The sequence below is a fragment of the Ranitomeya variabilis genome, chromosome 6 (assembly GCF_051348905.1).
Source record: "Ranitomeya variabilis isolate aRanVar5 chromosome 6, aRanVar5.hap1, whole genome shotgun sequence".
In the NCBI taxonomy this organism is placed as follows: Eukaryota; Metazoa; Chordata; class Amphibia; order Anura; family Dendrobatidae; genus Ranitomeya; species Ranitomeya variabilis.
Window position 1 is genome coordinate 228,240,015 of NC_135237.1, and position 72,089 is coordinate 228,312,103.

Genomic DNA, 72,089 nt, shown 5'->3' on the forward strand with positions numbered 1-72,089 from the left:
CCCTACACGCTACACTCTGCACGCTACACGCTACACCCTACACCCTACACGCTACACTCTACACGCTACACTCTACACCATACACGCTACACCCTACACTCTACACCCTACACCCTACACGCTATACCCGACACCCTACACCCTGCATGCTTCACACTACACGCTACACTCTACACTATACACCCTACACCCTACACGCTACATGCTACACCCTACACGCTACACTCTACACCCTACACCCTACACGCTACACACTACACGCTACACGCTACACGCTACACGCTACACCCTACACGCTACACGTTACACTCTACACCCTGCACCCTACACGATACACGCTACACCCTACACGCTACACGCTACACCCTACACACTACACGTTACACTCTACACCCTACACTCTACACCCTACACTCTACACGCTACACTCTACACCCTACACTCTGCACTCTACACCCTACACCCTACACACTACACGCTACACTCTACACCCTACACGCTACACGCTACACCCTACACCCTACACCCTACACGCTACAATCTACACGCTACACGCCACACCCTATACGCTAGACGCTACACTCTACACGATACACGCTACACCCTACACGCTACACCCTACACTCTACACCCTACACCCTACACGCTACACGCTACACGCTACACCCTACACGCTACACCCTACACTCTACACCCTACACCCTACACGCTACACCCTACACGCTACACGTTACACTCTACACCCTACACCCTACACTCTACACCCTACACCCTACTCTCTACACGCTATATTCTACACTCTACACGCTACACTCTACACCCTACACGCTACACTCTACACCCTAGACGCTACACTCTATACCCTACAGTCTACACGCTACACCCTACACCCTACACTCTACATGCTACACCCTACACCCTACACCCTACACTCTACATGCTACACGCTACACGCTACATGCTACACGCTACACCCTACACGCTACACGCTACACACTACACGCTACACCCTACAACCTACACCCTACACGCTACACGCTACACTCTACACCCTACACGCTACACCCTACACCCTACACGCTACACGCTACACTCTACACCCTACACGCTACACCCTACACTCTACACCCTACACGCTACACCCTACACTCTACACCCTACACGCTATACGCTACACTCTACACCCTGCACGCTACACGCTACACCCTACACGCTACACTCTACACCCTACACGCTACACCCAACACTCTACACCCTACACCCTACACGCTACACGCTACACTCTAGACCCTACACGCTACACCCTACACTCCACACCCTACATCCTACATGCTACACGCTACACCCTACACGCTACACATTACACTCTAAACCCTACACTCTACATCCTACACCCTACACTCTACACCCTACACGCTACACTCTACACTCTACACCCTACACCCTACATGCTACACGCTACACGCTACACTCTACACCCTACACGCTACACGCTACACCCTACAAGCTAAACGCTACAAACTACACGCTACATATTACACTCTACACCCTAGCGTGTAGCGTGTAGGGTGTAGAGTGTAGCGTGTAGCATTTAGCGTGTAGGGTGTAGGGTGTAGAGTGTAGCATGTAGCGTGTAGGGTGTAGAGTGTAGCGTGTAGGGTGTAGAGTGTAGCATGTAGCGTGTAGGGTGTAGGGTGTAGAGTGTAGAGTGTAGCATGTAGCGTGTAGATTGTAGGGTGTACCGTGTAGGGTGTAGAGTGTAGTATGTAGGGTGTAGGGTGTAGAGTGAAGGGTGTAGCGTGTAGAGTGTAGCGTGTAGCGTGTACGGTGTAGGGTGTAGAGTGTAGGGTGTAGCGTGTAGCGTGTAGCTTGTAGGGTGTAGAGTGTAGCGTGTAGCGTGTAGGCTGTAGCGTGTAGGGTGTAGCATGTATCGTGTAGGGTGTAGAGTGTAGCATGTAGCGTGTAGAGTGTAGGGTGTAGCGTGTAGGGTGTAGAGTGTAGCGTGTAGGGTGTAGAGTGTAGCGTGTAGCGTGTAGCGGGTGTAGGGTGTAGAGTGTAGCGTGTAGCGTGTAGGGTGTAGAGTTTAGGGTGTAGGGTGTAGAGTGTAGCGTGTAGGGTGTAGCGTGTAGGGTTTAGGGTGTAGGGTGTAGAGTGTAGGGTGTTGCGCGTAGGGTGTAGAGTGTAGCGTGTAGCGTGTAGCGTGTAGCGTGTAGGGTGTAGCGTGTAGCGTGTAGGGTGTAGCGTGTATCATGTACCGTGTAGCGTGTAGCATGTAGAGTAGGGTGTAGGGTGTAGAGTGTAGCGTGTAGGGTGTAGGGTGTAGAGTGTAGGGTGTAGCATGTAGGGTGTAGGGTGTAGGGTGTAGCGTGTAGGGTGTAGAGTGTAGCGTGTAGGGTGTACGGTGTAGAGTGTAGGGTATAAGCTGTAGCGTTTAGCGTGTAGAGTGTAGCGTGTAGCGTGTAGGGTGTAGAGTGTAGGGTGTAGAGTGTAGCGTGTAGCGTGTAGCGTTTAGGGTGTAGGGTGGAAGCGTGTAGGGTGTAGCATGTAGCGTGTAGCGTGTAGCATGTAGAGTAGGGTGTAGGGTGTAGGGTGTAGAGTGTAGTGTGTAGAGTGTGGAGTGTAGCGTGTAGAGTGTAAAGTGTAGCGTGTAGGGTTGTAGCGTGTAGTGTGTAGCGTGTAGCGCATAGCGTGTAGAGTGTAGGGTATAGAGTGTAGCGTGTAGAGAGTAGGGAGCAGTGTAGAGTGTAGCGTGTAGGGTGTAGGGTGTACAGTGTAGGGTGTAGGGTGTAGCGTGTAGCGTGTAGAGTGTAGGGAGAAGGGTGTAGGGTGTAGCGTGTAGGGTGTGGAGTGTAGCGTGTAGCGTGTAGGGTGTAGCTTGTAGTGAGTAGGGTGTAGCGTGTATCATGTACCGTGTAGCGTGTAGCATGTAGAGTAGGGTGTAGGGTGTAGAGTGTAGCGTGTAGCGTGTAGTGTGTAGCGTGTAGAGTGTAAAGTGTAGCGTGTAGTGTGTAGTGTGTAGCGTGTAGCGCGTAGCGTGTAGAGTGTAGGGTATAGAGTGTAGCGTGTAGAGAGTAGGGAGTAGAGTGTAGAGTGTAGCGTGTAGGGTGTAGAGTGTAGCGAGTAGCGTGTAGTGTGTAGCGTGTAGGGAGTAGAGTGTAGGGTGTAGCGTGTAGGGTGTAGAGTGTAGCGTGTAGGGTGTAGCGTGTAGCGTGCAGGTGTAGAGTGTAGCGTATAGCATGTAGGGTGTAGGGTGTAGAGTGTAGGGGTGTAGCGTGTAGGGTGTAGCGTGTAGCGTGTAGGGTGTAGAGTGTAGGGTGTAGCGTGTAGGGTGTAGCGTGTATCGTGTAGCGTGTAGAGTGTAGCGTCTAGCGTATAGGGTGTAGCGTGTAGCGTGTAGATTGTAGCGTGTAGGGTGTAGGGTGTAGGGTGTAGCGTGTAGCGTGTAGGGTGTAGAGTGTAGCGTGTAGTGTGTAGGGTGTAGGGTGTAGAGTGCAGAGTGTAGGGTGTAGAGTGTAGCGTGTAGAGTGTAGGGTGTAGAGTGTAGGGTGTAGCATGTAGCGTGTAGCGTGTAGCATGTAGAGTAGGGTGTAGGGTGTAGGGTGTAGAGTGTAGTGTGTAGAGTGTAGAGTGTAGCGTGTAGAGTGTAAAGTGTAGCGTGTAGGGTGTAGCGTGTAGTGTGTAGCGTGTAGCGCGTAGCGTGTAGAGTGTAGGGTATAGAGTGTAGCGTGTAGAGAGTAGGGAGCAGAGTGTAGAGTGTAGCGTGCAGAGTGTAGGGTGTACAGTGTAGGGTGTAGGGTGTAGCGTGTAGCGTGTAGAGTGTAGGGAGTAGGGTGTAGGGTGTAGCGTGTAGGGTGTAGAGTGTAGCGTGTAGCGTGTAGCGTGTAGGGTGTAGCGTGTAGCGTGTAGGGTGTAGCGTGTATCATGTACCGTGTAGCGTGTAGCATGTAGAGTAGGGTGTAGGGTGTAGAGTGTAGCGTGTAGGGTGTAGGGTGTAGAGTGTAGGGTGTAGCATGTAGGGTGTAGGTTGTAGGGTGTAGCGTGTAGGGTGTAGAGTGTAGCGTGTAGGGTGTACGGTGTAGAGTGTAGGGTATAAGCTGTAGCGTTTAGCGTGTAGAGTGTAGCGTGTAGCGTGTAGCGTGTAGGGTGTAGAGTGTAGGGTGTAGAGTGTAGCGTGTAGCGTGTAGGGTGTAGGGTGAAGCTTGTAGGGTGTAGCATGTAGCGTGTAGCGTGTAGCATGTAGAGTAGGGTGTAGGGTGTAGGGTGTAGAGTGTAGTGTGTAGAGTGTGGAGTGTAGCGTGTAGAGTGTAAAGTGTAGCGTGTAGGGTGTAGCGTGTAGTGTGTAGCGTGTAGCGCATAGCGTGTAGAGTGTAGGGTATAGAGTGTAGCGTGTAGAGAGTAGGGAGCAGTGTAGAGTGTAGCGTGTAGGGTGTAGGGTGTACAGTGTAGGGTGTAGGGTGTAGCGTGTAGCGTGTAGAGTGTAGGGAGAAGGGTGTAGGGTGTAGCGTGTAGGGTGTGGAGTGTAGCGTGTAGCGTGTAGGGTGTAGCTTGTAGTGAGTAGGGTGTAGCGTGTATCATGTACCGTGTAGCGTGTAGCATGTAGAGTAGGGTGTAGGGTGTAGAGTGTAGCGTGTAGCGTGTAGTGTGTAGCGTGTAGAGTGTAAAGTGTAGCGTGTAGTGTGTAGTGTGTAGCGTGTAGCGCGTAGCGTGTAGAGTGTAGGGTATAGAGTGTAGCGTGTAGAGAGTAGGGAGTAGAGTGTAGAGTGTAGCGTGTAGGGTGTAGAGTGTAGCGAGTAGCGTGTAGTGTGTAGGGTGTAGGGAGTAGAGTGTAGGGTGTAGCGTGTAGGGTGTAGAGTGTAGCGTGTAGGGTGTAGCGTGTAGCGTGCAGGTGTAGAGTGTAGCGTATAGCATGTAGGGTGTAGGGTGTAGAGTGTAGGGTGTAGCGTGTAGGGTGTAGCGTGTAGCGTGTAGGGTGTAGAGTGTAGGGTGTAGCGTGTAGGGTGTAGCGTGTATCGTGTAGCGTGTAGAGTGTAGCGTCTAGCGTATAGGGTGTAGCGTGTAGCGTGTAGATTGTAGCGTGTAGGGTGTAGGGTGTAGGGTGTAGCGTGTAGCGTGTAGGGTGTAGAGTGTAGCGTGTAGTGTGTAGGGTGTAGGGTGTAGAGTGCAGAGTGTAGGGTGTAGAGTGTAGCGTGTAGAGTGTAGGGTGTAGAGTGTAGGGTGTAGCATGTAGCGTGTAGCGTGTAGCATGTAGAGTAGGGTGTAGGGTGTAGGGTGTAGAGTGTAGTGTGTAGAGTGTAGAGTGTAGCGTGTAGAGTGTAAAGTGTAGCGTGTAGGGTGTAGCGTGTAGTGTGTAGCGTGTAGCGCGTAGCGTGTAGAGTGTAGGGTATAGAGTGTAGCGTGTAGAGAGTAGGGAGCAGAGTGTAGAGTGTAGCGTGCAGAGTGTAGGGTGTACAGTGTAGGGTGTAGGGTGTAGCGTGTAGCGTGTAGAGTGTAGGGAGTAGGGTGTAGGGTGTAGCGTGTAGGGTGTAGAGTGTAGCGTGTAGCGTGTAGCGTGTAGGGTGTAGCGTGTAGCGTGTAGGGTGTAGCGTGTATCATGTACCGTGTAGCGTGTAGCATGTAGAGTAGGGTGTAGGGTGTAGAGTGTAGCGTGTAGGGTGTAGGGTGTAGAGTGTAGGGTGTAGCATGTAGGGTGTAGGTTGTAGGGTGTAGCGTGTAGGGTGTAGAGTGTAGCGTGTAGGGTGTACGGTGTAGAGTGTAGGGTATAAGCTGTAGCGTTTAGCGTGTAGAGTGTAGCGTGTAGCGTGTAGCGTGTAGGGTGTAGAGTGTAGGGTGTAGAGTGTAGCGTGTAGCGTGTAGGGTGTAGGGTGAAGCTTGTAGGGTGTAGCATGTAGCGTGTAGCGTGTAGCATGTAGAGTAGGGTGTAGGGTGTAGGGTGTAGAGTGTAGTGTGTAGAGTGTGGAGTGTAGCGTGTAGAGTGTAAAGTGTAGCGTGTAGGGTGTAGCGTGTAGTGTGTAGCGTGTAGCGCATAGCGTGTAGAGTGTAGGGTATAGAGTGTAGCGTGTAGAGAGTAGGGAGCAGTGTAGAGTGTAGCGTGTAGGGTGTAGGGTGTACAGTGTAGGGTGTAGGGTGTAGCGTGTAGCGTGTAGAGTGTAGGGAGAAGGGTGTAGGGTGTAGCGTGCAGGGTGTGGAGTGTAGCGTGTAGCGTGTAGGGTGTAGCGTGTAGTGAGTAGGGTGTAGCGTGTATCATGTACCGTGTAGCGTGTAGCGCGTAGCGTGTAGAGTGTAGGGTATAGAGTGTAGCGTGTAGAGAGTAGGGAGTAGAGTGTAGAGTGTAGCGTGTAGGGTGTAGAGTGTAGCGAGTAGCGTGTAGTGTGTAGGGTGTAGGGTGTAGAGTGTAGGGTGTAGCGTGTAGGGTGTAGAGTGTAGCGTGTAGGGTGTAGCGTGTAGCGTGCAGGTGTAGAGTGTAGCGTATAGCGTGTAGGGTGTAGGGTGTAGAGTGTAGGGTGTAGCGTGTAGAGTGTAGCGTGTAGCGTGTAGGGTGTAGGGTGTACAGTGTAGGGTGTAGCGTGTAGAGTGTAGTGTGTGGCGTGCAGGGCGTAGGGTGTAGCGTGTAGGGTGTAGGGTGTAGAGTGTAGGGTGTAGCATGTAGGGTGTAGGGTGTAGCGTGTAGCGTGTAGGGTGTAGAGTGTAGCATGTAGGGTGTACGGTGTAGAGTGTAGGGTATAAGCTGTAGCGTTTAGCGTGTAGAGTGTAGCGTGTAGCGTGTAGGGTGTAGGGTGTAGAGTGTAGCGTGTAGGGTGTAGAGTGTAGAGTGTAGAGAGTAGGGTGTAGGGTGTAGAGTGTAGGGTGTAGAGTGTAGGGTGTAGCGTGTAGGGTGTAGCGTGTAGCGTGTAGCGTGTAGGGTGTAGGGTGTAGGGTGTAGAGTGTAGGGTGTAGCGTGTAGGGTGTAGCGTGTAGCGTGTAGCGTGTAGCGTGTAGGTTGTAGGGTGTAGAGTGTAGGGTGTAGCGTGTAGGGTGTAGCGTGTAGCGTGTAGCGTGTAGAGTGTAGCGTCTAGCGTGTAGCGTATAGTGTGTAGCGTGTAGCGTGTAGATTGTAGCGTGTAGGGTGTAGCAAGTAGCGTGTATTGTGTAGGGTGTAGAGTGTAGCATGTAGCTTGTAGAGTGTAGGGTGTAGCGTGTAGGGTGTAGAGTGTAGCGTGTAGAGTGTAGAGTGTAGCGTGTAGCGTGTAGGGTGTCACTTTTTCCTCTGATGAAGACGCTTGAGTAGCGTCGATACGCGTGGGGTAAAGGGCTTCCTTTGTTTTTTTCCCGAGGGACAGGACTTGGGTAACTTATCTTTACAACTGCTATGGAATTACACCTATTTACTTCATGCATGGCCTGGCATTTTTCCAAGCCTTAGGACACTGGATCCTGATTCTTTGTATTTCCACAAGGCGTCTGTATGCATACATTTATCCAAATAACTAGGATTTTGTAGTACTGCAGCATATCTATTTCCCTGATTACCTTTCTATAGGGGTCTGCTTTCATTTGCTTACCAACTGTGCGCACGCATGCTGTGTTGAACAAAATAGGATCCATGATGTATTTCTTCCAGATACTAGGCTGGAGTATATGTTTCCTGTCATAGTACTCAGGGGGTCACAGTTGGCAGTAAACAATAGGCTTCTTATATGTAGATTTGACTAAGATTGGTGTACCCGCATACCTAGCAATTTTTTCTCTCTGGTTATTTCTCCTGTCTCACATATGCTGTAAAGTATTAGCTTCCTTCATTCCCTCGGGTAAAATTACTAATGGCCTATTCAGCCATACTAGTGTTTTAAATGTTTTTAAATGTATGTTTTGCCTGGTTCTGTTTGTGGATTACTATTTTTGTACAATAAAATTGACTATTTAACGTGGATCCCATTGGTTTGCATATCCTTTTCTTTTTGTGTTTAGTGTGTAGCGTGTAGCTTAACCCTACACGCTACACGCTACACCCTACACTCTACACCGTACACTCTACACGCTACACTCTACACCCTACACCCTACACGCTACACGCTACACTCTACACCCTACACGCTACACGCTACACTCTACACGCTACACGCTACACTCTAAACCCTACACTCTACACGCTACACGCTACACGCTACACCCTACACTCTACACGCTACACGCTACACTCTACACGCTACACGCTACATGCTACACTCTACACCCTACACGCTACACGCTACACTCTACACTCTACACGCTACACGCTACACTCTACACGCTACACGCTACACTCTACACTCTACACGCTACACGCTACACTCTACACCCAACACGCAACACGCTACACTCTACACCCTACACGCTACACTCTGCACGCTACACGCTACACCCTACACGCTACACTCTGCACGCTACACGCTACACTCTACACCATACACGCTACACCCTACACTCTACACCCTACACTCTACACCCTACACCCTACACGCTATACCCGACACCCTACACCCTACATGCTTCACCCTACACGCTACACTCTACACTCTACACCCTACACCCTACACGCTACATGCTACACCCTACACGCTACACTCTACACCCTACACTCTACACGCTACACTCTACACGCTACACTCTACACCCTACACCCTACATGCTACACGCTACACTCTACACCCTACACGCTACACGCTACACTCTACACGCTACACGCTACACTCTAAACCCTACACTCTACACGCTACACGCTACACGCTACACCCTACACTCTACACGCTACACGCTACACTCTACACGCTACACGCTACATGCTACACTCTACACTCTACACCCTACACGCTACACGCTACACTCTACACTCTACACGCTACACGCTACACTCTACACGCTACACGCTACACTCTACACTCTACACGCTACACGCTACACTCTACACCCTACACGCAACACGCTACACTCTACACCCTACACGCTACACTCTGCACGCTACACGCTACACCCTACACGCTACACTCTGCACGCTACACGCTACACTCTACACCATACACGCTACACCCTACACTCTACACCCTACACTCTACACCCTACACCCTACACGCTATACCCGACACCCTACACCCTACATGCTTCACCCTACACGCTACACTCTACACTCTACACCCTACACCCTACACGCTACATGCTACACCCTACACGCTACACTCTACACCCTACACTCTACACGCTACACACTACACGCTACACGCTACACCCTACACGCTACACGCTACACCCTACACGCTACACGTTACACTCTACACGCTACACGCTACACCCTACACCCTGCACGCTACACTCTGCACGCTACACGCTACACTCTACACCATACACGCTACACCCTACACTCTACACCCTACACGCTATACCCGACACCCTACACCCTACATGCTTCACCCTACACGCTACACTCTACACTCTACACCCTACACTCTACACGCTACACACTACACGCTACACGCTACACCCTACACGCTACACGCTACACCCTACACGCTTCACGTTACACTCTACACCCTACACGCTACACTCTTACACCCTGCACCCTACACGCTACACGCTACACCCTACATGCTACACGCTACACAATACACGCTACACGTTACACTCTACACCCTACACTCTACACCCTACACTCTACACGCTACACTCTACACCCTACACTCTACACTCTACACCCTACACCCTACACGCTACACGCTACACTCTACACCCTACACCCTACACGCTACACGCTACACCCTACACCCTACACGCTACAATCCACACCCTACACCCTACACGCTACACGCTACACCCTACACTCTACACCCTACACCCTACACGCTACACACTATACTCTACACCCTACACGCTACACTCTACACTCTACACGCTACACTCTACACCCTACACGCAACACGCTACACTCTACACCCTACACGCTACACTCTGCACGCTACACGCTACACCCTACACCCTACACGCTACACTCTACACGCTACACTCTACACCATACACGCTACACCCTACACTCTACACCCTACACCCTACACGCTATACCCGACACCCTACACCCTGCATGCTTCACACTACACGCTACACGCTACACAATACACCCTACACCCTACACGCTACATGCTACACCCTACACGCTACACTCTACACCCTACACCCTACACGCTACACACTACACGCTACACGCTACACGCTACACGCTACACCCTACACGCTACACGTTACACTCTACACCCTGCACCCTACACGATACACGCTACACCCTACACGCTACACGCTACACCCTACACACTACACGTTACACTCTACACCCTACACTCTACACCCTACACTCTACACGCTACACTCTACACCCTACACTCTGCACTCTACACCCTACACCCTACACACTACACGCTACACTCTACACCCTACACGCTACACGCTACACCCTACACCCTACACCCTACACGCTACAATCTACACGCTACACGCCACACCCTATACGCTAGACGCTACACTCTACACGATACACGCTACACCCTACACGCTACACCCTACACTCTACACCCTACACCCTACACGCTACACGCTACACGCTACACCCTACACGCTACACCCTACACTCTACACCCTACACCCTACACGCTACACCCTACACGCTACACGTTACACTCTACACCCTACACCCTACACTCTACACCCTACACCCTACTCTCTACACGCTATATTCTACACTCTACACGCTACACTCTACACCCTACACGCTACACTCTACACCCTAGACGCTACACTCTATACCCTACAGTCTACACGCTACACCCTACACCCTACACTCTACATGCTACACCCTACACCCTACACCCTACACTCTACATGCTACACGCTACACGCTACATGCTACACGCTACACCCTACACGCTACACGCTACACACTACACGCTACACCCTACACCCTACACCCTACACGCTACACGCTACACTCTACACCCTACACGCTACACCCTACACCCTACACGCTACACGCTACACGCTACACTCTACACCCTACACGCTACACCCTACACTCTACACCCTACACGCTACACCCTACACTCTACACCCTACACGCTATACGCTACACTCTACACCCTGCACGCTACACGCTACACCCTACACGCTACACTCTACACCCTACACGCTACACCCAACACTCTACACCCTACACCCTACACGCTACACGCTACACTCTAGACCCTACACGCTACACCCTACACTCCACACCCTACATCCTACATGCTACACGCTACACCCTACACGCTACACATTACACTCTAAACCCTACACTCTACATCCTACACCCTACACTCTACACCCTACACGCTACACTCTACACTCTACACCCTACACCCTACATGCTACACGCTACACGCTACACTCTACACCCTACACGCTACACGCTACACCCTACAAGCTAAACGCTACAAACTACACGCTACATATTACACTCTACACCCTAGCGTGTAGCGTGTAGGGTGTAGAGTGTAGCGTGTAGCATTTAGCGTGTAGGGTGTAGGGTGTAGAGTGTAGCATGTAGCGTGTAGGGTGTAGAGTGTAGCGTGTAGGGTGTAGAGTGTAGCATGTAGCGTGTAGGGTGTAGGGTGTAGAGTGTAGAGTGTAGCATGTAGCGTGTAGATTGTAGGGTGTACCGTGTAGGGTGTAGAGTGTAGTATGTAGGGTGTAGGGTGTAGAGTGAAGGGTGTAGCGTGTAGAGTGTAGCGTGTAGCGTGTACGGTGTAGGGTGTAGAGTGTAGGGTGTAGCGTGTAGCGTGTAGCTTGTAGGGTGTAGAGTGTAGCGTGTAGCGTGTAGGCTGTAGCGTGTAGGGTGTAGCATGTATCGTGTAGGGTGTAGAGTGTAGCATGTAGCGTGTAGAGTGTAGGGTGTAGCGTGTAGGGTGTAGAGTGTAGCGTGTAGGGTGTAGAGTGTAGCGTGTAGCGTGTAGCGGGTGTAGGGTGTAGAGTGTAGCATGTAGCGTGTAGGGTGTAGAGTTTAGGGTGTAGGGTGTAGAGTGTAGCGTGTAGGGTGTAGCGTGTAGGGTTTAGGGTGTAGGGTGTAGAGTGTAGGGTGTTGCGCGTAGGGTGTAGAGTGTAGCGTGTAGCGTGTAGCGTGTAGCGTGTAGGGTGTAGCGTGTAGGGTGTAGCGTGTATCATGTACCGTGTAGCGTGTAGCATGTAGAGTAGGGTGTAGGGTGTAGAGTGTAGCGTGTAGGGTGTAGGGTGTAGAGTGTAGGGTGTAGCATGTAGGGTGTAGGGTGTAGGGTGTAGCGTGTAGGGTGTAGAGTGTAGCGTGTAGGGTGTACGGTGTAGAGTGTAGGGTATAAGCTGTAGCGTTTAGCGTGTAGAGTGTAGCGTGTAGCGTGTAGGGTGTAGAGTGTAGGGTGTAGAGTGTAGCGTGTAGCGTGTAGCGTTTAGGGTGTAGGGTGAAGCGTGTAGGGTGTAGCATGTAGCGTGTAGCGTGTAGCATGTAGAGTAGGGTGTAGGGTGTAGGGTGTAGAGTGTAGTGTGTAGAGTGTGGAGTGTAGCGTGTAGAGTGTAAAGTGTAGCGTGTAGGGTGTAGCGTGTAGTGTGTAGCGTGTAGCGCATAGCGTGTAGAGTGTAGGGTATAGAGTGTAGCGTGTAGAGAGTAGGGAGCAGTGTAGAGTGTAGCGTGTAGGGTGTAGGGTGTACAGTGTAGGGTGTAGGGTGTAGCGTGTAGCGTGTAGAGTGTAGGGAGAAGGGTGTAGGGTGTAGCGTGTAGGGTGTGGAGTGTAGCGTGTAGCGTGTAGGGTGTAGCTTGTAGTGAGTAGGGTGTAGCGTGTATCATGTACCGTGTAGCGTGTAGCATGTAGAGTAGGGTGTAGGGTGTAGAGTGTAGCGTGTAGCGTGTAGTGTGTAGCGTGTAGAGTGTAAAGTGTAGCGTGTAGTGTGTAGTGTGTAGCGTGTAGCGCGTAGCGTGTAGAGTGTAGGGTATAGAGTGTAGCGTGTAGAGAGTAGGGAGTAGAGTGTAGAGTGTAGCGTGTAGGGTGTAGAGTGTAGCGAGTAGCGTGTAGTGTGTAGGGTGTAGGGAGTAGAGTGTAGGGTGTAGCGTGTAGGGTGTAGAGTGTAGCGTGTAGGGTGTAGCGTGTAGCGTGCAGGTGTAGAGTGTAGCGTATAGCATGTAGGGTGTAGGGTGTAGAGTGTAGGGTGTAGCGTGTAGGGTGTAGCGTGTAGCGTGTAGGGTGTAGAGTGTAGGGTGTAGCGTGTAGGGTGTAGCGTGTATCGTGTAGCGTGTAGAGTGTAGCGTCTAGCGTATAGGGTGTAGCGTGTAGCGTGTAGATTGTAGCGTGTAGGGTGTAGGGTGTAGGGTGTAGCGTGTAGCGTGTAGGGTGTAGAGTGTAGCGTGTAGTGTGTAGGGTGTAGGGTGTAGAGTGCAGAGTGTAGGGTGTAGAGTGTAGCGTGTAGAGTGTAGGGTGTAGAGTGTAGGGTGTAGCATGTAGCGTGTAGCGTGTAGCATGTAGAGTAGGGTGTAGGGTGTAGGGTGTAGAGTGTAGTGTGTAGAGTGTAGAGTGTAGCGTGTAGAGTGTAAAGTGTAGCGTGTAGGGTGTAGCGTGTAGTGTGTAGCGTGTAGCGCGTAGCGTGTAGAGTGTAGGGTATAGAGTGTAGCGTGTAGAGAGTAGGGAGCAGAGTGTAGAGTGTAGCGTGCAGAGTGTAGGGTGTACAGTGTAGGGTGTAGGGTGTAGCGTGTAGCGTGTAGAGTGTAGGGAGTAGGGTGTAGGGTGTAGCGTGTAGGGTGTAGAGTGTAGCATGTAGCGTGTAGCGTGTAGGGTGTAGCGTGTAGCGTGTAGGGTGTAGCGTGTATCATGTACCGTGTAGCGTGTAGCATGTAGAGTAGGGTGTAGGGTGTAGAGTGTAGCGTGTAGGGTGTAGGGTGTAGAGTGTAGGGTGTAGCATGTAGGGTGTAGGTTGTAGGGTGTAGCGTGTAGGGTGTAGAGTGTAGCGTGTAGGGTGTACGGTGTAGAGTGTAGGGTATAAGCTGTAGCGTTTAGCGTGTAGAGTGTAGCGTGTAGCGTGTAGCGTGTAGGGTGTAGAGTGTAGGGTGTAGAGTGTAGCGTGTAGCGTGTAGGGTGTAGGGTGAAGCTTGTAGGGTGTAGCATGTAGCGTGTAGCGTGTAGCATGTAGAGTAGGGTGTAGGGTGTAGGGTGTAGAGTGTAGTGTGTAGAGTGTGGAGTGTAGCGTGTAGAGTGTAAAGTGTAGCGTGTAGGGTGTAGCGTGTAGTGTGTAGCGTGTAGCGCATAGCGTGTAGAGTGTAGGGTATAGAGTGTAGCGTGTAGAGAGTAGGGAGCAGTGTAGAGTGTAGCGTGTAGGGTGTAGGGTGTACAGTGTAGGGTGTAGGGTGTAGCGTGTAGCGTGTAGAGTGTAGGGAGAAGGGTGTAGGGTGTAGCGTGTAGGGTGTGGAGTGTAGCGTGTAGCGTGTAGGGTGTAGCGTGTAGTGAGTAGGGTGTAGCGTGTATCATGTACCGTGTAGCGTGTAGCGCGTAGCGTGTAGAGTGTAGGGTATAGAGTGTAGCGTGTAGAGAGTAGGGAGTAGAGTGTAGAGTGTAGCGTGTAGGGTGTAGAGTGTAGCGAGTAGCGTGTAGTGTGTAGGGTGTAGGGTGTAGAGTGTAGGGTGTAGCGTGTAGGGTGTAGAGTGTAGCGTGTAGGGTGTAGCGTGTAGCGTGCAGGTGTAGAGTGTAGCGTATAGCGTGTAGGGTGTAGGGTGTAGAGTGTAGGGTGTAGCGTGTAGAGTGTAGCGTGTAGCGTGTAGGGTGTAGGGTGTACAGTGTAGGGTGTAGCGTGTAGAGTGTAGTGTGTGGCGTGCAGGGCGTAGGGTGTAGCGTGTAGGGTGTAGGGTGTAGAGTGTAGGGTGTAGCATGTAGGGTGTAGGGTGTAGGGTGTAGCGTGTAGGGTGTAGAGTGTAGCATGTAGGGTGTACGGTGTAGAGTGTAGGGTATAAGCTGTAGCGTTTAGCGTGTAGAGTGTAGCGTGTAGCGTGTAGGGTGTAGGGTGTAGAGTGTAGCGTGTAGGGTGTAGAGTGTAGAGTGTAGAGAGTAGGGTGTAGGGTGTAGAGTGTAGGGTGTAGAGTGTAGGGTGTAGCGTGTAGGGTGTAGCGTGTAGCGTGTAGGGTGTAGGGTGTAGGGTGTAGAGTGTAGGGTGTAGCGTGTAGGGTGTAGCGTGTAGCGTGTAGCGTGTAGCGTGTAGGTTGTAGGGTGTAGAGTGTAGGGTGTAGCGTGTAGGGTGTAGCGTGTAGCGTGTAGCGTGTAGAGTGTAGCGTCTAGCGTGTAGCGTATAGTGTGTAGCGTGTAGCGTGTAGATTGTAGCGTGTAGGGTGTAGCAAGTAGCGTGTATTGTGTAGGGTGTAGAGTGTAGCATGTAGCTTGTAGAGTGTAGGGTGTAGCGTGTAGGGTGTAGAGTGTAGCGTGTAGAGTGTAGAGTGTAGCGTGTAGCGTGTAGGGTGTCACTTTTTCCTCTGATGAAGACGCTTGAGTAGCGTCGATACGCGTGGGGTAAAGGGCTTCCTTTGTTTTTTTCCCGAGGGACAGGACTTGGGTAACTTATCTTTACAACTGCTATGGAATTACACCTATTTACTTCATGCATGGCCTGGCATTTTTCCAAGCCTTAGGACACTGGATCCTGATTCTTTGTATTTCCACAAGGCGTCTGTATGCATACATTTATCCAAATAACTAGGATTTTGTAGTACTGCAGCATATCTATTTCCCTGATTACCTTTCTATAGGGGTCTGCTTTCATTTGCTTACCAACTGTGCGCACGCATGCTGTGTTGAACAAAATAGGATCCATGATGTATTTCTTCCAGATACTAGGCTGGAGTATATGTTTCCTGTCATAGTACTCAGGGGGTCACAGTTGGCAGTAAACAATAGGCTTCTTATATGTAGATTTGACTAAGATTGGTGTACCCGCATACCTAGCAATTTTTTCTCTCTGGTTATTTCTCCTGTCTCACATATGCTGTAAAGTATTAGCTTCCTTCATTCCCTCGGGTAAAATTACTAATGGCCTATTCAGCCATACTAGTGTTTTAAATGTTTTTAAATGTATGTTTTGCCTGGTTCTGTTTGTGGATTACTATTTTTGTACAATAAAATTGACTATTTAACGTGGATCCCATTGGTTTGCATATCCTTTTCTTTTTGTGTTTAGTGTGTAGCGTGTAGCTTAACCCTACACGCTACACGCTACACCCTACACTCTACACCGTACACTCTACACGCTACACTCTACACCCTACACCCTACACGCTACACGCTACACTCTACACCCTACACGCTACACGCTACACTCTACACGCTACACGCTACACTCTAAACCCTACACTCTACACGCTACACGCTACACGCTACACCCTACACTCTACACGCTACACGCTACACTCTACACGCTACACGCTACATGCTACACTCTACACTCTACACCCTACACGCTACACGCTACACTCTACACTCTACACGCTACACGCTACACTCTACACGCTACACGCTACACTCTACACTCTACACGCTACACGCTACACTCTACACCCTACACGCAACACGCTACACTCTACACGCTACACTCTGCACGCTACACGCTACACCCTACACGCTACACTCTGCACGCTACACGCTACACTCTACACCATACACGCTACACCCTACACTCTACACCCTACACTCTACACCCTACACCCTACACGCTATACCCGACACCCTACACCCTACATGCTTCACCCTACACGCTACACTCTACACTCTACACCCTACACCCTACACGCTACATGCTACACCCTACACGCTACACTCTACACCCTACACTCTACACGCTACACTCTACACGCTACACTCTACACCCTACACGCTACACGCTACACGCTACACTCTACACCCTACACGCTACACGCTACACTCTACACGCTACACGCTACACTCTAAACCCTACACTCTACACGCTACACGCTACACGCTACACCCTACACTCTACACGCTACACGCTACACTCTACACGCTACACGCTACACTCTACACTCTACACGCTACACGCTACACTCTACACCCTACACGCAACACGCTACACTCTACACCCTACACGCTACACTCTGCACGCTACACGCTACACCCTACACGCTACACTCTGCACGCTACACGCTACACTCTACACCATACACGCTACACCCTACACTCTACACCCTACACTCTACACCCTACACCCTACACGCTATACCCGACACCCTACATGCTTCACCCTACACGCTACACTCTACACTCTACACCCTACACCCTACACGCTACATGCTACACCCTACACGCTACACTCTACACCCTACACTCTACACGCTACACACTACACGCTACACGCTACACCCTACACGCTACACGCTACACCCTACACGCTACACGTTACACTCTACACCCTACACCCTACACGGTACACGCTACACCCTACACGCTACACGTTACACTCTACACCCTACACGCTACACTCTACAACCTGCACCCTACACGCTACACGCTACACCCTACATGCTACACGCTACACCCTACACGCTACACGTTACACTCTACACCCTACAATCTACACCCTACACTCTACACGCTACACTCTACACCCTACACTCTACACTCTACACCCTACACCCTACACGCTACACGCTACACGCTACACCCTACACCCTACACGCTACAATCTACACCCTACACCCTACACGCTACACGCTACACCCTACACGCTACACTCTACACCCTACACCCTACACGCTACACGCTACACCCTACACGCTACACGTTACACTCTACACCCTACACCCTACACCCTACTCTCTACATGCTATATTCTACACCCTACACGCTACACTCTACACTCTACACCCTACACGCTACACGCTACACCCTACACGCTAAACGCTACAGCTTATACCCTACACTCTACACTGTACACCCTACACGCTACACTCTACACCCTACATGCTACACCCTACACCCTACATGCTACACCCTACACTCTACACCCTACACCGTACACACTACACGCTACACCCTACACGCAACGCCCTACACCCTACAAACTACACGCTACACCCTACACCCTACACCCGACACGCTACACCCTACACGCTACACTCTACACTCTACACGCTACACTCTACACCCTACACGCTACACTCTACACCCTACACTCTACACGCTACATGCTACACTCTACATTCTACACAATACACTCTACACGCTACACTCTTCACCCTACACGCTACACTCTACACACTACACCCTACTCTCTACACGCTACACGCTACACTCTATACCCTACACTCTACACGCTACACCCTACACCCTACACTCTACATGCTACACCCTACACCCTACACTCTACATGCTACACGCTTCACGATACATGCTACACGCTACACCCTACACGCTACACGCTACACTCTACACACTACACGCTAAACCCTACAGCCTACACCCTACACGCTACACGCTACACTCTACACCCTACACGCTACACCCTACACCCTACACGCAACACCCTACACACTACACCCTACAAACTACACGCTACACCCTACACCCTACACCCGACACGCTACACCCTACACGCTACACTCTACACGCTACACTCTACACCCTACACGCTACACTCTACACCCTACACTCTACACGCTACATGCTACACTCTACATTCTACACAATACACTCTACACGCTACACTCTACACCCTACACGCTACACTCTACACTCTACACCCTACTCTCTACACGCTACACGCTACACTCTATACCCTACACTCTACACGCTACACCCTACACCCTACAGGCTACACTCTGCACGCTACACGCTACACCCTACACCCTGCACGCTACACTCTGCACGCTACACGCTACACTCTACACCATACACGCTACACCCTACACTCTACACCCTACACGCTATACCCGACACCCTACACCCTACATGCTTCACCCTACACGCTACACTCTACACTCTACACCCTACACTCTACACGCTACACACTACACGCTACACGCTACACCCTACACGCTACACGCTACACCCTACACGCTACACGTTACACTCTACACCCTACACGCTACACTCTTACACCCTGCACCCTACACGCTACACGCTACACCCTACATGCTACACGCTACACAATACACGCTACACGTTACACTCTACACCCTACACTCTACACCCTACACTCTACACGCTACACTCTACACCCTACACTCTACACTCTACACCCTACACCCTACACGCTACACGCTACACTCTACACCCTACACCCTACACGCTACACGCTACACCCTACACCCTACACGCTACAATCCACACCCTACACCCTACACGCTACACGCTACACCCTACACTCTACACCCTACACCCTACACGCTACACACTATACTCTACACCCTACACGCTACACTCTACACTCTACACGCTACACTCTACACCCTACACGCAACACGCTACACTCTACACCCTACACGCTACACTCTGCACGCTACACGCTACACCCTACACCCTACACGCTACACTCTACACGCTACACTCTACACCATACACGCTACACCCTACACTCTACACCCTACACCCTACACGCTATACCCGACACCCTACACCCTGCATGCTTCACACTACACGCTACACTCTACACTATACACCCTACACCCTACACGCTACATGCTACACCCTACACGCTACACTCTACACCCTACACCCTACACGCTACACACTACACGCTACACGCTACACGCTACACGCTACACCCTACACGCTACACGTTACACTCTACACCCTGCACCCTACACGATACACGCTACACCCTACACGCTACACGCTACACCCTACACACTACACGTTACACTCTACACCCTACACTCTACACCCTACACTCTACACGCTACACTCTACACCCTACACTCTGCACTCTACACCCTACACCCTACACACTACACGCTACACTCTACACCCTACACGCTACACGCTACACCCTACACCCTACACCCTACACGCTACAATCTACACGCTACACGCCACACCCTATACGCTAGACGCTACACTCTACACGATACACGCTACACCCTACACGCTACACCCTACACTCTACACCCTACACCCTACACGCTACACGCTACACGCTACACCCTACACGCTACACCCTACACTCTACACCCTAAACCCTACACGCTACACCCTACACGCTACACGTTACACTCTACACCCTACACCCTACACTCTACACCCTACACCCTACTCTCTACACGCTATATTCTACACTCTACACGCTACACTCTACACCCTACACGCTACACTCTACACCCTAGACGCTACACTCTATACCCTACAGTCTACACGCTACACCCTACACCCTACACTCTACATGCTACACCCTACACCCTACACCCTACACTCTACATGCTACACGCTACACGCTACATGCTACACGCTACACCCTACACGCTACACGCTACACACTACACGTTACACCCTACACCCTACACCCTACACGCTACACGCTACACTCTACACCCTACACGCTACACCCTACACGCTACACGCTACACTCTACACCCTACACGCTACACCCTACACTCTACACCCTACACGCTACACCCTACACTCTACACCCTACACGCTATACGCTACACTCTACACCCTGCACGCTACACGCTACACCCTACACGCTACACTCTACACCCTACACGCTACACCCAACACTCTACACCCTACACCCTACACGCTACACGCTACACTCTAGACCCTACACGCTACACCCTACACTCCACACCCTACATCCTACATGCTACACGCTACACCCTACACGCTACACATTACACTCTAAACCCTACACTCTACATCCTACACCCTACACTCTACACCCTACACGCTACACTCTACACTCTACACCCTACACCCTACATGCTACACGCTACACGCTACACTCTACACCCTACACGCTACACGCTACACCCTACAAGCTAAACGCTACAAACTACACGCTACATATTACACTCTACACCCTAGCGTGTAGCGTGTAGGGTGTAGAGTGTAGCGTGTAGCATTTAGCGTGTAGGGTGTAGGGTGTAGAGTGTAGCATGTAGCGTGTAGGGTGTAGAGTGTAGCGTGTAGGGTGTAGAGTGTAGCATGTAGCGTGTAGGGTGTAGGGTGTAGAGTGTAGAGTGTAGCATGTAGCGTGTAGATTGTAGGGTGTACCGTGTAGGGTGTAGAGTGTAGTATGTAGGGTGTAGGGTGTAGAGTGAAGGGTGTAGCGTGTAGAGTGTAGCGTGTAGCGTGTACGGTGTAGGGTGTAGAGTGTAGGGTGTAGCGTGTAGCGTGTAGCTTGTAGGGTGTAGAGTGTAGCGTGTAGCGTGTAGGCTGTAGCGTGTAGGGTGTAGCATGTATCGTGTAGGGTGTAGAGTGTAGCATGTAGCGTGTAGAGTGTAGGGTGTAGCGTGTAGGGTGTAGAGTGTAGCGTGTAGGGTGTAGAGTGTAGCGTGTAGCGTGTAGCGGGTGTAGGGTGTAGAGTGTAGCGTGTAGCGTGTAGGGTGTAGAGTTTAGGGTGTAGGGTGTAGAGTGTAGCGTGTAGGGTGTAGCGTGTAGGGTTTAGGGTGTAGGGTGTAGAGTGTAGGGTGTTGCGTGTAGGGTGTAGAGTGTAGCGTGTAGGGTGTAGCGTGTAGAGTGTAGCGTGTAGCGTGTAGGGTGGAGAGTGTAGAGTGTAGGGTGTAGCGTGTAGGGTGTAGAGTGTAGCGTGTAGGGTGTAGAGTGTAGCGTGTAGCGTGCAGGGTGTAGAGTGTAGCGTATAGCGTGTAGGGTGTAGGATGTAGAGTGTAGCGTGTAGGGTGTAGAGTGTAGCGTGTAGAGTGTAGCATGTAGCGTGTAGGGTGTAGGGTGTAGAGTGTAGAGTAGCGTGTAGGGTGAAGCATGTAGGGTGTAGGGTGTCGGGTATAGCGTGTAGGGTGTAGGGTGTAGAGTGTAGGGTGTAGCGTGTATGGTGTAGAGTGTAGCGTGTAGCGTGTAGAGTGTAGCGTGTAGGGTGTAGGGTGTAGCGTGTAGCGTGCAGAGTGTAGCGTGTAGGGTGTAGAGTGTAGCATGTTGCGTGTAGGGTGTAGAGTGTAGCGTGTAGCGTGTAGAGTGTAGAGTGTAGCGTGTAGCATGTAGAGTGTAGCGGGTAGGGTGTAGAGTGTAGCGAGTAGCGTATAGGGTGTAGGGTGTAGAGTGTAGGGTGTAGCGTGTAGGGTGTAGAGTGTAGCGTGTAGGGTGTAGGGTGTAGGGTGTAGAGTGTAGCGTGTAGGGTGTAGCGTGTAGCATGTAGCGTGTAGCGTGTAGCATGTAGAGTGTAGCGTGTAGGGTGTAGAGTGTAGCGTGTAGGGTGTAGCGTGTAGCATGCAGGGTGTAGAGTGTAGCGTATAGCGTGTAGGGTGTAGAGTGTAGGGTGTAGCATGTAGGGTGTAGAGTGTAGCGTGTAGGGTGTAGAGTGTAGAGTGTAGGGTGTAGCGTGTAGGGTGTAGAGTGTAGCGTGTAGGGTGTAGAGTGTAGCGTGTAGCGTGCAGGGTGTAGAGTGTAGCGTATAGCGTGTAGGGTGTAGGATGTAGAGTGTAGCGTGTAGGGTGTAGAGTGTAGCGTGTAGAGTGTAGCATGTAGCGTGTAGGGTGTAGGGTGTAGAGTGTAGAGTAGCGTGTAGGGTGAAGCATGTAGGGTGTAGGGTGTCGGGTATAGCGTGTAGGGTGTAGGGTGTAGAGTGTAGGGTGTAGCGTGTATGGTGTAGAGTGTAGCGTGTAGCGTGTAGAGTGTAGCGTGTAGGGTGTAGGGTGTAGCGTGTAGCGTGCAGAGTGTAGCGTGTAGGGTGTAGAGTGTAGCATGTTGCGTGTAGGGTGTAGAGTGTAGCGTGTAGCGTGTAGAGTGTAGAGTGTAGCGTGTAGCGTGTAGAGTGTAGCGGGTAGGGTGTAGAGTGTAGCGAGTAGCGTATAGGGTGTAGGGTGTAGAGTGTAGGGTGTAGCGTGTAGGGTGTAGAGTGTAGCGTGAAGGGTGTAGGGTGTAGGGTGTAGAGTGTAGCGTGTAGGGTGTAGCGTGTAGCATGTAGCGTGTAGCGTGTAGCATGTAGAGTGTAGCGTGTAGGGTGTAGAGTGTAGCGTGTAGGGTGTAGCGTGTAGCGTGTAGCATGCAGGGTGTAGAGTGTAGCGTATAGCGTGTAGGGTGTAGAGTGTAGGGTGTAGCATGTAGCATGTAGAGTGTAGCGTGTAGCGTGTAGGGTGTAGGGTGTACAGTGTAGGGTGTAGCGTGTAGCATGTAGGGTGTAGGGTGTAGCGTGTACCGTGTAGCGTATAGAGTGCAGCGTGTAGGGTGTAGAGTGTAGCGTGTAGTGTGTAGCGTGTAGGGTGTAGGGTGTAGGGTGTAGAGTGTAGCGTGTAGGGTGTAGAGTGTAACATGTAGCGTGTAGGGTGTAGGGCATAGCGTGTAGCGTGTACCGTGTAGAGTGTAGTGTGTAGGGTGTAGAGTGTAGCGTGTAGGGTGTAGAGTGTAGCGTGTAGGGTGTAGCGTGTAGAGTGTAGTGTGTGGCGTGCAGGGCGTAGGGTGTAGCGTGTAGCGTGTAGGGTGTAGGGTGTAGAGTGTAGGGTGTAGCATGTAGGGTGTACGGTGTAGGGTGTAGCGTGTAGGGTGTAGAGTGTAGCGTGTAGGGTGTACGGTGTAGAGTGTAGGGTATAAGCTGTAGCGTTTAGCGTGTAGAGTGTAGCGTGTAGCGTGTAGCGTGTAGCGTGTAGGGTGTAGAGTGTAGGGTGTAGAGTGTAGCGTGTAGCGTGTAGCGTGTAGGGTGTAGGGTGTAGCGTGTAGGGTGTAGCATGTAGCGTGTAGCGTGTAGCATGTAGAGTAGGGTGTAGGGTGTAGAGTGTAGTGTGTAGAGTGTAGAGTGTAGCGTGTAGAGTGTAAAGTGTAGCGTGTAGGGTGTAGCGTGTAGTGTGTAGCGTGTAGCGCGTAGCGTGTAGAGTGTAGGGTATAGAGTGTAGCGTGTAGAGAGTAGGGAGCAGAGTGTAGAGTGTAGCGTGCAGGGTGTAGGGTATACAGTGTAGGGTGTAGGGTGTAGCGTGTAGAGTGTAGGGAGTAGGGTGTAGGGTGTAGCGTGTAGGGTGTAGAGTGTAGCGTGTAGCATGTAGGGTGTAGCGTGTAGCGTGTAGGGTGTAGCGTGTATCATGTACCGTGTAGGTGTGTAGCATGTAGAGTAGGGTGTAGGGTGTAGAGTGTAGCATGTAGGGTGTAGGGTGTAGAGTGTAGGGTGTAGCATGTAGGGTGTAGGGTGTAGGGTGTAGCGTGTAGGGTGTAGAGTGTAGCGTGTAGGGTGTACAGTGTAGAGTGTAGGGTATAAGATGTAGCGTTTAGCGTGTAGAGTGTAGCGTGTAGCGTGTAGCGTGTAGGGTGTAGAGTGTAGGGTGTAGAGTGTAGCGTGTAGCGTGTAGGGTGTAGGGTGAAGCATGTAGGGTGTAGCATGTAGCGTGTAGCGTGTAGCATGTAGAGTAGGGTGTAGGGTGTAGGGTGTAGAGAGTAGTGTGTAGAGTGTGGAGTGTAGCGTGTAGAGTGTAAAGTGTAGCGTGTAGGGTGTAGCGTGTAGCGTGTAGCGTGTAGCGCGTAGCGTGTAGAGTGTAGGGTATAGAGTGTAGCGTGTAGAGAGTAGGGAGCAGAGTGTAGCGTGTAGCGTGTAGGGTGTAGGGTGTAAAGTGTAGGGTGTAGGGTGTAGCGTGTAGAGTGTAGTGTGTGGCGTGCAGGGCGTAGGGTGTAGCGTGTAGGGTGTAGGGTGTAGAGTGTAGGGTGTAGCATGTAGGGTGTAGGGTGTAGGGTGTAGCGTGTAGGGTGTAGAGTGTAGCATGTAGGGTGTACGGTGTAGAGTGTAGGGTATAAGCTGTAGCGTTTAGCGTGTAGAGTGTAGCGTGTAGCGTGTAGCGTGTAGGGTGTAGGGTGTAGAGTGTAGAGTGTAGCGTGTAGGGTGTAGAGTGTAGCGTGTAGAGAGTAGGGTGTAGGGTGTAGAGTGTAGGGTGTAGAGTGTAACGTGTAGCGTGTAGGGTGTAGCGTGTAGGGTGTAGAGTGTAGCGTGTAGGGTGTAGCGTGTAGCATGCAGGGTGTAGAGTGTAGCGTATAGCGTGTAGGGTGTAGAGTGTAGGGTGTAGCATGTAGGGTGTAGAGTGTAGCGTGTAGGGTGTAGAGTGTAGAGTGTAGGGTGTAGCGTGTAGGGTGTAGAGTGTAGCGTGTAGGGTGTAGAGTGTAGCGTGTAGCGTGCAGGGTGTAGAGTGTAGCGTATAGCGTGTAGGGTGTAGGATGTAGAGTGTAGCGTGTAGGGTGTAGAGTGTAGCGTGTAGAGTGTAGCATGTAGCGTGTAGGGTGTAGGGTGTAGAGTGTAGAGTAGCGTGTAGGGTGAAGCATGTAGGGTGTAGGGTGTCGGGTATAGCGTGTAGGGTGTAGGGTGTAGAGTGTAGGGTGTAGCGTGTATGGTGTAGAGTGTAGCGTGTAGCGTGTAGAGTGTAGCGTGTAGGGTGTAGGGTGTAGCGTGTAGCGTGCAGAGTGTAGCGTGTAGGGTGTAGAGTGTAGCATGTTGCGTGTAGGGTGTAGAGTGTAGCGTGTAGCGTGTAGAGTGTAGAGTGTAGCGTGTAGCGTGTAGAGTGTAGCGGGTAGGGTGTAGAGTGTAGCGAGTAGCGTATAGGGTGTAGGGTGTAGAGTGTAGGGTGTAGCGTGTAGGGTGTAGAGTGTAGCGTGAAGGGTGTAGGGTGTAGGGTGTAGAGTGTAGCGTGTAGGGTGTAGCGTGTAGCATGTAGCGTGTAGCGTGTAGCATGTAGAGTGTAGCGTGTAGGGTGTAGAGTGTAGCGTGTAGGGTGTAGCGTGTAGCGTGTAGCATGCAGGGTGTAGAGTGTAGCGTATAGCGTGTAGGGTGTAGAGTGTAGGGTGTAGCATGTAGCATGTAGAGTGTAGCGTGTAGGGTGTAGGGTGTACAGTGTAGGGTGTAGCGTGTAGCATGTAGGGTGTAGGGTGTAGCGTGTACCGTGTAGCGTATAGAGTGCAGCGTGTAGGGTGTAGAGTGTAGCGTGTAGTGTGTAGCGTGTAGGGTGTAGGGTGTAGGGTGTAGAGTGTAGCGTGTAGGGTGTAGAGTGTAACATGTAGCGTGTAGGGTGTAGGGCATAGCGTGTAGCGTGTACCGTGTAGAGTGTAGTGTGTAGGGTGTAGAGTGTAGCGTGTAGGGTGTAGAGTGTAGCGTGTAGAGTGTAGCGTGTAGGGTGTAGCGTGTAGAGTGTAGTGTGTGGCGTGCAGGGCGTAGGGTGTAGCGTGTAGCGTGTAGGGTGTAGGGTGTAGAGTGTAGGGTGTAGCATGTAGGGTGTACGGTGTAGGGTGTAGCGTGTAGGGTGTAGAGTGTAGCGTGTAGGGTGTACGGTGTAGAGTGTAGGGTATAAGCTGTAGCGTTTAGCGTGTAGAGTGTAGCGTGTAGCGTGTAGCGTGTAGCGTGTAGGGTGTAGAGTGTAGGGTGTAGAGTGTAGCGTGTAGCGTGTAGCGTGTAGGGTGTAGGGTGTAGCGTGTAGGGTGTAGCATGTAGCGTGTAGCGTGTAGCATGTAGAGTAGGGTGTAGGGTGTAGAGTGTAGTGTGTAGAGTGTAGAGTGTAGCGTGTAGAGTGTAAAGTGTAGCGTGTAGGGTGTAGCGTGTAGTGTGTAGCGTGTAGCGCGTAGCGTGTAGAGTGTAGGGTATAGAGTGTAGCGTGTAGAGAGTAGGGAGCAGAGTGTAGAGTGTAGCGTGCAGGGTGTAGGGTATACAGTGTAGGGTGTAGGGTGTAGCGTGTAGAGTGTAGGGAGTAGGGTGTAGGGTGTAGCGTGTAGGGTGTAGAGTGTAGCGTGTAGCATGTAGGGTATAGCGTGTAGCGTGTAGGGTGTAGCGTGTATCATGTACCGTGTAGGTGTGTAGCATGTAGAGTAGGGTGTAGGGTGTAGAGTGTAGCATGTAGGGTGTAGGGTGTAGAGTGTAGGGTGTAGCATGTAGGGTGTAGGGTGTAGGGTGTAGCGTGTAGGGTGTAGAGTGTAGCGTGTAGGGTGTACAGTGTAGAGTGTAGGGTATAAGATGTAGCGTTTAGCGTGTAGAGTGTAGCGTGTAGCGTGTAGCGTGTAGGGTGTAGAGTGTAGGGTGTAGAGTGTAGCGTGTAGCGTGTAGCGTGTAGGGTGTAGGGTGAAGCATGTAGGGTGTAGCATGTAGCGTGTAGCGTGTAGCATGTAGAGTAGGGTGTAGGGTGTAGGGTGTAGAGAGTAGTGTGTAGAGTGTGGAGTGTAGCGTGTAGAGTGTAAAGTGTAGCGTGTAGGGTGTAGCGTGTAGCGTGTAGCGTGTAGCGCGTAGCGTGTAGAGTGTAGGGTATAGAGTGTAGCGTGTAGAGAGTAGGGAGCAGAGTGTAGCGTGTAGCGTGTAGGGTGTAGGGTGTAAAGTGTAGGGTGTAGGGTGTAGCGTGTAGAGTGTAGTGTGTGGCGTGCAGGGCGTAGGGTGTAGCGTGTAGGGTGTAGGGTGTAGAGTGTAGGGTGTAGCATGTAGGGTGTAGGGTGTAGGGTGTAGCGTGTAGGGTGTAGAGTGTAGCATGTAGGGTGTACGGTGTAGAGTGTAGGGTATAAGCTGTAGCGTTTAGCGTGTAGAGTGTAGCGTGTAGCGTGTAGCGTGTAGGGTGTAGGGTGTAGAGTGTAGAGTGTAGCGTGTAGGGTGTAGAGTGTAGCGTGTAGAGAGTAGGGTGTAGGGTGTAGAGTGTAGGGTGTAGAGTGTAACGTGTAGCGTGTAGGGTGTAGCGTGTAGGGTGTAGAGTGTAGGGTGTAGCGTGTAGGGTGTAGCGTGTAGCGTGTAGCGTGTAGGGTGTAGGGTGTAGAGTGTAGGGTGTAGCGTGTAGGGTGTAGCGTGTAGCGTGTAGCGTGTAGGGTGTAGGGTGTAGAGTGTAGGGTGCAGTGTGTAGGGTGTAGCGTGTATCGTGTAGCGTGTAGTGTAGCGTCTAGCGTGTAGCGTATAGTGTGTAGCGTGTAGCATGTAGATTGTAGCGTGTAGGGTGTAGGGTGTAGCGTGTAGCGTGTAGGGTGTAGGGTGTAGGGTGTAGGGTGTACCATGTAGGGTGTAGCGTGTAGAGTGTAGCATGTAGGGTGTAGCAAGTAGCGTGTATTGTGTAGGGTGTAGAGTGTAGCATGTAGCGTGTAGAGTGTAGGGTGTAGCGTGTAGGGTGTAGAGTGTAGCGTGTAGGGTGTAGAGTGTAGCGTGTAGCGTGTAGGGTGTCACTTTTTCCTCTGATGAAGACGCTTGAGTAGTGTCGATACGCGTGGGGTTCAGGGCTTCCTTTGTTTTTTTCCCGAGGGACAGGACTTGGGTAACTTATCTTTACAACTGCTATGGAATTACACCTATTTACTTCATGCATGGCCTGGCATTTTTCCAAGCCTTAGGACAATGGATCCTGATTCTTTGTATTTCCACAAGGCGTCTGTATGCATACATTTATCCAAATAACTAGGATTTTGTAGTACTGCAGCATATCTATTTCCCTGATTACCTTTCTATAGGGGTCTGCTTTCATTTGCTTTCCAACTGTGCGCACGCATGCTGTGTTGAACAAAATAGGATCCATGATGTATTTCTTCCAGATACTAGGCTGGAGTATATGTTTCCTGTCATAGTACTCAGGGGGTCACAGTTGGCAGTAAACAATAGGCTTCTTATATGTAGATTTGACTAAGATTGGTGTACCCGCATACCTAGCAATTTTTTCTCTCTGGTTATTTCTCCTGTCTCACATATGCTGTAAAGTATTAGCTTCCTTCATTCCCTCGGGTAAAATTACTTATGGCCTATTCAGCCATACTAGTGTTTTAAATGTTTTTAAATGTATGTTTTGCCTGGTTCTGTTTGTGGATTACTACTTTTGTACAATAAAATTGACTATTTAACGTGGATCCCATTGGTTTGCATATCCTTTTCTTTTTGTGTTTAGTGTGTGTGTAGCTTAACCCTACACGCTACACGCTACACGCTACACTCTACACCCTACACGCTACACCCTACACTCTACACCCTACACGCTACACCCTACACTCTACACGCTACACGCTACACGCTACACTCTACACGCTACACGCTACACGCTACACTCTACACTCTACACCCTACACGCTATACTCTACACCCTACACGCTACACTCTACACGCTACACGCTACACGCTACACTCTACACGCTACACGCTACACTCTACACCCTACACGCAACATGCTACACTCTACACCCTACACGCTACACTCTGCATTCTACACGCTACACCCTACACCCTGCACGCTACACTCTGCACGCTACACGCTACACTCTACACCATACACGCTACACCCTACACTCTACACTCTACACCCTACACCCTACACGCTACATGCTACAACCTACACGCTACACTCTACACCTTACACTCTACACGCTACACACTACACGCTACACCCTACACGCTACACGCTACACCCTACACGCTACAGGTTACACTCTGCACCCTACACCCTACACGCTACACGCTACACCCTACACGCTACACGTTACACTCTACACCCTACACGCTACACTCTACACCCTGCACCCTACACGCTACACGCTACACCCTACATGCTACACGCTACACAATACACGCTACACGTTACACTCTACACCCTACACTCTACACCCTAAACTCTACACGCTACACTCTACACCCTACACTCTACACTCTACACCCTACACCCTACACGCTACACGCTACACTCAACACCCTACACCCTACACGCTACACGCTACACCCTACACGCTACAATCTACACCCTACACCCTACACGCTACACGCTACACCCTACACTCTACACCCTACACCCTACACGCTACACACTATACACCCTACACGCTACACCCTACACGCAACACGCTACACTCTACACCCTACACGCTACACTCTGCACGCTACACGCTACACCCTACACCCTACACGCTACACTCTACACGCTACACTCTACACCATACACGCTACACCCTACACTCTACACCCTACACCCTACACGCTATACCCGACACCCTACACCCTGCATGCTTCACACTACACGCTACACTCTACACTATACACCCTACACCCTACACGCTACATGCTACACCCTACACGCTACACTCTACACCCTACACCCTACACGCTACACACTACACGCTACACGCTACACCCTACACGCTACACGCTACACCCTACACGCTACACGTTACACTCTACACCCTGCACCCTAAACGCTACACGCTACACCCTACACGCTACACGCTACACCCTACACACTACACGTTACACTCTACACCCTACACTCTACACCCTACACTCTACACGCTACACTCTACACCCTACACTCTGCACTCTACACCCTACACCCTACACGCTACACTCTACACCCTACACGCTACACGCTACACCCTACACCCTACACCCTACACGCTACAATCTACACGCTACACGCTACACCCTATACGCTAGACGCTACACTCTACACGCTACACGATACACGCTACACCCTACACACTACACCCTACACTCTACACCCTGCACCCTACACGCTACACGCTACACCCTACACACTACACCCTACACGCTACACGTTACACTCTACACCCTACACCCTAGACTCTACAATCTACACCCTACACGCTACACGCTACACTCTACACCCTAGACGCTACACTCTATACCCTACACTCTACACGCTACACCCTACACTCTACATGCTACACCCTACACCCTACACCCTACACTCTACATGCTACACGCTACACGCTACATGCTACACGCTACACCCTACACGCTACACACTACACGCTACACCCTACACCCTACACCCTACACGCTACACGCTACACTCTACACCCTACACGCTACACCCTACACCCTACACGCTACACGCTACACTCTACACCCTACACGCTACACGCTACACTCTACACCCTACACGCTACACCCTACACTCTACACCGTACACTCTACACGCTACACGCTACACTCTACACCCTACACCCTACACGCTACACGCTACACTCTACTTCCTACACGCTACACGCTACACTCTACACTCTACACGCTACACGCTACACTCTACACCCTACACTCTACACGCTACACCCTTCACCCTACACTCTACACCCTACACCCTACACGCTACACGCTACACCCTACACGCTACACGCTACACGCTACACCCTTCACCCTACACTCTACACCCTACACCCTACACGCTACACTCTACACCCTACACGCTACACTCTACACCCTACACGCTACACGCTACACCCTACACGCTAAACGCTACAGCTTATACCCTACACTCTACACCGTACACCCTACACGCTACACTCTACACCCTACATGCTACACCCTACACCCTACATGCTACACCCTACACTCTACACCCTACACCCTACACACTACACGCTACACCCTACACCCTACACGCTACACTCTACACGCTACACGCTACACTCTACACCCTACACGCAACACCCTACACCCTACAAACTACACGCTACACCCTACACCCTACACCCGACACGCTACACCCTACACGCTACACTCTACACGCTACACTCTACACCCTACACGCTACACTCTACACCCTACATTCTACACGCTACATGCTACACTCTACATTCTACACAATACACTCTACACGCTACACTCTACACCCTACACGCTACACTCTACACTCTACACCCTACTCTCTACACGTTACACGCTACACTCTATACCCTACACTCTACACGCTACACCCTACACCCTACACTCTACATGCTACACCCTACACCCTACACCCTACACTCTACATGCTACACGCTACACTCTACACACTACACGCTACACCCTACAGCCTACACCCTACACGCTACACGCTACACTCTACACCCTATACGCTACACCCTACACTCTACACCCTACACGCTACACCCTACACTCTACACGCTACACGCTACACGCTACACTCTACACCCTAGACGCTACACTCTATACCCTACACTCTACACGCTACACCCTACACCCTACACTCTACATGCTACACCCTACACCCTACACCCTACACTCTACATGCTACACGCTACACGCTACATGCTACACGCTACACCCTACACGCTACACGCTACACACTACACGCTACACCCTACACCCTACACCCTACACGCTACACGCTACACTCTACACCCTACACGCTACACCCTACACCCTACACCCTACACGCTACACGCTACACTCTACACCCTACACGCTACACGCTACACTCTACACCCTACACGCTACACCCTACACTCTACACCGTACACTCTACACGCTACACGCTACACTCTACACCCTACACCCTACACGCTACACGCTACACTCTACACCCTACACGCTACACGCTACACTCTACACTCTACACGCTACACGCTACACTCTACACCCTACACTCTAAACGCTACACGCTACACGCTACACCCTTCACTCTACACTCTACACCCTACACCCTACACGCTACACGCTACACCCTACACGCTACACGTTACACTCTACACCCTACACCCTACTGTCTACATGCTATACTCTACACCCTACACGCTACACTCTACACCCTACACGCTACACCCTACACGCTAAACGCTACAGCTTATACCCTACACTCTACACCGTACACCCTACACGCAACACTCTACACCCTACATGCTACACCCTACACCCTACATGCTACACCCTACACTCTACACCCTACACCCTACACACTACACGCTACACCCTACACCCTACACGCTACACTCTACACGCTACACGCTACACTCTACACCCTACACGCAACACCCTACACCCTACAAACTACACGCTACACCCTACACCCGACACGCTACACCCTACACGCTACACTCTACACGCTACACTCTACACCCTACACGCTACACTCTACACCCTACATTCTACACGCTACATGCTACACTCTACATTCTACACAATACACTCTACACGCTACACTCTACACCCTACACGCTACACTCTACACCCTACTCTCTACACGCTACACGCTACACTCTATACCCTACACTCTACACGCTACACCCTACACCCTACACTCTACATGCTACACCCTACACCCTACACCCTACACTCTACATGCTACACGCTACACGATACATGCTACACGCTACACCCTACACGCTACACGCTACACTCTACACACTACACGCTACACCCTACAGCCTACACCCTACACGCTACACGCTACACTCTACACCCTACACGCTACACCCTACACTCTACACCCTACACGCTACACCCTACACTCTCCACGCTACACGCTACACGCTACACTCTACACGCTACACGCTACACTCTACACTCTACACCCTACACCCTACACGCTACACGCTATACTCTACACCCTACACGCTACACTCTACACGCTACAAGCTACACGCTACACTCTACACCCTACACGCAACACGCTACACTCTACACCCTTCACGCTACACTCTGCATTCTACACGCTACACCCTACACCCTGCACGCTACACTCTGCACGCTACACGCTACACTCTACACCATACACGCTACACCCTACACTCTACACCCTACACTCTACACGCTACACTCTACACCCTACACTCTACACTCTACACCCTACACCCTACACGCTACACGCTACACTCTACACCCTACACCCTACACGCTACACCCTACACGCTACAATCTACACCCTACACCCTACACGCTACACGCTACACCCTACACTCTACACCCTACACGCTACACACTATACTCTACACCCTACACGCTACACCCTACACGCAACACGCTACACTCTACACCCTACACGCTACACTCTGCACGCTACACGCTACACCCTACACCCTACACGCTACACTCTACACGCTACACTCTACACCATACACGCTACACCCTACACTCTACACCCTACACCCTACACGCTATACCCGACACCCTACACACAGCATGCTTCACACTACACGCTACACTCTACACTATACACCCTACACCCTACACGCTACATGCTACACCCTACACGCTACACTCTACACCCTACACCCTACACGCTACACACTACACGCTACACGCTACACCCTACACGCTACACGCTACACCCTACACGCTACACGTTACACTCTACACCCTGCACCCTAAACGCTACACGCTACACCCTACACGCTACACGCTACACCCTACACACTACACGTTACACTCTACACCCTACACTCTACACCCTACACTACACGCTACACTCTACACCCTACACTCTGCACTCTACACCCTACACCCTACACGCTACACGCTACACTCTACACCCTACACGCTACACGCTACACCCTACACCCTACACCCTACACGCTACAATCTACACGCTACACGCTACACCCTATACGCTAGACGCTACACTCTACACGCTACACGATACACGCTACACCCTACACACTACACCCTACACTCTACACCCTACACCCTACACGCTACACGCTACACGCTACACCCTACACGCTACACCCTACACTCTACACCCTACACCCTACACGCTACACGCTACACCCTACACGCTACACGCTACACTCTACACCCTAGACGCTACACTCTATACCCTACACTCTACACGCTACACCCTACACCCTACACCCTACACTCTACATGCTACACGCTACACGCTACATGCTACACGCTACACCCTACACGCTACACGCTACACACTACACGCTACACCCTACACCCTACACCCTACACGCTACACGCTACACTCTACACCCTACACGCTACACCCTACACCCTACACCCTACACGCTACACGCTACACTCTACACCCTACACGCTACACGCTACACTCTACACCCTACACGCTACACCCTACACTCTACACCGTACACTCTACACGCTACACTCTACACCCTACACGCTACACGCTACACTCTACACCCTACACGCTACACGCTACACTCTACACTCTACACGCTACACGCTACACTCTACACCCTACACTCTAAACGCTACACGCTACACGCTACACCCTTCACCCTACACTCTACACCCTACACCCTACACGCTACACGCTACACCCTACACGCTACACGTTACACTCTACACCCTACTGTCTACATGCTATACTCTACACCCTACACGCTACACTCTACACCCTACACGCTACACGCTACACCCTACACGTTAAACGCTACAGCTTATACCCTACACTCTACACCGTACACCCTACACGCTACACTCTACACCCTACATGCTACACCCTACACCCTACACGCTACACCCTACACTCTACACCCTACACCCTACACACTACACGCTACACCCTACACCCTACACGCTACACTCTACACGCTACACGCTACACTCTACACCCTACACGCAACACCCTACACCCTACAAACTACACGCTACACCCTACACCCTACACCCGACACGCTACACCCTACACGCTACACTCTACACGCTACACTCTACACCCTACACGCTACACTCTACACCCTACATTCTACACGCTACATGCTACACTCTACATTCTACACAATACACTCTACACGCTACACTCTACACCCTACACGCTACACTCTACACTCTACACCCTACTCTCTACACGCTACACGCTACACTCTATACCCTACACTCTACACGCTACACCCTACACCCTACACTCTACATGCTACACCCTACACCCTACACCCTACACTCTACATGCTACACGCTACACGATACATGCTACACGCTACACCCTACACGCTACACGCTACACTCTACACACTACACGCTACACCCTACAGCCTACACCCTACACGCTACACGCTACACTCTACACCCTACACGCTACACCCTACACTCTACACGCTACACCCTACACTCTACACGCTACACGCTACACGCTACACTCTACACGCTACACGCTACACTCTACACTCTACACCCTACACCCTACACGCTACACGCTATACTCTACACCCTACACGCTACACTCTACACGCTACACGCTACACGCTACACGCTACACTCTACACCCTACACGCAACACGCTACACTCTACACCCTACACGCTACACTCTGCATTCTACACGCTACACCCTACACCCTGCACGCTACACTCTGCACGCTACACGCTACACTCTACACCATACACGCTACACCCTACACTCTACACCCTACACCCTACACGCTATACCCGACACCCTACACCCTACATGCTTCACCCTACACGCTACACTCTACACTCTACACCCTACACCCTACACGCTACAAGCTACAACCTACACGCTACACTCTACACCCTACACTCTACACGCTACACACTACACGCTACACCCTACACGCTACACGCTACACCCTACACGCTACAGGTTACACTCTACACCCTACACCCTACACGCTACACGCTACACCCTACACGCTACACGTTACACTCTACACCCTACACGCTAAACTCTACCCCCTGCACCCTACACGCTACACGCTACACCCTACATGCTACACGCTACACAGTACACGCTACACGTTACAGTCTACACCCTACACTCTACACCCTACACTCTACACGCTACACTCTACACCCTACTCTCTACACTCTACACCCTACACCCTACACGCTACACGCTACACTCTACACCCTACACCCTACACGCTACACGCTACACCCTACACGCTACAATCTACACCCTACACCCTACACGCTACACGCTACACCCTACACTCTACACCCTACACCCTACACGCTACACACTATACTCTACACCCTACACGCTACACCCTACACGCAACACGCTACACTCTACACCCTACACGCTACACTCTGCACGCTACACGCTACACCCTACACCCTACACGCTACACTCTACACGCTACACTCTACACCATACACCCTACACGCTATACCCGACACCCTACACCCTGCATGCTTCACACTACACGCTACACTCTACACTATACACCCTACACCCTACACGCTACATGCTACACCCTACACGCTACACTCTACACCCTACACCCTACACGCTACACACTACACGCTACACCCTACACGCTACACGCTACACCCTACACGCTACACGTTACACTCTACACCCTGCACCCTACACGCTACACGCTACACCCTACATGCTACACGCTACACCCTACACACTACACGTTACACTCTACACCCTACACTCTACACCCTACACTCTACACGCTACACTCTACACCCTACACTCTGCACTCTACACCCTACACCCTACACGCTACACGCTACACTCCACACCCTACACGCTACACGCTACACCCTACACCCTACACCCTACACGCTACAATCTACACGCTACACGCTACACCCTATACGCTAGACGCTACACTCTACACGCTACACGATACACGCTACTCCCTACACACTACACCCTACACTCTACACCTTACACCCTACACGCTACACGCTACACGCTACATCCTACACGCTACACATTACACTCTACACCCTACACCCTAGACTCTACAATCTACACCCTACACGCTACACGCTACACTCTACACCCTAGACGCTACACTCTATACCCTACACTCTACACGCTACACCCTACACCCTACACTCTACATGCTACACCCTACACCCTACACTCTACATGCTACACGCTACACCCTACACGCTACACGCTACACACTACACGCTACACCCTACACCCTACACCCTACACGCTACACGCTACACTCTACACCCTACACGCTACACCCTACACCCTACACCCTACACGCTACACGCTACACTCTACAACCTACACGCTACACCCTACACTCTACACCCTACACGCTACACCCTACACTCTACACCCTACACGCTATACGCTACACTCTACACCTTGCACGCTACTCGCTACACCCTACACGCTACACTCTACACCCTACACGCTACACCCTACACTCTACACCCTACACCCTACACGCTACACGCTACACTCTACACCCTACACGCTACACCCTACACTCCACACCCTACACCCTACATGCTACACGCTACACCCTACACGCTACACATTACACTCTAAACCCTACACTCTACATCCTACACCCTACACTCTACACCCTACACGCTACACTCTACACTCTACACCCTACACCCTACATGCTACACGCTACACGCTACACTCTACACCCTACACGCTACATGCTACACCCTACTAGCTAAACGCTACAAACTACACGCTACATATTACACTCTACACCCTAGCGTGTAGCGTGTAGGGTGTAGAGTGTAGCGTGTAGCATGTAGCGTGTAGGGTGTAGGGTGTAGAGTGTAGCATGTAGCGTGTAGGGTGTAGAGTGTAGCGTGTAGGGTGTAGAGTGTAGCATGTAGCGTGTAGGGTGTAGGGTGTAGAGTGTAGAGTGTAGCATGTAGCGTGTAGATTGTAGGGTGTACCGTTTAGGGTGTAGAGTGTAGCATGTAGGGTGTAGGGTGTAGAGTGAAGGGTGTAGCGTGTAGAGTGTAGCGTGTAGCGTGTACGGTGTAGGGTGTAGAGTGTAGGGTGTAGCGTGTAGCTTGTAGGGTGTAGAGTGTAGCGTGTAGCGTGTAGGCTGTAGCGTGTAGGGTGTAGCATGTATCGTGTAGGGTGTAGGGTGTAGAGTGTAGCATGTTGCGTGTAGAGTGTAGGGTGTAGCGTGTAGGGTGTAGAGTGTAGCGTGTAGGGTGTAGAGTGTAGCGTGTAGCGTGTAGCGTGTGTAGGGTGTAGGGTGTAGAGTGTAGCGTGTAGCGTGTAGGGTGTAGAGTGTAGGGTGTAGGGTGTAGAGTGTAGCAAGTAGGGTGTAGCGTGTAGGGTTTAGGGTGTATGGTGTAGAGTGTAGGGTGTTGCGTGTAGGGTGTGGAGTGTAGCGTGTAGGGTGTAGCGTGTAGAGTGTAGCTTGTAGCGTGTAGGGTGGAGAGTGTAGAGTGTAGGGTGTAGCGTGTAGGGTGTAGAGTGTAGCGTGTAGGGTGTAGAGTGTAGCGTGTAGCGTGCAGGGTGTAGAGTGTAGCGTATAGCGTGTAGGGTGTAGGATGTAGAGTGTAGCGTGTAGGGTGTAGAGTGTAGCGTTTAGAGTGTAGCATGTAGCGTGTAGGGTGTAGGGTGTAGAGTGTAGGGTGTAGCGTGTATGGTGTAGAGTGTAGCGTGTAGCGTGTAGAGTGTAGCGTGTAGGGTGTAGGGTGTAGCGTGTAGCGTGCAGAGTGTAGCGTGTAGGGTGTAGAGTGTAGCATGTTGCGTGTAGGGTGTAGAGTGTAGCGTGTAGCGTGTAGAGTGTAGAGTGTAGCGGGTAGGGTGTAGAGTGTAGCAAGTAGCGTGTAGGGTGTAGGGTGTAGAGTGTAGGGTGTAGCGTGTAGGGTGTAGAGTGTAGCGTGTAGGGTGTAGGGTGTAGGGTGTAGAGTGTAGCGTGTAGGGTGTAGCGTGTAGCATGTAGCGTGTAGCGTGTAGCATGTAGAGTGTAGCGTGTAGGGTGTAGAGTGTAGCGTGTAGGGTGTAGCGTGTAGCGTGCAGGGTATAGAGTGTAGCGTATAGCGTGTAGGGTGTAGAGTGTAGGGTGTAGCATGTAGCGTGTAGAGTGTAGCGTGTAGGGTGTACAGTGTAGGGTGTAGCGTGTAGCATGTAGGGTGTAGGGTGTAGCGTGTAGCGTGTACCGTGTAGCGTATAGAGTGCAGCGTGTAGGGTGTAGAGTGTAGCGTATAGTGTGTAGCGTGTAGGGTGTAGGGTGCAGCGTGTAGGGTGTAGAGTGTAGCGTGTAGGGTGTAGAGTGTAACATGTAGCGTGTAGGGTGTAGGGCGTAGCGTGTACCGTGTAGCGTGTAGAGTGTAGTGTGTAGGGTGTAGAGTGTAGCGTGTAGGGTGTAGAGTGTAGCGTGTAGCGTGTAGAGTGTAGCGTGTAGGGTGTAGCGTGTAGGGTGTAGGGTGTAGAGTGTAGGGTGTAGCATGTAGGGTGTAGGGTGTAGCGTGTAGGGTGTAGAGTGTAGCGTGTAGGGTGTACAGTGTAGAGTGTAGGGTATAAGCTGTAGCAATTAGCGTGTAGAGTGTAGCGTGTAGCGTGTAGCGTGTAGGGTGTAGAGTGTAGGGTGTAGAGTGTAGCGTGTAGCGTGTAGCGTGTAGGGTGTAGGGTGTAGCTTGTAGGGTGTAGCATGTAGCGTGTAGCGTGTAGCATGTAGAGTAGGGTGTAGGGTGTAGGGTGTAGAGTGTAGTGTGTAGAGTGTAGAGTGTAGCGTGTAGAGTGTAAAGTGTAGCGTGTAGGGTGTAGCGTGTAGTGTGTAGCGTGTAGCGCGTAGCGTGTAGAGTGTAGGGTATAGAGTGTAGCGTGTAGAGAGTAGGGAGCAGAGTGTAGAGTGTAGCATGCAGGGTGTACGGTGTACAGTGTAGGGTGTAGGGTGTAGCGTGTAGCGTGTAGAGTGTAGGGAGTAGGGTGTAGGGTGTAGCGTGTAGGGTGTGGAGTGTAGCGTGTAGCGTGTAGGGTGTAGCGTGTATCATGTACCGTGTAGCGTGTAGCATGTAGAGTAGGGTGTAGCGTGTAGAGTGTAGCATGTAGGGTGTAGGGTGTAGAGTGTAGGGTGTAGCATGTAGGGTGTAGGGTGTAGGGTGTAGCGTGTAGGGTGTAGAGTGTAGCGTGTAGGGTGTACGGTGTAGAGTGTAGGGTATAAGCTGTAGCGTTTAGCGTGTAGAGTGTAGCGTGTAGCGTGTAGGGTGTAGAGTGTAGGGTGTAGAGTGTAGCGTGTAGCGTGTAGCGTGTAGGGTGTAGGGTGAAGCGTGTAGGGTGTAGCATGTAGCGTGTAGCGTGTAGCATGTAGAGTAGGGTGTAGGGTGTAGAGTGTAGTGTGTAGAGTGTGGAGTGTAGCGTGTAGAGTGTAAAGTGTAGCGTGTAGGGTGTAGCGTGTAGTGTGTAGCGTGTAGAGAGTAGGGAGCAGAGTGTAGAGTGTAGCATGTAGGGTGTAGGGTGTACAGTGTAGGGTGTAGGGTGTAGCATGTAGCGTGTAGAGTGTAGGGAGTAGGGTGTAGGGTGTAGCGTGTAGGGTGTGGAGTGTAGCGTGTAGCGTGTAGGGTGTAGCGTGTAGCGTGTAGGGTGTAGCGTGTATTATGTACCGTGTAGCGTGTAGCATGTAGAGTAGGGTGTAGGGTGTAGAGTGTAGCGTGTAGCGTGTAGTGTGTAGCGTGTAGAGTGTAAAGTGTAGCGTGTAGTGTGTAGTGTGTAGCGTGTAGCGCGTAGCGTGTAGAGTGTAGGGTATAGAGTGTAGCGTGTAGAGAGTAGGGAGTAGAGTGTAGAGTGTAGCGTGTAGGGTGTAGAGTGTAGCGAGTAGCGTGTAGTGTGTAGGGTGTAGAGTGTAGGGTGTAGCGTGTAGGGTGTAGAGTGTAGCGTGTAGGGTGTAGCGTGTAGCGTGCAGGGTGTAGAGTGTAGCGTATAGCGTGTAGGGTGTAGGGTGTAGAGTGTAGGGTGTAGCGTGTAGAGTGTAGCGTGTAGCGTGTAGGGTGTAGGGTGTACAGTGTAGGGTGTAGCGTGTAGAGTGTAGTGTGTGGCGTGCAGGGCATAGGGTGTAGCGTGTAGGGTGTAGGGTGTAGAGTGTAGGGTGTAGCATGTAGGGTGTAGGGTGTAGCGTGTAGGGTGTAGAGTGTAGCATGTAGGGTGTACGGTGTAGAGTGTAGGGTATAAGCTGTAGCGTTTAGCGTGTAGAGTGTAGCGTGTAGCATGTAGCGTGTAGGGTGTAGGGTGTAGAGTGTAGAGTGTAGCGTGTAGGGTGTAGAGTGTAGCGTGTAGAGAGTAGGGTGTAGGGTGTAGAGTGTAGGGTGTAGGGTGTAGAGTGTAACGTGTAGCGTGTAGGGTGTAGCGTGTAGGGTGTAGAGTGTAGGGTGTAGCGTGTAGGGTGTAGCGTGTAGCGTGTAGCGTGTAGGGTGTAGGGTGTAGAGTGTAGGGTGTAGCGTGTAGGGTGTAGAGTGTAGCGTCTAGCGTGTAGCGTATAGTGTGTAGCGTGTAGCGTGTAGATTGTAGCGTGTATGGTGTAGGGTGTAGGGTGTAGCGTGTAGCGTGTAGATTGTAGCGTGTAGGGTGTAGGGTGTAGGGTGTAGCGTGTAGCGTGTAGGGTGTAGGGTGTAGGGTGTAGAGTGTAGCGTGTAGGGTGTAGAGTGTAGCGTATAGCGTGTAGGGTGTAGGATGTAGAGTGTAGCGTGTAGGGTGTAGAGTGTAGCGTGTAGAGTGTAGCATGTAGCGTGTAGGGTGTAGAGTGTAGAGTGTAGCGTGTAGGGTGAAGCATGTAGGGTGTAGGGTGTCGGGTATAGAGTGTAGGGTGTAGGGTGTAGAGTGTAGCGTGCACAGTGTAGCGTGTAGGGTGTAGAGTGTAGCGTGTTGCGTGTAGGGTGTAGAGTGTAGCGTGTAGCGTGTAGAGTGTAGAGTGTAGCGTGTAGCGTGTAGAGTGTAGCGGGTAGGGTGTAGAGTGTAGCGAGTAGCGTGTAGGGTGTAGGGTGTAGAGTGTAGGGTGTAGCGTGTAGGGTGTAGAGTGTAGCGTGTAGGGTGTAGGGTGTAGGGTGTAGAGTGTAGCGTGTAGGGTGTAGCGTGTAGCATGTAGCGTGTAGCGTGTAGCATGTAGAGTGTAGCGTGTAGGGTGTAGAGTGTAGCGTGTAGGGTGTAGCGTGTAGCGTGTAGCGTGCAGGGTGTAGAGTGTAGTGTATAGCGTGTAGGGTGTAGAGTGTAGGGTGTAGCATGTAGCGTGTAGAGTGTAGCGTGTAGGGTGTAGGGTGTACAGTGTAGGGTGTAGCGTGTAGCATGTAGGGTGTAGGGTGTAGCGTGTAGCGTGTACCGTGTAGCGTATAGAGTGCAGCGTGTAGGGTGTAGAGTGTAGCGTGTAGTGTGTAGCGTGTAGGGTGTAGGGTGTAGCGTGTAGGGTGTAGAGTGTAGCGTGTAGGGTGTAGAGTGTAACATGTAGCGTGTAGGGTGTAGGGCGTAGCGTGTAGCGTGTACCGTGTAGCGTGTAGAGTGTAGTGTGTAAGGTGTAGAGTGTCGCGTGTAGGGTGTAAAGTGTAGCGTGTAGCGTGTAGAGTGTAGCGTGTAGGGTGTAGCGTGTAGAGTGTAGTGTGTGGCGTGCAGGGCGCAGGGTGTAGCGTGTAGGGTGTAGGGTGTAGAGTGTAGGGTGTAGCATGTAGGGTGTAGGGTGTAGGGTGTAGCGTGTAGGGTGTAGAGTGTAGCGTGTAGGGTGTACGGTGTAGAGTGTAGGGTATAAGCTGTAGCGTTTAGCGTGTAGAGTGTAGCGTGTAGCGTGTAGGGTGTAGAGTGTAGGGTGTAGAGTGTAGCGTGTAGCGTGTAGCGTGTAGGGTGTAGGGTGTAGCGTGTAGGGTGTAGCATGTAGCGTGTAGCGTGTAGCATGTAGAGTAGGGTGTAGAGTGTAGTGTGTAGAGTGTAGCGTGTAGAGTGTAAAGTGTAGCGTGTAGGGTGAAGCATGTAGGGTGTAGGGTGTCGGGTATAGCGTGTAGGGTGTAGGGTGTAGAGTGTAGCGTGTAGCGTGTATGGTGTAGAGTAGCGTGTAGGGTGTAGAGTGTAGCGTGTAGTGTGTAGCGTGTAGGGTGTAGGGTGTAGCGTGTAGGGTGTAGAGTGTAGGGTGTAGGGTGTAGAGTGTAACATGTAGCGTGTAGGGTGTAGGGCGTAGCGTGTAGCGTGTACCGTGTAGCGTGTAGAGTGTAGTGTGTAGGGTGTAGAGTGTAGCGTGTAGGGTGTAGAGTGTAGCGTGTAGCGTGTAGCGTGTAGAGTGTAGCGTGTAGGGTGTAGCGTGTAGAGTGTAGTGTGTGGCATGCAGGGCGTAGGGTGTAGCGTGTAGGGTGTAGGGTGTAGAGTGTAGGGTGTAGCATGTAGGGTGTAGGGTGTAGGGTGTAGCGTGTAGGGTGTAGAGTGTAACGTGTAGGGTGTACGGTGTAGAGTGTAGGGTATAAGCTGTAGCGTTTAGCATGTAGAGTGTAGCGTGTAGCGTGTAGCGTGTAGCGTGTAGGGTGTAGAGTGTAGGGTGTAGAGTGTAGCGTGTAGCGTGTAGCGTGTAGGGTGTAGGGTGTAGCGTGTAGGGTGTAGCATGTAGCGTGTAGCGTGTAGCATGTAGAGTAGGGTGTAGGGTGTAGAGTGTAGTGTGTAGAGTGTAGAGTGTAGCGTGTAGAGTGTAAAGTGTAGTGTGTAGGGTGTAGCGTGTAGTGTGTAGCATGTAGCGCGTAGCGTGTAGAGTGTAGGGTATAGAGTGTAGCGTGTAGAGAGTAGGGAGCAGAGTGTAGAGTGTAGCGTGCAGGGTGTAGGGTGTACAGTGTAGGGTGTAGGGTGTAGCGTGTAGCGTGTAGAGTGTAGGGAGTAGGGTGTAGGGTGTAGCGTGTAGGGTGTAGAGTGTAGCGTGTAGCGTGTAGGGTGTAGCGTGTAGCGTGTAGGGTGTAGCGTGTATCATGTACCGTGTAGCGTGTAGCACGTAGAGTAGGGTGTAGGGTGTAGAGTGTAGCATGTAGGGTGTAGGGTGTAGAGTGTAGGGTGTAGCATGTAGGGTGTAGGGTGTAGGGTGTAGCGTGCAGGGTGTAGAGTGTAGCGTGTAGGGTGTACGGTGTAGAGTGTAGGGTATAAGCTGTAGCGTTTAGCGTGTAGAGTGTAGCGTGTAGCGTGTAGCGTGTAGGGTGTAGAGTGTAGGGTGTAAAGTGTAGCGTGTAGCGTGTAGCGTGTACGGTGTAGGGTGAAGCGTGTAGGGTGTAGCATGTAGCGTGTAGCGTGTAGCATGTAGAGTAGGGTGTAGGGTGTAGAGTGTAGTGTGTAGAGTGTGGAGTGTAGCGTGTAGAGTGTAAAGTGTAGCGTGTAGGGTGTAGCGTGTAGTGTGTAGCGTGTAGCGCGTAGCGTGTAGAGTGTAGGGTATAGAGTGTAGCGTGTAGAGAGTAGGGAGCAGAGTGTAGAGTGTAGCATGTAGGGTGTAGGGTGTACAGTGTAGGGTGTAGGGTGTAGCGTGTAGCGTGTAGAGTGTAGGGAGTAGGGTGTAGGGTGTAGCGTGCAGGGTGTGGAGTGTAGCGTGTAGCGTGTAGGGTGTAGCGTGTAGCGTGTAGGGTGTAGCGTGTATCATGTACCGTGTAGCGTGTAGCATGTAGAGTAGGGTGCAGGGTGTAGAGTGTAGCGTGTAGCGTGTAGCGTGTAGCGTGTAGCGTGTAGAGTGTAAAGTGTAGCGTGTAGTGTGTAGTGTGTAGCGTGTAGCGCGTAGCGTGTAGAGTGTAGGGTATAGAGTGTAGCGTGTAGAGAGTAGGGAGTAGAGCGTAGAGTGTAGCGTGTAGGGTGTAGAGTGTAGCGAGTAGCGTGTAGTGTGTAGGGTGTAGGGTGTAGAGTGTAGGGTGTAGCGTGTAGGGTGTAGAGTGTAGCGTGTAGGGTGAAGCATGTAGGGTGTAGGGTGTCGGGTATAGCGTGTAGGGTGTAGGGTGTAGAGTGTAGCGTGTAGCGTGTATGGTGTAGAGTGTAGCGTGTAGGGTGTAGAGTGTAGCGTGTTGCGTGTAGGGTGTAGAGTGTAGCGTGTAGCGTGTAGAGTGTAGAGTGTAGCGTGTAGCGTGTAGAGTGTAGCGTGTAGCATGTAGAGTGTAGCGTGTAGGGTGTAGAGTGTAGCGTGTAGGGTGTAGCGTGTAGCGTGTAGCGTGCAGGGTGTAGAGTGTAGCGTATAGCGTGTAGGGTGTAGAGTGTAGGGTGTAGCATGTAGCGTGTAGAGTGTAGCGTGTAGGGTGTAGGGTGTACAGTGTAGGGTGTAGCGTGTAGCATGTAGGGTGTAGGGTGTAGGGTGTAGCGTGTACCGTGTAGCGTATAGAGTGCAGCGTGTAGGGTGTAGAGTGTAGCGTGTAGTGTGTAGCGTGTAGGGTGTAGGGTGTAGCGTGTAGGGTGTAGAGTGTAGCGTGTAGGGTGTAGAGTGTAACATGTAGCGTGTAGGGTGTAGGGCATAGCGTGTAGCGTGTACCGTGTAGCGTGTAGAGTGTAGTGTGTAAGGTGTAGAGTGTCGCGTGTAGGGTGTAGAGTGTAGCGTGTAGCGTGTAGAGTGTAGCGTGTAGGGTGTAGCGTGTAGAGTGTAGTGTGTGGCGTGCAGGGCGCAGGGTGTAGCGTGTAGGGTGTAGGGTGTAGAGTGTAGGGTGTAGCATGTAGGGTGTAGGGTGTAGGGTGTAGCGTGTAGGGTGTAGAGTGTAGCGTGTAGGGTGTACGGTGTAGAGTGTAGGGTATAAGCTGTAGCGTTTAGCGTGTAGAGTGTAGCGTGTAGCGTGTAGGGTGTAGAGTGTAGGGTGTAGAGTGTAGCGTGTAGCGTGTAGCGTGTAGGGTGTAGGGTGTAGCGTGTAGGGTGTAGCATGTAGCGTGTAGCGTGTAGCATGTAGAGTAGGGTGTAGGGTGTAGAGTGTAGTGTGTAGAGTGTAGCGTGTAGAGTGTAAAGTGTAGCGTGTAGGGTTTAGCGTGTAGTGTGTAGCGTGTAGCGTGTAGCGTGTAGAGTGTAGGGTATAGAGTGTAGCGTGTAGAGAGTAGGGAGCAGAGTGTAGAGTGTAGCGTGCAGGGTGTAGGGTGTACAGTGTAGGGTGTAGGGTGTAGCGTGTAGCGTGTAGAGTGTAGGGAGTAGGGTGTAGGGTGCAGCGTGTAGGGTGTAGAGTGTAGCGTGTAGCGTGTAGCGTGTAGGGTGTAGCGTGTAGCGTGTAGGGTGTAGCGTGTATCATGTACCGTGTAGCGTGTAGCATGTAGAGTAGGGTGTAGGGTGTAGAGTGTAGCATGTAGGGTGTAGGGTGTAGAGTGTAGGGTGTAGCATGTAGGGTGTAGGGTGTAGGGTGTAGCGTGCAGGGTGTAGAGTGTAGCGTGTAGGGTGTACGGTGTAGAGTGTAGGGTATAAGCTGTAGCGTTTAGCGTGTAGAGTGTAGCGTGTAGCGTGTAGCGTGTAGGGTGTAGAGTGTAGGGTGTAGGGTGTAGCATGTAGCGTGTAGCGTGTAGCATGTAGAGTAGGGTGTAGGGTGTAGGGTGTAGAGTGTAGTGTGTAGAGTGTGGAGTGTAGCGTGTAGAGTGTAAAGTGTAGCGTGTAGGGTGTAGCGTGTAGTGTGTAGCGTGTAGCGCGTAGCGTGTAGAGTGTAGGGTATAGAGTGTAGCGTGTAGAGAGTAGGGAGCAGAGTGTAGAGTGTAGCATGTAGGGTGTAGGGTGTACAGTGTAGGGTGTAGGGTGTAGCGTGTAGCGTGTAGAGTGTAGGGAGTAGGGTGTAGGGTGTAGCGTGTAGGGTGTTGAGTGTAGCGTGTAGCGTGTAGCGTGTAGGGTGTAGCGTGTAGCGTGTAGGGTGTAGCGTGTATCATGTACCGTGTAGCGTGTAGCATGTAGAGTAGGGTGTAGGGTGTAGAGTGTAGCATGTAGCGTGTAGTGTGTAGCGTGTAGAGTGTAAAGTGTAGCGTGTAGTGTGTAGTGTGTAGCGTGTAGCGCGTAGCGTGTAGAGTGTAGGGTATAGAGTGTAGCGTGTAGAGAGTAGGGAGTAGAGTGTAGAGTGTAGCGTGTAGGGTGTAGAGTGTAGCGAGTAGCGTGTAGTGTGTAGGGTGTAGGGTGTAGAGTGTAGGGTGTAGCGTGTAGGGTGTAGAGTGTAGCGTGTAGGGTGTAGCGTGTAGCGTGCAGGGTGTAGAGTGTAGCGTGTAGAGAGTAGGGAGCAGAGTGTAGAGTGTAGCGTGCAGGGTGTAGGGTGTACAGTGTAGGGTGTAGGGTGTACAGTGTAGCGTGTAGAGTGTAGGGAGTAGGGTGTAGGGTGTAGCGTGTAGGGTGTTGAGTGTAGCGTGTAGCGTGTAGCGTGTAGGGTGTAGCGTGTAGCGTGTAGGGTGTAGCGTGTATCATGTACCGTGTAGCGTGTAGCATGTAGAGTAGGGTGTAGGGTGTAGAGTGTAGCATGTAGGGTGTAGGGTGTAGAGTGTAGGGTGTAGCATGTAGGGTGTAGGGTGTAGGGTGTAGCGTGCAGGGTGTAGAGTGTAGCGTGTAGGGTGTACGGTGTAGAGTGTAGGGTATAAGCTGTAGCGTTTAGCGTGTAGAGTGTAGCGTGTAGCGTGTAGCGTGTAGGGTGTAGAGTGTAGGGTGTAGGGTGTAGCATGTAGCGTGTAGCGTGTAGCATGTAGAGTAGGGTGTAGGGTGTAGGGTGTAGAGTGTAGTGTGTAGAGTGTGGAGTGTAGCGTGTAGAGTGTAAAGTGTAGCGTGTAGGGTGTAGCGTGTAGTGTGTAGCGTGTAGCGCGTAGCATGTAGAGTGTAGGGTATAGAGTGTAGCGTGTAGAGAGTAGGGAGCAGAGTGTAGAGTGTAGCATGTAGGGTGTAGGGTGTACAGTGTAGGGTGTAGGGTGTAGCGTGTAGCGTGTAGAGTGTAGGGAGTAGGGTGTAGGGTGTAGCGTGTAGGGTGTGGAGTGTAGCGTGTAGCGTGTAGGGTGTAGCGTGTAGCGTGTAGGGTGTAGCGTGTATCATGTACCGTGTAGCGTGTAGCATGTAGAGTAGGGTGTAGGGTGTAGAGTGTAGCGTGTAGCGTGTAGTGTGTAGCGTGTAGAGTGTAAAGTGTAGCGTGTAGTGTGTAGTGTGTAGCGTGTAGCGCGTAGCGTGTAGAGTGTAGGGTATAGAGTGTAGCGTGTAGAGAGTAGGGAGTAGAGTGTAGAGTGTAGCGTGTAGGGTGTAGAGTGTAGCGAGTAGCGTGTATTGTGTAGGGTGTAGGGTGTAGAGTGTAGGGTGTAGCGTGTAGGGTGTAGAGTGTAGCGTGTAGGGTGTAGCGTGTAGCGTGCAGGGTGTAGAGTGTAGCGTATAGCGTGTAGGGTGTAGGGTGTAGAGTGTAGGGTGTAGTGTGTAGAGTGTAGCGTGTAGCGTGTAGGGTGTAGGGTGTACAGTGTAGGGTGTAGCGTGTAGAGTGTAGTGTGTGGCGTGCAGGGCATAGGGTGTAGCGTGTAGGGTGTAGGGTGTAGAGTGTAGGGTGTAGCATGTAGGGTGTAGGGTGTAGGGTGTTGCGTGTAGGGTGTAGAGTGTAGCGTGTAGGGTGTAGCGTGTAGAGTGTAGCGTGTAGCGTGTAGGGTGGAGAGTGTAGAGTGTAGGGTGTAGCGTGTAGGGTGTAGAGTGTAGCGTGTAGGGTGTAGAGTGTAGCGTGTAGGGTGTAGAGTGTAGCATGTAGCGTGTAGGGTGTAGAGTGTAGAGTGTAGCGTGTAGGGTGAAGCATGTAGGGTGTAGGGTGTCGGGTATAGAGTGTAGGGTGTAGGGTGTAGAGTGTAGGGTGTAGCGTGTATGGTGTAGAGTGTAGCGTGTAGCGTGTAGAGTGTAGTGTGTAGGGTGTAGAGTGTAGCGTGTTGCGTGTAGGGTGTAGAGTGTAGCGTGTAGAGTGTAGAGTGTAGCGTGTAGCGTGTAGAGTGTAGCGGGTAGGGTGTAGAGTGTAGCGAGTAGCGTGTAGGGTGTAGGGTGTAGAGTGTAGGGTGTAGCGTGTAGGGTGTAGAGTGTAGCGTGTAGGGTGTAGGGTGTAGGGTGTAGAGTGTAGCGTGTAGGGTGTAGCGTGTAGCATGTAGCGTGTAGCGTGTAGCATGTAGAGTGTAGCGTGTAGGGTGTAGAGTGTAGCGTGTAGGGTGTAGCGTGTAGCGTGTAGCGTGCAGGGTGTAGAGTGTAGCGTATAGCGTGTAGGGTGTAGAGTGTAGGGTGTAGCATGTAGCGTGTAGAGTGTAGCGTGTAGAGTGTAGGGTGTACAGTGTAGGGTGTAGCGTGTAGCGTGTACCGTGTAGCGTATAGAGTGCAGCGTGTAGGGTGTAGAGTGTAGCGTGTAGTGTGTAGCGTGTAGGGTGTAGGGTGTAGCGTGTAGGGTGTAGAGTGTAGCGTGTAGGGTGTAGAGTGTAACATGTAGCGTGTAGGGTGTAGGGCGTAGCGTGTAGCGTGTACCGTGTAGCGTGTAGAGTGTAGTGTGTAGGGTGTAGAGTGTAGCGTGTAGGGTGTAGAGTGTAGCGTGTAGCGTGTAGCATGTAGAGTGTAGCGTGTAGGGTGTAGCGTGTAGAGTGTAGTGTGTGGCGTGCAGGGCGTAGGGTGTAGCGTGTAGGGTGTAGGGTGTAGAGTGTAGGGTGTAGCATGTAGGGTGTAGGGTGTAGCGTGTAGGGTGTAGAGTGTAACGTGTAGGGTGTACGGTGTAGAGTGTAGGGTATAAGCTGTAGCGTTTAGCGTGTAGAGTGTAGTGTGTAGCGTGTAGCGTGTAGCGTGTAGGGTGTAGAGTGTAGGGTGTAGAGTGTAGCGTGTAGCGTGTAGCGTGTAGGGTGTAGGGTGTAGCGTGTAGGGTGTAGCATGTAGCGTGTAGCGTGTAGCATGTAGAGTAGGGTGTAGGGTGTAGAGTGTAGTGTGTAGCGTGTAGCGCGTAGCGTGTAGAGTGTAGGGTATAGAGTGTAGCGTGTAGAGAGTAGGGAGCAGAGTGTAGAGTGTAGCGTGCAGGGTGTAGGGTGTACAGTGTAGGGTGTAGGGTGTAGCGTGTAGCGTGTAGAGTGTAGGGAGTAGGGTGTAGGGTGTAGCGTGTAGGGTGTAGAGTGTAGCGTGTAGCGTGTAGGGTGTAGCGTGTAGCGTGTAGGGTGTAGCGTGTATCATGTACCGTGTAGCGTGTAGCATGTAGAGTAGGGTGTAGGGTGTAGAGTGTAGCATGTAGGGTGTAGGGTGTAGAGTGTAGGGTGTAGCATGTAGGGTGTAGGGTGTAGGGTGTAGCGTGCAGGGTGTAGAGTGTAGCGTGTAGGGTGTACGGTGTAGAGTGTAGGGTATAAGCTGTAGCGTTTAGCGTGTAGAGTGTAGCGTGTAGCGTGTAGCGTGTAGGGTGTAGAGTGTAGGGTGTAGAGTGTAGCGTGTAGCGTGTAGGGTGTAGGGTGAAGCGTGTAGGGTGTAGCATGTAGCGTGTAGCGTGTAGCATGTAGAGTAGGGTGTAGGGTGTAGGGTGTAGAGTGTAGTGTGTAGAGTGTGGAGCGTAGCGTGTAGAGTGTAAAGTGTAGCGTGTAGGGTGTAGCGTGTAGTGTGTAGCATGTAGCGCGTAGCGTGTAGAGTGTAGGGTATAGAGTGTAGCGTGTAGAGAGTAGGGAGCAGAGTGTAGAGTGTAGCATGTAGGGTGTACGGTGTACAGTGTAGGGTGTAGGGTGTAGCGTGTAGCGTGTAGAGTGTAGGGAGTAGGGTGTAGGGTGTAGCGTGTAGGGTGTGGAGTGTAGCGTGTAGCGTGTAGGGTGTAGCGTGTAGCGTGTAGGGTGTAGCGTGTATCATGTACCGTGTAGCGTGTAGCATGTAGAGTAGGGTGTAGGGTGTAGAGTGTAGCGTGTAGCGTGTAGTGTGTAGCGTGTAGAGTGTAAAGTGTAGCGTGTAGTGTGTAGTGTGTAGCGTGTAGCGCGTAGCGTGTAGAGTGTAGGGTATAGAGTGTAGCGTGTAGAGAGTAGGGAGTAGAGTGTAGCGTGTAGCGTGTAGGGTGTAGAGTGTAGCGAGTAGCGTGTAGTGTGTAGGGTGTAGGGTGTAGAGTGTAGGGTGTAGCGTGTAGGGTGTAGAGTGTAGCGTGTAGGGTGAAGCATGTAGGGTGTAGGGTGTCGGGTATAGCGTGTAGGGTGTAGGGTGTAGAGTGTAGCGTGTAGCGTGTATGGTGTAGAGTGTAGCGTGTAGGGTGTAGAGTGTAGCGTGTAGTGTGTAGCGTGTAGGGTGTAGGGTGTAGCGTGTAGGGTGTAGAGTGTAGCGTGTAGGGTGTAGAGTGTAGCGTGTAGCGTGTAGCGTGTAGAGTGTAGCGTGTAGGGTGTAGCGTGTAGAGTGTAGTGTGTGGCGTGCAGGGCGTAGGGTGTAGCGTGTTGGGTGTAGGGTGTAGAGTGTAGGGTGTAGCATGTAGGGTGTAGGGTGTAGCGTGTAGGGTGTAGAGTGTAACGTGTAGGGTGTACGGTGTAGAGTGTAGGGTATAAGCTGTAGCGTTTAGCGTGTAGAGTGTAGCGTGTAGCGTGTAGCGTGTAGCGTGTAGGGTGTAGAGTGTAGGGTGTAGAGTGTAGCGTGTAGCGTGTAGCGTGTAGGGTGTAGCGTGTAGGGTGTAGCATGTAGCGTGTAGCGTGTAGCATGTAGAGTAGGGTGTAGGGTGTAGAGTGTAGTGTGTAGAGTGTAGAGTGTAGCGTGTAGAGTGTAAAGTGTAGCATGTAGGGTGTAGCGTGTAGTGTGTAGCGTGTAGCGCGTAGCGTGTAGAGTGTAGGGTATAGAGTGTAGCGTGTAGAGAGTAGGGAGCAGAGTGTAGAGTGTAGCGTGCAGGGTGTAGGGTGTACAGTGTAGGGTGTAGGGTGTAGCGTGTAGCGTGTAGAGTGTAGGGTGTAGGGTGTAGCGTGTAGGGTGTAGAGTGTAGCGTGTAGCGTGTAGGGTGTAGCGTGTAGCGTGTAGGGTGTAGCGTGTATCATGTACCGTGTAGCGTGTAGCATGTAGAGTAGGGTGTAGGGTGTAGAGTGTAGCATGTAGGGTGTAGGGTGTAGAGTGTAGGGTGTAGCATGTAGGGTGTAGGGTGTAGGGTGTAGCGTGCAGGGTGTAGAGTGTAGCGTGTAGGGTGTACGGTGTAGAGTGTAGGGTATAAGCTGTAGCGTTTAGCGTGTAGAGTGTAGCGTGTAGCGTGTAGCGTGTAGGGTGTAGAGTGTAGAGTGTAGCGTGTAGCGTGTAGCTTGTAGGTTGTAGGGTGTAGAGTGTAGGGTGTAGCGTGTAGGGTGTAGCGTGTAGCGTGTAGCGTGTAGCATCTAGCGTGTAGCGTATAGTGTGTAGCGTGTAGCGTGTAGATTGTAGCGTGTAGGGTGTAGCAAGTAGCGTGTATTGTGTAGGGTGTAGAGTGTAGCATGTAGCGTGTAGAGTGTAGGGTCTAGCGTGTAGGGTGTAGAGTGTAGCGTGTAGAGTGTAGAGTGTAGCGTGTAGCGTGTAGGGTGTCACTTTTTCCTCTGATGAAGACGCTTGAGTAGCGTCGATACGCGTGGGGTAAAGGGCTTCCTTTGTTTTTTTCCCGAGGGACAGGACTTGGGTAACTTATCTTTACAACTGCTATGGAATTACACCTATTTACTTCATGCATGGCCTGGCATTTTTCCAAGCCTTAGGACACTGGATCCTGATTCTTTGTATTTCCACAAGGCGTCTGTATGCATACATTTATCCAAATAACTAGGATTTTGTAGTACTGCAGCATATCTATTTCCCTGATTACCTTTCTATAGGGGTCTGCTTTCATTTGCTTACCAACTGTGCGCACGCATGCTGTGTTGAACAAAATAGGATCCATGATGTATTTCTTCCAGATACTAGGCTGGAGTATATGTTTCCTGTCATAGTACTCAGGGGGTCACAGTTGGCAGTAAACAATAGGCTTCTTATATGTAGATTTGACTAAGATTGGTGTACCCGCATACCTAGCAATTTTTTCTCTCTGGTTATTTCTCCTGTCTCACATATGCTGTAAAGTATTAGCTTCCTTCATTCCCTCGGGTAAAATTACTTATGGCCTATTCAGCCATACTAGTGTTTTAAATGTTTTTAAATGTATGTTTTGCCTGGTTCTGTTTGTGGATTACTATTTTTGTACAATAAAATTGACTAACGTGGATCCCATTGGTTTGCATATCCTTTTCTTTTTGTGTTTAGTGTGTAGCGTGTAGCTTAACCCTACACGCTACACGCTACACCCTACACTCTACACCGTACACTCTACACGCTACACGCTACACTCTACACCCTACACCCTACACGCTACACGCTACACGCTACACTCTACACCCTACACGCTACACGCTACACTCTACACGCTACACGCTACACTCTAAACCCTACACTCTACACGCTACACGCTACACGCTACACCCTACACTCTACACGCTACACGCTACACTCTACACGCTACACGCTACATGCTACACTCTACACTCTACACCCTACACCCTACACGCGAAACGCTATACTCTACACCCTACACGCTACACTCTACACGCTACACGCTACACTCTACACGCTACACGCTACACTCTACACCCTACACGCAACACGCTACACTCTACACCCTACACGCTACACTCTGCACGCTACACGCTACACGCTACACTCTGCACGCTACACGCTACACTCTACACCATACACGCTACACCCTACACTCTACACCCTACACTCTACACCCTACACCCTACACGCTATACCCGACACCCTACACCCTACATGCTTCACCCTACACGCTACACTCTACACTCTACACCCTACACCCTACACGCTACATGCTACACCCTACACGCTACACTCTACACCCTACACTCTACACGCTACACACTACACGCTACACGCTACACCCTACACGCTACACGCTACACCCTACACGCTACGCGTTACACTCTACACCCTACACCCTACACGGTACACGCTACACCCTACACGCTACACGTTACACTCTACACCCTACACGCTACACTCTACAACCTGCACCCTACACGCTACACGCTACACCCTACATGCTACACGCTACACCCTACACGCTACACGTTACACTCTACACCCTACAATCTACACCCTACACTCTACACGCTACACTCTACACCCTACACTCTACACTCTACACCCTACACCCTACACGCTACACACTACACGCTACACGCTACACCCTACACGCTACACGCTACACCCTACACGCTACGCGTTACACTCTACACCCTACACCCTACACGGTACACGCTACACCCTACACGCTACACGTTACACTCTACACCCTACACGCTACACTCTACAACCTGCACCCTACACGCTACACGCTACACCCTACATGCTACACGCTACACCCTACACGCTACACGTTACACTCTACACCCTACAATCTACACCCTACACTCTACACGCTACACTCTACACCCTACACTCTACACTCTACACCCTACACCCTACACGCTACACGCTACACGCTACACCCTACACCCTACACGCTACAATCTACACCCTACACCCTACACGCTACACGCTACACCCTACACGCTACACTCTACACCCTACACCCTACACGCTACACCCTACACGCTACACGTTACACTCTACACCCTACACCCTACACCCTACTCTCTACATGCTATATTCTACACCCTACACGCTACACTCTACACTCTACACCCTACACGCTACACGCTACACCCTACACGCTAAACGCTACAGCTTATACCCTACACTCTACACCGTACACCCTACACGCTACACTCTACACCCTACATGCTACACCCTACACCCTACACCCTACATGCTACACCCTACACTCTACACCCTACACCGTACACACTACACGCTACACTCTACACGCAACGCCCTACACCCTACAAACTACACGCTACACCCTACACCCTACACCCGACACGCTACACCCTACACGCTACACTCTACACTCTACACGCTACACTCTACACCCTACACGCTACACTCTACACCCTACACTCTACACGCTACATGCTACACTCTACATTCTACACAATACACTCTACACGCTACACTCTACACCCTACACGCTACACTCTACACACTACACCCTACTCTCTACACGCTACACGCTACACTCTATACCCTACACTCTACACGCTACACCCTACACCCTACACTCTACATGCTACACCCTACACCCTACACTCTACATGCTACACGCTTCACGATACATGCTACACGCTACACCCTACACGCTACACGCTACACTCTACACACTACACGCTAAACCCTACAGCCTACACCCTACACGCTACACGCTACACTCTACACCCTACACGCTACACCCTACACCCTACACGCTACACGCTACACTCTACACCCTACACGCTACACCCTACACTCTACACTCTACACACTACACGCTACACTCTACACCCTACACCCTACACGCTACACGCTATACTCTACACCCTACACGCTACACTCTACACGCTACACGCTACACGCTACACTCTACACGCTACACGCTACACTCTACACCCTACACGCAACACACTACACTCTACACCCTACACGCTACACTCTGCACGCTACACGCTACACCTCACACCCTGCACGCTACACTCTGCACGCTACACGCTACACTCTACACCATACACGCTACACCCTACACTCTACACCCTACACCCTACACGCTATACCCGACACCCTACACCCTACATGCTTCACCCTACACGCGACACTCTACACTCTACACCCTACACCCTACACGCTACATGCTACACCCTACACGCTACACTCTACTCCCTACACTCTACACGCTACACACTACACGCTACACGCTACACCCTACACGCTACACGCTACACCCTACACGCTACACGTTACACTCTACACCCTACACCCTACACGCTACACGCTACACCCTACATGCTACACGCTACACTCTACACCCTGCACCCTACACGCTACAATCTACACCCTACACCCTACACGCTACACGCTACACGCTACACCCTACACCCTACACTCTACACCCTACACCCTACACGCTACACGCTACACCCTACACACTACACGTTACACTCTACACCCTACACCCTACACCCTACTCTCTACATGCTATACTCTACACCCTACACGCTACACTCTACACCCTACACGCTACACTCTACACCCTACATGCTACACCCTACACCCTACATGCTACACCCTACACTCTACACCCTACACCCTACACACTACACGCTACACCCTACACCCTACACACTACACTCTACACGCTACACGCTACACTCTACACCCTACACGCAACACCCTACACACTACACCCTACAAACTACACGCTACACCCTAAACCCTACACCCGACACGCTACACCCTACACGCTACACTCTACACGCTACACTCTACACCCTACACGCTACACTCTACACCCTACACTCTACACGCTACATGCTACACTCTACATTCTACAAAATACACTCTACACGCTACACTCTACACCCTACACGCTACACTCTACACTCTACACCCTACTCTCTACACTCTACACGCTACACTCTATACCCTACACTCTACACGCTACACCCTACACCCTACAGGCTACACTCTGCACGCTAAACGCTACACCCTACACGCTACACGTTACACTCTACACCCTACAATCTACACCCTACACTCTACACGCTACACTCTACACCCTACACTCTACACTCTACACCCTACACCCTACACGCTACACGCTACACGCTACACCCTACACCCTACACGCTACAATCTACACCCTACACCCTACACGCTACACGCTACACCCTACACGCTACACTCTACACCCTACACCCTACACGCTACACCCTACACGCTACACGTTACACTCTACACCCTACACCCTACACCCTACTCTCTACATGCTATATTCTACACCCTACACGCTACACTCTACACTCTACACCCTACACGCTACACGCTACACCCTACACGCTAAACGCTACAGCTTATACCCTACACTCTACACCGTACACCCTACACGCTACACTCTACACCCTACATGCTACACCCTACACCCTACACCCTACATGCTACACCCTACACTCTACACCCTACACCGTACACACTACACGCTACACTCTACACGCAACGCCCTACACCCTACAAACTACACGCTACACCCTACACCCTACACCCGACACGCTACACCCTACACGCTACACTCTACACTCTACACGCTACACTCTACACCCTACACGCTACACTCTACACCCTACACTCTACACGCTACATGCTACACTCTACATTCTACACAATACACTCTACACGCTACACTCTACACCCTACACGCTACACTCTACACACTACACCCTACTCTCTACACGCTACACGCTATACTCTATACCCTACACTCTACACGCTACACCCTACACCCTACACTCTACATGCTACACCCTACACCCTACACTCTACATGCTACACGCTTCACGATACATGCTACACGCTACACCCTACACGCTACACGCTACACTCTACACACTACACGCTAAACCCTACAGCCTACACCCTACACGCTATACGCTACACTCTACACCCTACACGCTACACCCTACACCCTACACGCTACACGCTACACTCTACACCCTACACGCTACACCCTACACTCTACACTCTACACACTACACGCTACACTCTACACCCTACACCCTACACGCTACACGCTATACTCTACACCCTACACGCTACACTCTACACGCTACACGCTACACGCTACACTCTACACGCTACACGCTACACTCTACACCCTACACGCAACACACTACACTCTACACCCTACACGCTACACTCTGCACGCTACACGCTACACCTCACACCCTGCACGCTACACTCTGCACGCTACACGCTACACTCTACACCATACACGCTACACCCTACACTCTACACCCTACACCCTACACGCTATACCCGACACCCTACACCCTACATGCTTCACCCTACACGCGACACTCTACACTCTACACCCTACACCCTACACGCTACATGCTACACCCTACACGCTACACTCTACTCCCTACACTCTACACGCTACACACTACACGCTACACGCTACACCCTACACGCTACACGCTACACCCTACACGCTACACGTTACACTCTACACCCTACACCCTACACGCTACACGCTACACCCTACATGCTACACGCTACACTCTACACCCTGCACCCTACACGCTACAATCTACACCCTACACCCTACACGCTACACGCTACACGCTACACCCTACACCCTACACTCTACACCCTACACCCTACACGCTACACGCTACACCCTACACACTACACGTTACACTCTACACCCTACACCCTACACCCTACTCTCTACATGCTATACTCTACACCCTACACGCTACACTCTACACCCTACACGCTACACTCTACACCCTACATGCTACACCCTACACCCTACATGCTACACCCTACACTCTACACCCTACACCCTACACACTACACGCTACACCCTACACCCTACACACTACACTCTACACGCTACACGCTACACTCTACACCCTACACGCAACACCCTACACACTACACCCTACAAACTACACGCTACACCCTACACCCTACACCCGACACGCTACACCCTACACGCTACACTCTACACGCTACACTCTACACCCTACACGCTACACTCTACACCCTACACTCTACACGCTACATGCTACACTCTACATTCTACAAAATACACTCTACACGCTACACTCTACACCCTACACGCTACACTCTACACTCTACACCCTACTCTCTACACTCTACACGCTACACTCTATACCCTACACTCTACACGCTACACCCTACACCCTACAGGCTACACTCTGCACGCTAAACGCTACACCCTACACCCTGCACGCTACACTCTGCATGCTACATGCTACACTCTACACCATACACGCTACACCCTACACTCTACACCCTACACGCTATACCCGACACCCTACACCCTACATGCTTCACCCTACACGCTACACTCTACACTCTACACCCTACACTCTACACGCTACACACTACACGCTACACGCTACACCCTACACGCTACACGCTACACCCTACACGCTACACATTACACTCTACACCCTACACGCTACACTCTTACACCCTGCACCCTACACGCTACACGCTACACCCTACATGCTACACGCTACACAATACACGCTACACGTTACACTCTACACCCTACACTCTACACCCTACACTCTACACGCTACACTCTACACCCTACACTCTACACTCTACACCCTACACCCTACACGCTACACGCTACACTCTACACCCTACACCCTACACGCTACACGCTACACCCTACACCCTACACGCTACAATCCACACCCTACACCCTACACGCTACACGCTACACCCTACACTCTACACCCTACACCCTACACGCTACACACTATACTCTACACCCTACACGCTACACTCTACACTCTACACGCTACACTCTACACCCTACACGCAACACGCTACAATCTACACCCTACACGCTACACTCTGCACGCTACACGCTACACCCTACACCCTACACGCTACACTCTACACGCTACACTCTACGCCATACACGCTACACCCTACACTCTACACCCTACACCCTACACGCTATACCCGACACCCTACACCCTGCATGCTTCACACTACACGCTACACTCTACACTATACACCCTACACCCTACACGCTACATGCTACACCCTACACGCTACACTCTACACCCTACACCCTACACGCTACACACTACACGCTACACGCTACACGCTACACGCTACACCCTACACGCTACACGTTACACTCTACACCCTGCACCCTACACGATACACGCTACACCCTACACGCTACACGCTACACCCTACACACTACACGTTACACTCTACACCCTACACTCTACACCCTACACTCTACACGCTACACTCTACACCCTACACTCTGCACTCTACACCCTACACCCTACACGCTACAATCTACACGCTACACGCCACACCCTATACGCTAGACGCTACACCCTACACTCTACACCCTACACCCTACACGCTACACGCTACACGCTACACCCTACACGCTACACCCTACACTCTACACCCTACACCCTACACGCTACACCCTACGCGCTACACGTTACACTCTACACCCTACACCCTACACTCTACACCCTACACCCTACTCTCTACACGCTATATTCTACACCCTACACGCTACACTCTACACCCTACACGCTACACTCTACACCCTAGACGCTACACTCTATACCCTACAGTCTACACGCTACACCCTACACCCTACACTCTACATGCTACACCTTACACCCTACACTCTACATGCTACACGCTACACGCTACATGCTACACGCTACACCCTACACGCTACACGCTACACACTACACGCTACACCCTACACCCTACACCCTACACGCTACACGCTACACTCTACACCCTACACGCTACACCCTACACCCTACACGCTACACGCTACACTCTACACCCTACACGCTACACCCTACACTCTACACCCTACACGCTACACCCTACACTCTACACCCTACACGCTATGCGCTACACTCTACACCCTGCACGCTACACCCTACACGCTACACTCTACACCCTACACGCTACACCCAACACTCTACACCCTACACCCTACACGCTACACGCTACACTCTAGACCCTACACGCTACACCCTACACTCCACACCCTACATCCTACATGCTACACGCTACACCCTACACGCTACACATTACACTCTAAACCCTACACTCTACATCCTACACCCTACACTCTACACCCTACACGCTACACTCTACACTCTACACCCTACACCCTACATGCTACACGCTACACGCTACACTCTACACCCTACACGCTACACGCTACACCCTACAAGCTAAACGCTACAAACTACACGCTACATATTACACTCTACACCCTAGCGTGTAGCGTGTAGGGTGTAGCGTGTAGCATTTAGCGTGTAGGGTGTAGGGTGTAGAATGTAGCATGTAGCGTGTAGGGTGTAGAGTGTAGCGTGTAGGGTGTAGAGTGTAGCATGTAGCGTGTAGGGTGTAGGGTGTAGAGTGTAGAGTGTAGCATGTAGCGTGTAGATTGTAGGGTGTACCGTGTAGGGTGTAGAGTGTAGTATGTAGGGTGTAGGGTGTAGAGTGAAGGGTGTAGCGTGTAGAGTGTAGCGTGTAGCGTGTACGGTGTAGGGTGTAGAGTGTAGGGTGTAGCGTGTAGCGTGTAGCTTGTAGGGTGTAGAGTGTAGCGTGTAGCATGTAGGCTGTAGCGTGTAGGGTGTAGCATGTATCGTGTAGGGTGTAGAGTGTAGCATGTAGCGTGTAGAGTGTAGGGTGTAGCGTGTAGGGTGTAGAGTGTAGCGTGTAGGGTGTAGAGTGTAGCGTGTAGCGTGTAGCGGGTGTAGGGTGTAGAGTGTAGCGTGTAGCGTGTAGGGTGTAGAGTTTAGGGTGTAGGGTGTAGAGTGTAGCGTGTAGGGTGTAGCGTGTAGGGTTTAGGGTGTAGGGTGTAGAGTGTAGGGTGTTGCGTGTAGGGTGTAGAGTGTAGCGTGTATGGTGTAGCGTGTAGAGTGTAGCGTGTAGCGTGTAGGGTGGAGAGTGTAGAGTGTAGGGTGTAGCGTGTAGGGTGTAGAGTGTAGCGTGTAGGGTGTAGAGTGTAGCGTGTAGCGTGCAGGGTGTAGAGTGTAGCGTATAGCGTGTAGGGTGTAGGATGTAGAGTGTAGCGTGTAGGGTGTAGAGTGTAGCGTGTAGAGTGTAGCATGTAGCGTGTAGGGTGTAGGGTGTAGAGTGTAGAGTAGCGTGTAGGGTGAAGCATGTAGGGTGTAGGGTGTCGGGTATAGCGTGTAGGGTGTAGGGTGTAGAGTGTAGGGTGTAGCGTGTATGGTGTAGAGTGTAGCGTGTAGCGTGTAGAGTGTAGCGTGTAGGGTGTAGGGTGTAGCGTGTAGCGTGCAGAGTGTAGCGTGTAGGGTGTAGAGTGTAGCATGTTGCGTGTAGGGTGTAGAGTGTAGCGTGTAGCGTGTAGAGTGTAGAGTGTAGCGTGTAGCGTGTAGAGTGTAGCGGGTAGGGTGTAGAGTGTAGCGAGTAGCGTATAGGGTGTAGGGTGTAGAGTGTAGGGTGTAGCGTGTAGGGTGTAGAGTGTAGCGTGTAGGGTGTAGCGTGTAGCATGTAGCGTGTAGCGTGTAGCATGTAGAGTGTAGCGTGTAGGGTGTAGAGTGTAGCGTGTAGGGTGTAGCGTGTAGCGTGTAGCATGCAGGGTGTAGAGTGTAGCGTATAGCGTGTAGGGTGTAGAGTGTAGGGTGTAGCATGTAGCATGTAGAGTGTAGCGTGTAGGGTGTAGGGTGTACAGTGTAGGGTGTAGCGTGTAGCATGTAGGGTGTAGGGTGTAGCGGGTACCGTGTAGCGTATAGAGTGCAGCGTGTAGGGTGTAGAGTGTAGCGTGTAGTGTGTAGCGTGTAGGGTGTAGGGTGTAGGGTGTAGAGTGTAGCGTGTAGGGTGTAGAGTGTAACATGTAGCGTGTAGGGTGTAGGGCATAGCGTGTAGCGTGTACCATGTAGAGTGTAGTGTGTAGGGTGTAGAGTGTAGCGTGTAGGGTGTAGAGTGTAGCGTGTAGAGTGTAGCGTGTAGGGTGTAGCGTGTAGAGTGTAGTGTGTGGCGTGCAGGGCGTAGGGTGTAGCGTGTAGCGTGTAGGGTGTAGGGTGTAGAGTGTAGGGTGTAGCATGTAGGGTGTACGGTGTAGGGTGTAGCGTGTAGGGTGTAGAGTGTAGCGTGTAGGGTGTACGGTGTAGAGTGTAGGGTATAAGCTGTAGCGTTTAGCGTGTAGTGTAGCGTGTAGCGTGTAGCGTGTAGGGTGTAGAGTGTAGGGTGTAGAGTGTAGCGTGTAGCGTGTAGCGTGTAGGGTGTAGGGTGTAGCGTGTAGGGTGTAGCATGTAGCGTGTAGCGTGTAGCATGTAGAGTAGGGTGTAGGGTGTAGAGTGTAGTGTGTAGAGTGTAGAGTGTAGCGTGTAGAGTGTAAAGTGTAGCGTGTAGGGTGTAGCGTGTAGTGTGTAGCGTGTAGCGCGTAGCGTGTAGAGTGTAGGGTATAGAGTGTAGCGTGTAGAGAGTAGGGAGCAGAGTGTAGAGTGTAGCGTGCAGGGTGTAGGGTATACAGTGTAGGGTGTAGGGTGTAGCGTGTAGAGTGTAGGGAGTAGGGTGTAGGGTGTAGCGTGTAGGGTGTAGAGTGTAGCGTGTAGCATGTAGGGTGTAGCGTGTAGCGTGTAGGGTGTAGCGTGTATCATGTACCGTGTAGGTGTGTAGCATGTAGAGTAGGGTGTAGGGTGTAGAGTGTAGCATGTAGGGTGTAGGGTGTAGAGTGTAGGGTGTAGCATGTAGGGTGTAGGGTGTAGGGTGTAGCGTGTAGGGTGTAGAGTGTAGCGTGTAGGGTGTACGGTGTAGAGTGTAGGGTATAAGATGTAGCGTTTAGCGTGTAGAGTGTAGCGTGTAGCGTGTAGCGTGTAGGGTGTAGAGTGTAGCGTGTAGAGTGTAGCGTGTAGCGTGTAGCGTGTAGGGTGTAGGGTGAAGCGTGTAGGGTGTAGCATGTAGCGTGTAGCGTGTAGCATGTAGAGTAGGGTGTAGGGTGTAGGGTGTAGAGAGTAGTGTGTAGAGTGTGGAGTGTAGCGTGTAGAGTGTAAAGTGTAGCGTGTAGGGTGTAGCGTGCAGCGTGTAGCGTGTAGCGCGTAGCGTGTAGAGTGTAGGGTATAGAGTGTAGCGTGTAGAGAGTAGGGAGCAGAGTGTAGCGTGTAGCGTGTAGGGTGTAGGGTGTAAAGTGTAGGGTGTAGCATGTAGGGTGTAGGGTGTAGGGTGTAGCGTGTAGAGTGTAGTGTGTGGCGTCCAGGGGGTAGGGTGTAGCGTGTAGGGTGTAGGGTGTAGAGTGTAGGGTGTAGCATGTAGGGTGTAGGGTGTAGGGTGTAGCGTGTAGGGTGTAGAGTGTAGCATGTAGGGTGTACGGTGTAGAGTGTAGGGTATAAGCTGTAGCGTTTAGCGTGTAGAGTGTAGCGTGTAGCATGTAGCGTGTAGGGTGTAGGGTGTAGAGTGTAGAGTGTAGCGTGTAGGGTGTAGAGTGTAGCGTGTAGAGAGTAGGGTGTAGGGTGTAGAGTGTAGGGTGTAGGGTGTAGAGTGTAACGTGTAGCGTGTAGGGTGTAGCGTGTAGGGTGTAGAGTGTAGGGTGTAGCGTGTAGGGTGTAGCGTGTAGCGTGTAGGGTGTAGGGTGTAGAGTGTAGGGTGTAGCGTGTAGGGTGTAGAGTGTAGCGTCTAGCGTGTAGCGTATAGTGTGTAGCGTGTAGCGTGTAGACTGTAGCGTGTAGGGTGTAGGGTGTAGGGTGTAGCGTGTAGCGTGTAGATTGTAGCGTGTAGGGTATAGGGTGTAGGGTGTAGCGTGTAGCGTGTAGGGTGTAGGGTGTAGGGTGTAGAGTGTAGCGTGTAGGGTGTAGAGTGTAGCGTGTAGCGTGCAGGGTGTAGAGTGTAGCGTATAGCGTGTAGGGTGTAGGATGTAGAGTGTAGCGTGTAGGGTGTAGAGTGTAGCGTGTAGAGTGTAGCATGTAGCGTGTAGGGTGTAGAGTGTAGAGTGTAGCGTGTAGGGTGAAGCATGTAGGGTGTAGGGTGTCGGGTATAGAGTGTAGGGTGTAGGGTGTAGAGTGTAGCGTGCAGAGTGTAGCGTGTAGGGTGTAGAGTGTAGCGTGTTGCGTGTAGGGTGTAGAGTGTAGCGTGTAGCGTGTAGAGTGTAGAGTGTAGCGTGTAGCGTGTAGAGTGTAGCGGGTAGGGTGTAGAGTATAGCGAGTAGCGTGTAGGGTGTAGGGTGTAGAGTGTAGGGTGTAGCGTGTAGGGTGTAGAGTGTAGCGTGTAGGGTGTAGGGTGTAGGGTGTAGAGTGTAGCGTGTAGGGTGTAGCGTGTAGCATGTAGCGTGTAGCGTGTAGCATGTAGAGTGTAGCGTGTTGTGTGTAGAGTGTAGCGTGTAGGGTGTAGGGTGTACAGTGTAGGGTGTAGGGTGTAGCATGTAGCGTGTAGAGTGTAGGGAGTAGGGTGTAGGGTGTAGCGTGTAGGGTGTGGAGTGTAGCGTGTAGGGTGTAGGGTGTAGCGTGTAGGGTGTAGCGTGTATCATGTACCGTGTAGCGTGTAGCATGTAGAGTAGGGTGTAGGGTGTAGAGTGTAGCGTGTAGCGTGTAGTGTGTAGCGTGTAGAGTGTAAAGTGTAGCGTGTAGTGTGTAGTGTGTAGCGTGTAGCGCGTAGCGTGTAGAGTGTAGGGTATAGAGTGTAGCGTGTAGAGAGTAGGGATTAGAGTGTAGAGTGTAGCGTGTAGGGTGTAGAGTGTAGCGAGTAGCGTGTAGTGTGTAGGGTGTAGAGTGTAGGGTGTAGCGTGTAGGGTGTAGAGTGTAGCGTGTAGGGTGTAGCGTGTAGCGTGCAGGGTGTAGAGTGTAGCGTATAGCGTGTAGGGTGTAGGGTGTAGAGTGTAGGGTGTAGCGTGTAGAGTGTAGCGTGTAGCGTGTAGGGTGTAGGGTGTACAGTGTAGGGTGTAGCGTGTAGAGTGTAGTGTGTGGCGTGCAGGGCATAGGGTGTAGCGTGTAGGGTGTAGGGTGTAGAGTGTAGGGTGTAGCATGTAGGGTGTAGGGTGTAGCGTGTAGGGTGTAGAGTGTAGCATGTAGGGTGTACGGTGTAGAGTGTAGGGTATAAGCTGTAGCGTTTAGCGTGTAGAGTGTAGCGTGTAGCATGTAGCGTGTAGGGTGTAGGGTGTAGAGTGTAGAGTGTAGCGTGTAGGGTGTAGAGTGTAGCGTGTAGAGAGTAGGGTGTAGGGTGTAGAGTGTAGGGTGTAGGGTGTAGAGTGTAACGTGTAGCGTGTAGGGTGTAGCGTGTAGGGTGTAGAGTGTAGGGTGTAGCGTGTAGGGTGTAGCGTGTAGCGTGTAGCGTGTAGGGTGTAGAGTGTAGGGTGTAGCGTGTAGGGTGTAGAGTGTAGCGTCTAGCTTGTAGCGTATAGTGTGTAGTGTGTAGCGTGTAGATTGTAGCGTGTAGGGTGTAGGGTGTAGGGTGTAGCGTGTAGCGTGTAGCGTGCAGGGTGTAGAGTGTAGCGTATAGCGTGTAGGGTGTAGGATGTAGAGTGTAGCGTGTAGGGTGTAGAGTGTAGCGTGTAGAGTGTAGCATGTAGCGTGTAGGGTGTAGAGTGTAGAGTGTAGCGTGTAGGGTGAAGCATGTAGGGTGTAGGGTGTCGGGTATAGAGTGTAGGGTGTAGGGTGTAGAGTGTAGCGTGCAGAGTGTAGCGTGTAGGGTGTAGAGTGTAGCGTGTTGCGTGTAGGGTGTAGAGTGTAGCGTGTAGCGTGTAGAGTGTAGAGTGTAGCGTGTAGCGTGTAGAGTGTAGCGGGTAGGGTGTAGAGTGTAGCGAGTAGCGTGTAGGGTGTAGGGTGTAGAGTGTAGGGTGTAGCGTGTAGGGTGTAGAGTGTAGCGTGTAGGGTGTAGGGTGTAGGGTGTAGAGTGTAGCGTGTAGGGTGTAGCGTGTAGCATGTAGCGTGTAGCGTGTAGCATGTAGAGTGTAGCGTGTTGTGTGTAGAGTGTAGCGTGTAGGGTGTAGCGTGTAGCGTGTAGCGTGCAGGGTGTAGAGTGTAGCGTATAGCGTGTAGGGTGTAGAGTGTAGGGTGTAGCATGTAGCGTGTAGAGTGTAGCGTGTAGAGTGTAGGGTGTACAGTGTAGGGTGTAGCGTGTAGCGTGTACCGTGTAGCGTATAGAGTGCAGCGTGTAGGGTGTAGAGTGTAGCGTGTAGTGTGTAGCATGTAGGGTGTAGGGTGTAGCGTGTAGGGTGTAGAGTGTAGCGTGTAGAGAGTAGGGAGTAGAGTGTAGAGTGTAGCGTGTAGGGTGTAGAGTGTAGCGAGTAGCGTGTAGTGTGTAGGGTGTAGAGTGTAGGGTGTAGCGTGTAGGGTGTAGAGTGTAGCGTGTAGGGTGTAGCGTGTAGCGTGCAGGGTGTAGAGTGTAGCGTATAGCGTGTAGGGTGTAGGGTGTAGAGTGTAGGGTGTAGCGTGTAGAGTGTAGCGTGTAGCGTGTAGGGTGTAGGGTGTACAGTGTAGGGTGTAGCGTGTAGAGTGTAGTGTGTGGCGTGCAGGGCATAGGGTGTAGCGTGTAGGGTGTAGGGTGTAGAGTGTAGGGTGTAGCATGTAGGGTGTAGGGTGTAGCGTGTAGGGTGTAGAGTGTAGCATGTAGGGTGTACGGTGTAGAGTGTAGGGTATAAGCTGTAGCGTTTAGCGTGTAGAGTGTAGCGTGTAGCATGTAGCGTGTAGGGTGTAGGGTGTAGAGTGTAGAGTGTAGCGTGTAGGGTGTAGAGTGTAGCGTGTAGAGAGTAGGGTGTAGGGTGTAGAGTGTAGGGTGTAGGGTGTAGAGTGTAACGTGTAGCGTGTAGGGTGTAGCGTGTAGGGTGTAGAGTGTAAGGTGTAGCGTGTAGGGTGTAGCGTGTAGCGTGTAGCGTGTAGGGTGTAGGGTGTAGAGTGTAGGGTGTAGCGTGTAGGGTGTAGAGTGTAGCGTCTAGCTTGTAGCGTATAGTGTGTAGCGTGTAGCGTGTAGATTGTAGCGTGTAGGGTGTAGGGTGTAGGGTGTAGCGTGTAGCGTGTAGATTGTAGCGTGTAGGGTATAGGGTGTAGCGTGTAGCGTGTAGGGTGTAGGGTGTAGGGTGTAGAGTGTAGCGTGTAGGGTGTAGAGTGTAGCGTGTAGCGTGCAGGGTGTAGAGTGTAGCGTATAGCGTGTAGGGTGTAGGATGTAGAGTGTAGCGTGTAGGGTGTAGAGTGTAGCGTGTAGAGTGTAGCATGTAGCGTGTAGGGTGTAGAGTGTAGAGTGTAGCGTGTAGGGTGAAGCATGTAGGGTGTAGGGTGTCGGGTATAGAGTGTAGGGTGTAGGGTGTAGAGTGTAGCGTGCAGAGTGTAGCGTGTAGGGTGTAGAGTGTAGCGTGTTGCGTGTAGGGTGTAGAGTGTAGCGTGTAGCGTGTAGAGTGTAGAGTGTAGCGTGTAGCGTGTAGAGTGTAGCGGGTAGGGTGTAGAGTGTAGCGAGTAGCGTGTAGGGTGTAGGGTGTAGAGTGTAGGGTGTAGCGTGTAGGGTGTAGAGTGTAGCGTGTAGGGTGTAGGGTGTAGGGTGTAGAGTGTAGCGTGTAGGGTGTAGCGTGTAGCATGTAGCGTGTAGCGTGTAGCATGTAGAGTGTAGCGTGTTGTGTGTAGAGTGTAGCGTGTAGGGTGTAGCGTGTAGCGTGTAGCGTGCAGGGTGTAGAGTGTAGCGTATAGCGTGTAGGGTGTAGAGTGTAGGGTGTAGCATGTAGCGTGTAGAGTGTAGCGTGTAGAGTGTAGGGTGTACAGTGTAGGGTGTAGCGTGTAGCGTGTACCGTGTAGCGTATAGAGTGCAGCGTGTAGGGTGTAGAGTGTAGCGTGTAGTGTGTAGCATGTAGGGTGTAGGGTGTAGCGTGTAGGGTGTAGAGTGTAGCGTGTAGGGTGTAGAGTGTAACATGTAGCGTGTAGGGTGTAGGGCGTAGCGTGTAGCGTGTACCGTGTAGCGTGTAGAGTGTAGTGTGTAGGGTGTAGAGTGTAGCGTGTAGGGTGTAGAGTGTAGCGTGTAGCGTGTAGCGTGTAGAGTGTAGCGTGTAGGGTGTAGCGTGTGGAGTGTAGTGTGTGGCGTGCAGGGCGTAGGGTGTAGCGTGTAGGGTGTAGGGTGTAGAGTGTAGGGTGTAGCATGTAGGGTGTAGGGTGTAGGGTGTAGCGTGTAGGGTGTAGAGTGTAACGTGTAGGGTGTACGGTGTAGAGTGTAGGGTATAAGCTGTAGCGTTTAGCGTGTAGAGTGTAGCGTGTAGCGTGTAGCTTGTAGGGTGTAGCGTGTAGGGTGTAGGGTGTAGCGTGTAGGGTGTAGCATGTAGCGTGTAGCGTGTAGCATGTAGAGTAGGGTGTAGGGTGTAGAGTGTAGTGTGTAGAGTGTAGAGTGTAGCGTGTAGAGTGTAAAGTGTAGCGTGTAGGGTGTAGCGTGTAGTGTGTAGCGTGTAGCGCGTAGTGTGTAGAGTGTAGGGTATAGAGTGTAGCGTGTAGAGAGTAGGGAGCAGAGTGTAGAGTGTAGCGTGCAGGGTGTAGGGTGTACAGTGTAGGGTGTAGGGTGTAGCGTGTAGCGTGTAGAGTGTAGGGAGTAGGGTGTAGGGTGTAGCGTGTAGGGTGTAGAGTGTAGCGAGCAGCGTGTAGGGTGTAGCGTGTAGCGTGTAGGGTGTAGCGTGTATCATGTACCGTGTAGCGTGTAGCATGTAGAGTAGGGTGTAGGGTGTAGAGTGTAGCATGTAGGGTGTAGGGTGTAGAGTGTAGGGTGTAGCATGTAGGGTGTAGGGTGTAGGGTGTAGCGTGCAGGGTGTAGAGTGTAGCGTGTAGGGTGTACGGTGTAGAGTGTAGGGTATAAGCTGTAGCGTTTAGCGTGTAGAGTGTAGCGTGTAGCGTGTAGCGTGTAGGGTGTAGAGTGTAGGGTGTAGAGTGTAGCGTGTAGCGTGTAGCGTGTAGGGTGTAGGGTGAAGCGTGTAGGGTGTAGCATGTAGCGTGTAGCGTGTAGCATGTAGAGTAGGGTGTAGGGTGTAGGGTGTAGAGTGTAGTGTGTAGAGTGTGGAGTGTAGCGTGTAGAGTGTAAAGTGTAGCGTGTAGGGTGTAGCGTGTAGTGTGTAGCGTGTAGCACGTAGCGTGTAGAGTGTAGGGTATAGAGTGTAGCGTGTAGAGAGTAGGGAGCAGAGTGTAGAGTGTAGCATGTAGGGTGTAGGGTGTACAGTGTAGGGTGTAGGGTGTAGCGTGTAGCGTGTAGAGTGTAGGGAGTAGGGTGTAGGGTGTAGCGTGTAGGGTGTGGAGTGTAGCGTGTAGCGTGTAGGGTGTAGCGTGTAGCGTGTAGGGTGTAGCGTGTATCATGTACCGTGTAGCGTGTAGCATGTAGAGTAGGGTGTAGGGTGTAGAGTGTAGCGTGTAGCGTGTAGTGTGTAGCGTGTCGAGTGTAAAGTGTAGCGTGTAGTGTGTAGTGTGTAGCGTGTAGCGCGTAGCGTGTAGAGTGTAGGGTATAGAGTGTAGCGTGTAGAGAGTAGGGAGTAGAGTGTAGAGTGTAGCGTGTAGGGTGTAGAGTGTAGCGAGTAGCGTGTAGTGTGTAGGGTGTAGGGTGTAGAGTGTAGGGTGTAGCGTGTAGGGTGTAGAGTGTAGCGTGTAGGGTGAAGCATGTAGGGTGTAGGGTGTCGGGTATAGCGTGTAGGGTGTAGGGTGTAGAGTGTAGCGTGTATGGTGTAGAGTGTAGCGTGTAGGGTGTAGAGTGTAGCGTGTAGTGTGTAGCGTGTAGGGTGTAGGGTGTAGCGTGTAGGGTGTAGAGTGTAGCGTGTAGGGTGTAGAGTGTAACATGTAGCGTGTAGGGTGTAGGGCGTAGCGTGTAGCGTGTACCGTGTAGCGTGTAGAGTGTAGTGTGTAGGGTGTAGAGTGTAGCGTGTAGGGTGTAGAGTGTAGCGTGTAGCGTGTAGCGTGTAGAGTGTAGCGTGTAGGGTGTAGCGTGTAGAGTGTAGTGTGTGGCATGCAGGGCATAGGGTGTAGCGTGTAGGGTGTAGGGTGTAGAGTGTAGGGTGTAGCATGTAGGGTGTAGGGTGTAGGGTGTAGCGTGTAGGGTGTAGAGTGTAAAGTGTAGGGTGTACGGTGTAGAGTGTAGGGTATAAGCTGTAGCGTTTAGCGTGTAGAGTGTAGCGTGTAGCGTGTAGCGTGTAGCGTGTAGGGTGTAGAGTGTAGGGTGTAGAGTGTAGCGTGTAGCGTGTAGCGTGTAGGGTGTAGGGTGTAGCGTGTAGGGTGTAGCATGTAGCGTGTAGCGTGTAGCATGTAGAGTAGGGTGTAGGGTGTAGAGTGTAGTGTGTAGAGTGTAGAGTGTAGCGTGTAGAGTGTAAAGTGTAGCGTGTAGGGTGTAGCGTGTAGTGTGTAGCGTGTAGCGCGTAGCGTGTAGAGTGTAGGGTATAGAGTGTAGCGTGTAGAGAGTAGGGAGCAGAGTGTAGAGTGTAGCGTGCAGGGTGTAGGGTGTACAGTGTAGGGTGTAGGGTGTAGCGTGTAGCGTGTAGAGTGTAGGGAGTAGGGTGTAGGGTGTAGCGTGTAGGGTGTAGATTGTAGCGTGTAGCGTGTAGGGTGTAGCGTGTGGCATGTAGGGTGTAGCGTGTATCATGTACCGTGTAGCGTGTAGCACGTAGAGTAGGGTGTAGGGTGTAGAGTGTAGCATGTAGGGTGTAGGGTGTAGAGTGTAGGGTGTAGCATGTAGGGTGTAGGGTGTAGGGTGTAGCGTGCAGGGTGTAGAGTGTAGCGTGTAGGGTGTACGGTGTAGAGTGTAGGGTATAAGCTGTAGCGTTTAGCGTGTAGAGTGTAGCGTGTAGCGTGTAGCGTGTAGGGTGTAGAGTGTAGGGTGTAGAGTGTAGCGTGTAGCGTGTAGCGTGTACGGTGTAGGGTGAAGCGTGTAGGGTGTAGCATGTAGCGTGTAGCGTGTAGCATAAAGAGTAGGGTGTAGGGTGTAGGGTGTAGAGTGTAGTGTGTAGAGTGTGGAGTGTAGCGTGTAGAGTGTAAAGTGTAGTGTGTAGGGTGTAGCGTGTAGTGTGTAGGGTATAGAGTGTAGCGTGTAGAGAGTAGGGAGCAGAGTGT